The following is a 70,000-nucleotide window of genomic DNA, read 5'->3' as shown; positions in this document are numbered from 1 at the left end:
GCTGCTCTGCTCTGATTGGTCAGAAAACAAACGCTCATTAGCATATCTGAATCTCAGCTCTTGATTCACAGTGATACGAACAGTAATCATTTAATGTTTTACTGTATTGCTTTGGTCTTCTCGACATGAATGACACGAACCAAACTCTTCCAGTCTCAGACACAACTACAGTGATTGAGGGCGGGGCCAAGAGACGCTGTTCACTGGCAGCCAATGAGCTGGCATTATGCAAATTAGTTACAAACAGACGTGAGACTGAATCACTGACGACTCGTTTCAGCAGTTCAGAGTCGATTCTTTCTTTAGGAGACAAAAAACCTCATTTATCTTTGATCTTTAGATCTTTTCAGAAGTTTTACATTCACAAAACCTGAAAGTCACTATGAAATCCGAATTGATAATGTCAGTGTGGATCAGATTTGCAGTATTCAGGTTCACTTTGCAGTGAGCTAACTGTCCAGAAGGCTTTGAAGCGTCTCTCACACACGCCCAACACACATTCCTCACGCAGCTCATCACAGCCGACACGTCACCGCGAGCTCAGCTGACACGCCCGTCTTCCTGTTTACACTTCGGCTGAACCTGCGGGAGCACGTGTCACCGCGACATCATCGGAGCCGGGCTTTATCTGCGTCTGTGTCGTTCAGCTGTTTTTCCTGCTTCTCTGTTTCCTGAGACGATCAAGGCCGTGGGTGTGACTTCCTGTCCTGAGTCCAGAGTCTAGTGTGATGTTAGTGATGAAATCTGGCAGCACAATAGCGCTTTGTGTTGAGTGTGGAGTTTCACTGTGTTTGTTCTGCAAACGTCCAGAACTATCAAAAGCAGAAAACCCTTTCCAGCGTGGAAACCTGTGCAGAACAGAGAAATCTGAATCTTAGTGCAGATTAGTTGATTAAAGTGTCATTGCATAAGCAGAAGTGAATGGAGCCTGTGTGTGAAATGACACTTGAGCTCGAGTTTCTCAACTCCACACGTGACGTCTGCGATCACAGCGTTAGTTCGTGTAATAACAGACGCTCGGGGATATAAACAGATGAAGCCCAGCGTCTGATTTCTGCTGTCTCTCGTCTAGAGCTCTGTGAAATCCCTTTCCTTTCTTTCCAATTCCATTTTTTATTTTTTAAGGGATTTCATCTTTTCCCTGAGTTTAATTCTTCTGGACTCTTGGTTAAATTTAAATTTTAATAATCAAAAAGCATCTCTAACTAATTGAAATCATGTAAATTACACAATATAACAACAATTTATTCAAATTAACTACAATTTTTTTTTAAAAAAATTACATTTTCAGAGCCTTATTAAATTTTTTTTTTTTTTTTTTTTTTTTCTCAAATTCCTTGTTTTACATGTTAAGTTTTCTGGATTTCATTTTAATTGTTTAATTAAATTTTAATAATCAAAAAACAAGAAGTTCAGTAGCAGTCTTTAATATTCACTCGGGATGAACCATAAAGAGAATTTTGGCTAATAATTCTTTATATTTTAAAGCCAATAACCGATATATTGGGCGATACATCTAAATCTAAATTTTTATATAATTTTTGAGAAGCTGATTACAAAACAAAAGTTTGACCTTTGAAAGCCATGTCCCAATGCTCTCATTATAATATTATGTAGCTTATAGACCTTATGTAGCCCCGCCCCTTTTCAGCGCTGCGCTCGTTGTCTTTTGCTTCCGGCTTGTATTTCCACAGCGATCTTATGTATTTATGAATGAACTGCTCATTTTAAAATCCTCCCGTTCTACTGACATTTGCACCGCTTTAAACATTACAATGCTCATGATGACTTTTGTTAACTCTACAACACGTAAATCCACTTCATCAGCTAATTATTCTTCAACAGCGATGCCATAGAAATATACAGGGCTACCGCGAAATCGGAAGTTCGAAAGACAATATTCTAAAGATGGCGGTGCGCATGTTTCTCTGGAAAATAAGGTCTATATGACAGACTTGTGCTGTACATGTCGCACTAAACTGTATTTTACGGTTTGAAGTGACTCCAGTCATACATTAAAAATGAACGTCTGTCGGCCGATACGATGTGTTGGTCAATATATCGTGCATTCGTTTGTCATCGACTCTGTTGGTGTACTGTTTTTCACCTACTGTATAGTAGTGTTCAGTTTCGTGTTGTGGTTCCTGGTGTTAATCTGATCCTGTCATTGTGTTGTGTTCAGATCCAGACGTTTGGTGTGGAGGCGCCATGTTCGACAGTAGACGAGCTGACCAGTGGACTGGCCATGGCACAAGTCCTGCAGAAAATGTGAGACACACATGACGAGATACAACATGTGCATCACTATATAGTTATTTTGTTAGAAGTAAGGTTATGATGGCAAAAAATTTGATTACATTAAAAATATAAAAATAAAACACTATATATAATCATCACTGTATGAATTAAATATACACTGATGCTTATTAAATCTATAACATTTTTGAATACTTTAAAGTATTCAGTCAAGAGCAGTGAGTGAGCTTCTCGAACGCTTTTGTAGTTTGATGAACATTAATGACACAGACGGCAGCAGTTTATTAGGCTGCTGTCACTTTAAGACCAAATGAACAGGTCTAATATACTGATACACATGCAACGGTTTACATTCGTAACGGCCTGTGTTTACGTCAATACTCACCAACACGGCCATTTTGACACATAAATGTGTGCATTTGATAGTTTGGGAAGCCAGTTCAGTGCTTCCACGCTGAGCGCAGTCCGTCAGAGCGAGTGCTGAACTGAGTTCTGCTCTTGAAAGATTTAAAATCGCTTCAGAGTTCAAACTGACTAGACATGAAGAGTCACATGAGAGTAACCGCGATTACAAAATCTCTAGTGGTTGGCAGATTTCTAACGGTTTATGATGAACCCTGTGATCTGTGGATCAACCCTCCCTCATTAACATGATGTTACTCTCTCTCTCTCTCTCTCTCTCTCTCTCTCTCTCTCTCTCTCTCTCTCTCAGTGATGTCATTTATTTCACTGACGCTTGGATCAGTCGTATTAAAGCTGATGTTGGAGACAACTGGAGGTTAAAGGTACTCACGGCTCTCCTTCACACGCGTGTGCCCTTCTTACAGGGTCTTTCGTTTTTTTCATGTCGTCGTCTTTTTTTTTCAGATCAGCAATTTAAAGAAAATATTGAAAGGTATTCTGGATTACAACCATGAGGTGAGACGCATCTTTCTGTGTGACACGTTCATGTTGTTATACGTGCGTTATTTTTTCTCTTGAGTTGACCCCTAACCTCTCTGTCTCTCCATCTGTCTGTCTGTGGTTCTGCAGATTTTGGGGCAGCAGATCAATGATTTCACTCTTCCAGACGTCAGTCTCATCGCTGAACATTCAGATGCAGCTGAACTGGGCCGAATGCTGCAGCTCATCCTGGGCTGTGCTGTTAACTGTGAACAGAAACAAGGTGTGTGTGTGAGTGTGTGTGTGTGTGTGTGCGTGAGTGTGTGTGTGTGTGTGTGTGTGTGTGTGTGTGTGTGTGTGTGCGTGAGTGTGTGTGTGTGTGTGTGTGTGTGTGTGTGTGTGTGTGTGTGTGTGTGTGTGTGTGTGTGTGTGTGTGTGTGTGTGTGTGTGAGTGTGTGTGTGAGTGTGTGTGTGAGTGTGTGTGTGAGTGAGTGTGTGAGTGAGTGAGTGTGTGAGTGAGTGTGTGAGTGAGTGTGTGAGTGAGTGTGTGAGTGAGTGTGTGTGTGAGTGTGTGAGTGAGTGTGTGAGTGAGTGTGTGAGTGAGTGTGTGAGTGAGTGTGTGAGTGAGTGTGTGAGTGAGTGTGTGAGTGAGTGTGTGAGTGTGAGTGAGTGAGTGAGTGAGTGAGTGAGTGAGTGTGTGAGTGAGTGTGTGAGTGAGTGTGTGAGTGAGTGTGTGTGTGTGTGTGTGTGTGTGAGTGAGTGTGTGAGTGAGTGTGTGAGTGAGTGTGTGAGTGAGTGTGTGAGTGAGTGAGTGTGTGAGTGAGTGTGTGAGTGAGTGTGTGAGTGAGTGTGTGAGTGAGTGAGTGTGTGTGAGTGAGTGTGTGTGAGTGAGTGTGTGAGTGAGTGAGTGTGTGAGTGAGTGAGTGTGTGTGTGTGAGTGTGTGTGTGTGTGTGTGTGTGTGAGTGTGTGTGTGAGTGTGTGAGTGAGTGTGTGAGTGAGTGTGTGAGTGAGTGTGTGAGTGAGTGTGTGAGTGAGTGTGTGAGTGAGTGTGTGAGTGAGTGTGTGAGTGAGTGTGTGAGTGAGTGTGTGAGTGAGTGTGTGAGTGAGTGTGTGAGTGAGTGTGTGAGTGAGTGTGTGAGTGAGTGTGTGAGTGAGTGTGTGAGTGAGTGTGTGAGTGAGTGTGTGAGTGAGTGTGTGAGTGAGTGTGTGAGTGAGTGTGTGAGTGAGTGTGTGAGTGAGTGTGTGAGTGAGTGTGTGAGTGAGTGTGTGAGTGAGTGTGTGAGTGAGTGTGTGAGTGAGTGTGTGAGTGAGTGTGTGAGTGAGTGTGTGAGTGAGTGTGTGAGTGAGTGTGTGAGTGAGTGTGTGAGTGAGTGTGTGAGTGAGTGTGTGAGTGAGTGTGTGAGTGAGTGTGTGAGTGAGTGTGTGAGTGAGTGTGTGAGTGAGTGTGTGAGTGAGTGTGTGAGTGAGTGTGTGAGTGAGTGTGTGAGTGAGTTTTTGAGTGAGTGTGTGAGTTGAGTGTGTGAGTGAGTGTGTGAGTGAGTGTGTGAGTGAGTGTGTGAGTGAGTGTGTGAGTGAGTGTGTGAGTGAGTGTGTGAGTGAGTGTGTGAGTGAGTGTGTGAGTGAGTGTGTGAGTGTGTGAGTGAGTGTGTGAGTGTGTGTGTGAGTGTGTGAGTGAGTGTGTGAGTGAGTGTGTGAGTGAGTGTGTGAGTGTGTGAGTGAGTGTGTGAGTGAGTGTGTGAGTGAGTGTGTGAGTGTGTGAGTGAGTGTGTGAGTGTGTGAGTGTGTGAGTGAGTGTGTGAGTGTGTGAGTGAGTGTGTGAGTGAGTGTGTGAGTGTGTGAGTGAGTGTGTGTGAGTGAGTGTGTGAGTGAGTGTGTGAGTGTGTGAGTGAGTGTGTGAGTGTGTGAGTGAGTGTGTGAGTGAGTGTGTGAGTGTGTGAGTGAGTGTGTGAGTGAGTGTGTGAGTGTGTGAGTGAGTGTGTGAGTGAGTGTGTGAGTGAGTGTGTGAGTGTGTGTGTGAGTGTGTGTGTGAGTGTGTGAGTGAGTGTGTGAGTGAGTGTGTGAGTGAGTGTGTGAGTGAGTGTGTGAGTGAGTGTGTGAGTGAGTGTGTGAGTGAGTGTGTGAGTGAGTGTGTGAGTGAGTGTGTGAGTGAGTGTGTGAGTGAGTGTGTGAGTGAGTGTGTGAGTGAGTGTGTGAGTGAGTGTGTGAGTGAGTGTGTGAGTGAGTGTGTGTGTGTGAGTGAGTGAGTGTTGAAGGGGATGAAGGAAGATTGCTCCTTCATATTTTTGTGGAAACTGTGATACATTTTATTTGAGTATTCTTTGACGTTGTGTTGTGATCTTGTTTCCAGAATACATCCAGACCATCATGATGATGGAGGAGTCGGTCCAGCACGTGGTCATGACCGCCATCCAAGAGGTCAGCATCTCTCGCGTGTCATGGATGTGCTCTGTGTGTGTGTGTGTGTGTGTTACAGGCTGCTGTTTGTGTCTTTAACATGTTTAATCGTGTGTCTGCAGCTCATGAGCAAAGAGACGCCCGTGTCCGCAGGAAACGACTCGTATGTGGATCTGGACCGGCAGGTACGGTGGATCTGGAGCTCAGTTATTGATGATAAACCCACCGTTAGAAATGCCTGAAGTGTTTTTCCTCTCTCGATCAGTTGAAGAAGACGGTGGAGGACCTGAACGACGCTCTGGCCACTAAAGAGGAGATCGCTCAGAGGTGCCATGAGCTCGACATGCAGGTAAAGACGCGCGTCTCATCGACTGCGTCTGAACGTCACTAATCCGGACGCTTGTATCGATTCACACCACCTTCATGTAGTTTGTAGGTTCATCTGAGTAGATGTAAGAAGTGTGATGTTCACTAAATGATGCATCGTCAACAGATTCTCTCCTGTTTAACTGATCAGATGTTGTAGATGTCTGTGATATTTTAGTGGATGTAACGGTGCAGTCTTCAGGTGTGTGAGGTGTTCGGTGTGTGTTGTTGATGTGGTAACCTCTCCTCCTCTGCCTTGCTTTCAAAGGCGTACCTCGTCCAAGAGGAGCGAGATAGACTGAGGTTAGAATGTATTGATCTAGACGAGAGGGTAAATGTCTCTTTTCTTCTGCTCTCACTCGTTGCTGAATTCGCTGTCTGCTTTAAAACATCCCTGAGTAGTGTGCAGGGTGTTAAACTCTCTGTGTGTGTGTGTGTGTTCAGTGCCATCACCCCATAGGCTGATCCTTAGTCATGTGACACTGCCCTGTGGTTCCCATGGCAACTCTAGACGCCACCACGGGCGGCACATCCAATCAGCCCGTCCTCAGCTGACTGTAGCGCTTCATATCTGTACACATGGATGATAGATCCATCCTGCAGCGAAACTACCCAGAGTTCAGAGTTCACCGCTGCTTCGCCCCACCCTGTGCCGCATGATGCCTATTATTGATTATACACATGAGTTTAATGCATACGTCTGTACGTCTGCTTTAAAAAATTAGATCCATTTAGAGAATAATTTCACTGAAAACATGCTTTGATAGCAAGTGAAGTGTATTTGACCTGTTAACTGTCACCCTTATATCTGATCTTAGAACTGAACTGAAATTATTTTAATTCATGAATGCTGTGAATACTGAGCTAATGCAAGCAGATTATTGTAAAAAAGTACTGTAATTACTGTACAGCAAATGTACTGAATTAAATGTTTTTATTCCATGCAAAATCTATATTGTACAAAATAATTTGGACTCTAAAATTTATGGAAACTTGTTTCCGCCATGAAATAAAAAATAAAAAAAGTTAATTGCGACTTCTCACAATTCTGATTGTTTTTTTCTCTTAATTGCGTGAAATAAAGTCGGAGTTGCGAGATATAAAGTCGGAGTTGCGAGATATAAAGTCGGAGTTGCGAGATATAAAGTCGGAGTTGCGAGATATAAAGTCGGAGTTGCGGGATATAAAGTCGGAGTTGCGGGATATAAAGTCGGAGTTGCGGGATATAAAGTCGGAGTTGCGGGATATAAAGTCGGAGTTGCGGGATATAAAGTCGGAGTTGCGGGATATAAAGTCGGAGTTGCGGGATATAAAGTCGGAGTTGCGGGATATAAAGTCGGAGTTGCGGGATATAAAGTCGGAGTTGCGGGATATAAAGTCGGAGTTGCGGGATATAAAGTCGGAGTTGCGGGATATAAAGTCGGAGTTGCGGGATATAAAGTCGGAGTTGCGGGATATAAAGTCGGAGTTGCGGGATATAAAGTCGGAGTTGCGGGATATAAAGTCGGAGTTGCGGGATATAAAGTCGGAGTTGCGGGATATAAAGTCGGAGTTGCGGGATATAAAGTCGGAGTTGCGGGATATAAAGTCGGAGTTGCGGGATATAAAGTCGGAGTTGCGGGATATAAAGTCGGAGTTGCGGGATATAAAGTCGGAGTTGCGGGATATAAAGTCGGAGTTGCGGGATATAAAGTCGGAGTTGCGGGATATAAAGTCGGAGTTGCGGGATATAAAGTCGGAGTTGCGGGATATAAAGTCGGAGTTGCGGGATATAAAGTCGGAGTTGCGGGATATAAAGTCGGAGTTGCGGGATATAAAGTCGGAGTTGCGGGATATAAAGTCGGAGTTGCGGGATATAAAGTCGGAGTTGCGGGATATAAAGTCGGAGTTGCGGGATATAAAGTCGGAGTTGCGGGATATAAAGTCGGAGTTGCGGGATATAAAGTCGGAGTTGCGGGATATAAAGTCGGAGTTGCGGGATATAAAGTCGGAGTTGCGGGATATAAAGTCGGAGTTGCGGGATATAAAGTCGGAGTTGCGGGATATAAAGTCGGAGTTGCGGGATATAAAGTCGGAGTTGCGGGATATAAAGTCGGAGTTGCGGGATATAAAGTCGGAGTTGCGGGATATAAAGTCGGAGTTGCGGGATATAAAGTCGGAGTTGCGGGATATAAAGTCGGAGTTGCGGGATATAAAGTCGGAGTTGCGGGATATAAAGTCGGAGTTGCGGGATATAAAGTCGGAGTTGCGGGATATAAAGTCGGAGTTGCGGGATATAAAGTCGGAGTTGCGGGATATAAAGTCGGAGTTGCGGGATATAAAGTCGGAGTTGCGGGATATAAAGTCGGAGTTGCGGGATATAAAGTCGGAGTTGCGGGATATAAAGTCGGAGTTGCGGGATATAAAGTCGGAGTTGCGGGATATAAAGTCGGAGTTGCGTGAAATAAAGTCGGAGTTGCGTGAAATAAAGTCGGAGTTGCGTAATATATTTTTGTTATTGTGTGAGTTTATTTATTGGTGGAAAAAAACTTACATAAAATTTGCTTTAAAATCAAAGCCGTGTTCCAAATTTGATGACTTTTCACTCAATAAACTCCTAATTTACTGCTTATTAATAGTTAGTAGGGTAGTTAAGTTTAGGTATTGGGCAGGATTAAGAATGTAGAATAAGGTCATACAATTAATATGTGCTTAAGTACTAATAAACAGCCACTATTCTAGTAATATGCATACTAATAAGCAACTAAAGAACCCTAAAATAAAGTGTTACCAATGTTTAAAGTATCTTTGCTATGGTAACAGTCTGATTTCAAAACTGTTTTCACAGGATGAGCTTTAAAATAATGCCTAATTTATGAAAAGTAAAATATGTGATAGAGAAAAGGCAATAAAGTGTCACACAGACAGTTAAGAGTGTACTGACTCAAGGCCCGTTTTCAGTAACAAACATCTGGTTGAGAAGATCACACATGTTTGTAGAAGTTCAGAGAGAAGAAGCTCCACATCGGCAGCACCGGCTCTGATCCGGCCGTCTGTGACTCTCTCTCTGTCTGTGCTGAAGGTGGCGGCTCTGCAGGAGGAGAAGAGCAGTCTGCTGGCGGAGAACCAGGTGCTGATGGAGCGGCTCAACCAGTCGGACTCCATCGAGGATCTGAACAGCCCGGCGGGACGCAGACACCTGCAGCTTCAGACGCAGCTGGAGCAGCTGCAGGAGGAGACCTTCAGGTGAGGAAACGTGGGGTTAAATCAGTGTAACGCACAGACTCCTGTAGCTTTGATAAAACGACGGAAACGATTAAAGTCGCAAATAATTACGTTCCCTTTATAGTCCCTGTAAACAGTTCTCCCGCACAGTGATGTGATTCATTCATTTGCGGCTGTCAAGAAACGAAATGATCAGCGGTCAAAAGTTTGGAATAATTCAGAAGCCTCTTAATGTAATCAAAAATACAGTAAAACAGTGAAATATTATTACGGTTTAAATGTTTTCTATGTGAATATATAGTAAAGTGTAATTTATTCCTGTGATCAAAGCTGAATTTTCAGCATCTTCAGTGTCACATGATCCTAACCGTGATTCCTCTGAGCGTCAGCTGTTATCAGCGAATGAGGAAGTGAGGTCATCATGTGGTAATGTTCAATGACAGGACGAGCGCTCTGGACGAGTCTCAGTTGAGCTGGCACTGCCTGCCTCTGCCCTCTCAGCTGCCCCAGTGGAGGTAACGCTGGGCACACTGGGAGATCTGACGGGCACCGGGGCGTCTGAAGGGTGCGGATCTGCATTAAAGCACACGCACGGGCTCAGGGACACGGACTCTCTGCGTTACTGTTGAATTCTGTCGCACACACTGAATGAATCCAGCGGGGTGTCAGTCAAATCACCGTTATTATCACTGTGTCCGAATGAACGTCACATGGTCATCTTTCAGGCCCTGTTTACACCTGGTATTAAGATGCGGTTTGGTCGATCGGATCACAAGTAGTTGAGAGAGAGACATTCCTGTTTACATCCGTTGTTATAATCCGGCTCTTTTGTCCACTTCCCTTAATGTTTATTGTGTCAGTAGTGGCTGTTCGAACACATGCGGCCACATGAGCATCTACACCACGAACACGATCCGGTCGAATGCGTGTTCGACTCTGGAAGTGATCGTAAGTGTCGTCCGCATTCACGTGATCCGATTGGCCAAAACACATCTTGATACCAGCTGTAAACTGGACCTCAGTCACATGTGAATCAGTCAGTAGATCTGCACTGTCAATGATGTTCATCCTTAGTATGTTTGACTTGTTTTCCTTGAAAACATCTAAACATTCTTAAATCAAGATACATTTACTGAAGAAGAGAGATGACTGAAGATATTAAGACTCGATTAATGAAAAATGTATTCAAATGAAGTGAGATTTTGCTTAAAACAAGAACAAATATCTGCCAATGGAGTCAGAAAAATAATCTTGTTCATTAAACAAGTCTTCATATCTTCAGTCATTTCTCTTCTCCAGTAAATGGAAAACCAGACAAACACTGAGGAAGATCATCATGTTTGCAGTGCATCAGGGCCCTATGATTTCTGCGATAATAATAATAATAATAATGATTAATTTTATTAAAACATTACACTCTAAACCTCTGCTGTGGAGCCAAAAGATAAAAGGAATTGTTCAAATTTCATTTTAAAAGAATAATTAAAATATTAAAGTTTTATGCATTGATTTGATTTGCGTTAGTTCATATTAAATCATAAAACAGCATCAGGAAAAATGAAAACGCACAGCACATAAAACACATTTCACAGGGCATTATTATTGTTAAAAGTGTAATAAATGATTAAATTGTTAAAGTTTTATTATTTAAATTGATTATACATCCTTTGTTATTATTAAAATTTGAATAAACCTTTTAAAAATGGAATCCAGAACAATTCAAATGGAAAAAACGCAGAATTTGTGTTAAAAATAAAGCAGATTTCACAGCGCCCTGGTGTGTATGACACTGGAACCTCACGTGTGTCATGTGATTCTGTCATGTGATTGAACTCTGTCTTTATGGTGTATGTGATTAAACATTGATTAAGATGATTGTGAATGAAGGAACATTTCCATAAGGCAGATTCATCATTCTCATTATTGTAATTTAAAACAACAAAACTATATTGTTTATATTTAAAATAATATTTGATATATTATTTAAATAAGAAGTGTGTTGTACAGTATTTATAGATTTATGAAAGTATTTTTAGTACCAATGTAAGAATAATCTGGCTGTATTGAGACTTTATTGATGTTTTATTTTTGCTTCCTGTCTGGAAAATATTTAATTTATCTTCCATGCAATATTTGTTATGCTCTGAAATATTGATCTGCAAACATTTGTTATGGTTTAAATGATCTGTTGTGTGTGTGTGTGTGTGTGTGTGTGTGTGTGTGTGTCAGATTGGAGGCAGCTAAGGACGATTATCGCATCCGCTGTGAGGAGCTGGAGAAGGAGCTGCTGGAGGTCAGAGGTCAGAATGAGGAGCTGACCTCTCTGGCAGAGGAGGCGCAGTCGCTGAAAGACGAGATGGACGTGCTGAGGTGAGACGCAGACCTGAGACGCGCCGCACACGCACTGAGGATGAACTCTGAACCCTGTGTGTGTGTTTCAGGCACTCGTCTGATAAGGTGTCCAAGCTGGAGGGGCAGGTGGAGGCGTACAAGAAGAAGCTGGAGGATCTGGGCGATCTGAGGCGGCAGGTGAAGCTGCTGGAGGAGAAGAACACCAGCTACATGCAGAACACCGTCACGCTGGAGGAAGACCTGCGCAAGGCCAACGCCGCTCGAGGACAGCTGGAGACCTACAAGAGACAGGTGTGAGGAGACCAACCGTATTTGTCATGCGCCGAAATATTGATCTGACGAATGGCATCGAGCCGCTGTAATGGACGCCTGCCTTGTGTTTCAGGTGGTGGAGCTTCAGAACAAGCTCTCGGAGGAGTCCAAGAAAGCCGACAAGATGGAGTTTGAGTATAAACGAGTGAAGGAGAAAGTCGACTCGCTTCAGAAAGAGAAAGATGTAAGAAGACAGCTTGATTTAATCATGAGGAGCTCAAACCGAAGCTCGCGTTATTAAGGTTTAACTGTGCTGAAACAGGAAGCGGCTGCAGAAATGATGAGATATGAACGAGCGTATCTGCAGGGGCTTCCTGAAGCACAGCATCTGAACTTTATATATTTTCATTGCTCTCTTCTCTTGTTATTTTAGTCACTAGTGCACAGATCCTGTTCTTCTTCTAGTCTGTGTCATCTTCATCTCCTGTCTGTAAATAAGAGCTCAAGACGGCTCAGTTTTATTCATGTTGTTTGTGCGTCTGTAGCGGATGAGGACGGAGCGAGACTCTCTGAAGGAGACCATCGAGGAGCTGAAGTGTGTCAAAGCTCAAGAGTCTCAGCTGACCTCAGGTGATTCAGACTTTAAAATAATATTTAATTGAGTATACTTATTATATTTATATTTAATTGGTTGATCTGATCACTCGTGTTTCATCAGGTTTGGTGCCGCTGTGCAGTAACGAGCCGTCTGATTCGCTGGCTGCAGAAATCATCACACCAGAGATTCGGTAGGTGAAATACAGTATATGAAGGACTCTCAGACTGGATCTTTATTGTGCTTCACTTTAGTCTTCATGTGTTTGAGAGGTTCGGCTGGTTCATGTGTCCAGCGTTAAACACTCGTCAGGCTTTAGTTAATGGTCATCATGTGTTGTTGATTCGTGTGTTTGTGTTTTGGGTTGTCAGGGAGCGTTTGATTCGCCTGCAGCACGAGAATAAGATGCTGAAGCTGGCTCAGGAGGGCTCTGATAACGAGCAGATCGCGCTGCTGCAGAGTTTACTGGAGGACGCCAACAGCAGGAAGAACGAGCTGGAGACCGAGAACAGGTGACCGCTTTAGATGTCTGTAGTGCTGAACTGAGACTACAACAAATATAATTTACCTTTCCTTTTGATCCAACAGCAAAAACGATCCACATTAGCATGTCTGTGACTCTCAAAAGAGGAAAAACATGAAGAATAACTGTTAGAAACAGCAGCTTGACTATTTACTGTAATTTAATGTAATCATTTTTGAATGAAAATATAAATGCTTTGCTGAATTTTATTACAGTCTGGGAAAAGAGTCCATTATCACACAGATCCTCATCTAATGTTGTAAATACAGTTCACTCACTTAAAGCGATATATATATCAAATCTCAGCTGCTTAATTGTTTATTTAATCTCATAATGTAACTATATTCAGCTCTAATCTGATCAATAAGACATGAAAACATTATAAACATTAACATCATGATTTTCTGTAAAGCTGCTTTGAAATAGTGTGTGTTGTGAAAAACAAAATACAAATATTGGACACTCTCACACACACACACACACACACACTCACTCACAAACGCATATACTCTCTCACACACATGCACACACACAGCAGAGTTACACAGGTGAATGAACTGAAGTGTGTGTGTGTGTGTGTGTGTGTGTGTGTGTGTGTCAGGCTGGCCAATCAGAGGCTGCTGGAGGGTCAGTCTCAGGTGGAGGAGCTGCAGAAGTCTCTTCAGGAACACGGATCCAAAGCAGATGACGTGAGTCGAGCGTTTCGTGACGTCAGTAGAGTTAGTCGTGCTGCTGATCTGAGTGTCTGATGGAGCCGAAAGCGTCGTCCATGTTCACTAACGCATGCCTCACACACCACATGACCAGACACGGCTTATCTGCACAACGGTTCCTAAAGAGATCAAAGCGCTGGAGAGTCAAACCAGAGCTGCTGCATTTGACATTCTTGTGATTCTGAACACTTCTTCAACCTAAACTTATTTCAACTTTATAATTTTAAAAAAATATATATTTTCTTTCAGCTTTATTTCAGTGAACAACAATGTTTTTGTTAGTTTAACGATAGTGACCCCGGTCTAACACACACCTGACTGTGTCACGGCTCCATCACGCGTGTGTGTCGCACTAACGCCCTGCCGTGTGTCTTCACTAACCTCTTTCTCTTCACTGTGATGTCACTCATGATGTAGCATGATCCAGGCTTGCCATTGGTCGTCCTGCCGGGTGATGCCATCATCATCGTCCTCATCATCATCATCACCAGAAGCACATGTGTGTGTTACTTTAGTCTGACCGCCTGCTTCATTTGATCATCCCCTGTGTGTGTGTGTGTGTGTGTGTGTGTGTGTGTGTGTGTGTGTGTGTGTGTGTGTGTGTGTGTGTGTGTGTGTGTGTGACAGGCGTCTGTTGAATCAGGTCTGCTCTCTTCTGTCTGTCCATCCAATCTCTCTCAGTCTGCTGTAAGTACAGTCCAGCATTGTGCAGCTTTGTGATTGATTGTTTTCGGCTGTTTGCTCCGCTCGATCGCATGCGCAGCTCGCACACGCGTGTGTCACAGAGCGAACGCGCCGCCGGATCCACCAGACGAGTCGTCTGAGCACGATCCATCCATCCCTTGATCATTTGTACTGCTCTTGCTGGGTTTTTCTGTTGAATGTGAGCTTCACGAGACTGAATGCTGATCTGGAAGCTGTTGCTCAGATGATCAGGTGTTTGAATCGTCCTGAACTGCGTTTTCAGCCACACTTGAGTTTGATTTCCATAAAGAGTTACACTGATGAGGTTTATGCCAATACAGAGTAAAGTTATATTTATTATAGTAGCCTCTACAGGTGTTTAATCTTCACAGCAGGTTGACTGAACAACTAGTCCGCTGGTTCATGTTTATTGCTCTCAAAACTACAAATAACACATAAAATCACTAGTCGACCTCACTAACCCACTGGTCAGCTGCTTCATAACTATAATCTGATCACATTCGTACAGTGTTTATATGAAACATTATCCTCTGTGTGTTTGTCTGGTGTTGGTTGCTGGTGATTTTGAGCTCGTCAGCGCCCTCTGCTGGATCACTGCAGTGTGAACGACGTCCGGCTCTCTTCAGCACTCAGTAGTGATCACTGTGAAGGGCTCGTGGCGCTGCAGTGTGTGAATGCGGTGTGTGTCCAGCAGGAGGCGCTGCGGTGTTTCACTTTAATGCATCGTGACAGAGAGTTTGTGTTGGACCTACTTTAACATCATCTTCTTCTTCTTCAGACGGTGTTATTGAAGAGGAAGCTTCAGGAACATCTGTGAGTATCAGCAGATATTGATGGTGTTTATCACAGTGACGGACTTCATCATGAGTGATAGAGTGTGTGATTCTTCTTGGTCTTTAGAGATAAATTAAGGGACGCCAGTAACCAGCTTCAGGAGAAGAGCGCAGAGATCGAGGAGCTGGAGAACAAACACAGTTCCAGCGGTGAGACTCGTGATCAACACACAAACATGCATTTACTGGAGAAGAGAAATGACTGAAGATATTAAGACTCAAATAATGAAAAATGTGTCAATGTTAGGGGCGCGTCTCGATCGGCTCACTGGGTGCTGAATCAGTATGTCGTGTGCATGAATTCGGCACTAGTAAGAGCGCACGAGGACACGGACGACTCTTTACCCAGCGACATGACAACGTCCTCGATGTACAACGTCAAATAAACGGATCTTGATTTAAGAATGTTTAGATGTTTGTGCTGAAAAACACGACAAACACTGAGGAAGAACATGATTTTCTGCAGTGTATACATGTAAACGTGTGTGTGCTGCAGTTCGTTTAAACGAGAGTGTGTTGAATCATTTCAGCTCAGAGGATTGAAGAGCTGGAGGACGCGCTGAAGAAGAAAGATGAAGATATGAAACAGATGGAGGAGAGATACAAGAAATACCTGGAGAAAGCCAAGAGCGTACGTCTGACACTGTGTGTGTGTGTGAGTGTGTGTGTGTGTGTGAGTATCTGTGAGTGAGTGTATGAGTGAGTGAGTGAGTGTGTGTAAGTGTGTGTGTGATGCTGATGTTGTGTGTTTGTGTGCAGGTCATCCGTACGCTGGACCCCAAACAGAATCAGGGTTCTGCTCCTGAAGTTCAGGCCCTGAAGAACCAGCTGCAGGAGCGCGAGAGGATGCTGCACTCGCTCGAGGTCACACACACACACACACACACACACACACACACACACACACACACACACACACACACACACGCTGTTATGTGACTGTTCTGTGTTTGTCTGTGCAGAAGGAGTACGACAAGACAAAGTCTCAGAGAGACCAGGAGGAGAAACTCATTGTATCTGCCTGGTACAACATGGTGTGTATCAACACGACACACACCGACACACACTGCTCACGACACACACTGCTCAGGACACACACCGACACACACCGACACACACTGCTCACGACACACACTGCTCACGACACACACTGCTCACGACACACACCGACACACACCGACACACACTGCTCAACAGTATGGATGTAATGCACTAGGTGGCGCTGTTACACCAGGCTCAGCTCGAGTTTGTCTGTGACGGATATGAAAGTTTAAACGCTGAACACTAGTCTCCACATCAGTCACGTCAGCTCTACACAACACAGTGATGAGCAGGAAAATAACCACATGACGTGTGTTTCAGGGAATGGCTCTGCAGAAGAAAGCGGCGGAGGATCGGTTGGCCAGCACCGGCTCGGGTCAGTCCTTCCTGGCCCGGCAGAGACAGGCCACCAGCACCAGACGGTCGTATCCGGGCCACGTGCAGCCCACCGCAGCCAGGTAGAGCGTCTCCACGGCGACCTCAGCACAGCCAATCAGGATGCCCGACTCCACCCCTTAATGTCCTCTTCCTCCTCTCTGCCCATCTGATGAATCAGGGTCTCTGGACGCTCCCGCTCGCTTTAATTATATCAGCATTAATTAATCAACACACTCCCAACAAACGTGTAATTTCCCATCGGACACTTTTTAAAGGAGGCTTTGCAGTATTTTAAGGGTTATTATCGACGCACAGGAGACTTTTGAGTGTTTTTATTTGCTACACATTACGCTGTCCTCTTTATTATCTATGCATTGAAAGAGCTACATGTTGCACCATATGTTTGTTTCTTGTGTAGGTCGTCGTGACATTTAGAGGCGCTTCCTGTTGTTTGTTTTGGTTGATTCATTCCCGATGCCTTAATACAGACTCACAGCTGCTGTCTGCCGCGTCTGCTGTCGTCACACGAGTCCTTCGAAACGTGACGCTGTTCCTCAGCAGCACAAACCCGCTTCATTTTCATGCATTTTTCATTAATCGAGTCTTTATATCTTCAGTCATTTCTCTTCTCCAGTAAAGGCATCTTGATTTAAGAATGTTTAGATGTTTGTGACAGACAGACAGAAACACTGAGGAAGAACATCAGTTTTACAGGCCAAATATTAAAAAAAAATTAAAACTCTGATGTTGAATCGGGCGTGTTGGACGAGGAACCGCGACTCCAGTGACGCTCAGCGGACGCTCGCTGCTGAATCTGTGACTGACACCTGTCAATCTCTCTCTTTCACAGTGATGTTAAAGCATGAGCGGCAGGGGGCGGGGCTGCATGACATCAGGGGGCGGGGCTGCATGACTGACAGTGATTTGAGCAGTTTAACCCATCGCTGCACACTAACTAACCCATGCTGTCCCAGAATGCTCTGGTCTCGCGCACCGATCAGAAGTGGGCGGGGCCGGCGCGCGTCAATCATCGGGCAGAAGAGCGCGAGCTTCGACTGTTACGCTTTAAAGACGGATGAAGTTCCTCACGTCTGTTTAGTTGCTTTGATCATTGTTTCAGTGTTTTCTGTAGTTTTTATGAACAAACGAGCCTCTTCATCGTCATCACTGCATCATCAGCCATTAGAGCGAATGACGGAGGAGCCGAACCCAGTCTGTTACCCGTAGTGTTGAACTCTATTTATTTGATGCCGAATCAGTAAGTGCTTTTGATGATTACAAACTGCTGCAGTAAATCTTCTGCTTTTCTTCATCAGCTGTTACTAAATATTCCCGTAACGCACAGCGATTGCCGGACGAGACGGACGCGTGTCTGCGATCAGTATCTAGTGTTGTTTTTAAGAGGCGATTGATTGAATGTTTGAGGCTTTCTGATCACTGTGGACTGAGTTCAGAGGTTAAACGCTTAAGGTCTCTCGCAACCGTCCATGAGCAGACAAACGCCTCGAACCGAGGAAAACAGTCGTGATCTTGCTGTGTGAGATTGATTTTATCAGAACTTTCATCTGAAGTAGCAAACATTCGTTCCATTTGCCAAGTTTTATATTGCTTGTATACAATATGTACATACTGTATGTGTGCGACGCTGGAGGAACGTTCAGCAGTTCATGGCGAGAACCGATTAGATGCGTTTCATAATGTGTCTCCATTGATGAACTTGTGCTTCCGACGCTGCAAAACTGTACAGTTGTTATTCAAGTTGTAAATAAAGCTTGTATAAAACATTCATGTTTCAAAATCACAGTTGTTCTTTGCCTTTGTGGATCTACTTTTCTTCTCTTGACAGGGATATTCATTTCTCCCCTCCAGTGATTTCTGTTTTAGTTTAAAGGGAACCTATTTCACAAGATGTATTATCAGTCTCTGGTGTCTCCAGAATGTGTGTGTGAAGTTTCAGATCAAAATCCCCCACAGATCATTTATTATCGCTTGTCAAATTTGCCTCTATTTGGGTGTGAGCAAAAACACGCCGTTTTTGTGTGTGTCCCTTTAAATGCAAATGAGCTGCTGCTCCAGAAGAGGGCGGAGCTTTAACAGCTCAACAACAACAAAGCTGGAGAATCTCACGCAGCCAAAATGAGGAAAGTGTTCAGCCTTACATTGTTCAAACCGGAGTCGACACTGATGGAGCACATGGATCAACGTGACCCCGCCCCCTTTGTTGTGTGTTCTCAGGGGCGGGGTTTATGTACATTTTAGGGTTTGTGATGTCACTAACCTGGGAAGAAGCTCGTATTCCCTACCAGCTGTTTCTGTAAAAGAAAATATCTCCTTTGCATTGAACTTTGAGTGTCGTAACTTTGCAGATGTTGTTTATGATCAAACAGCAACATTACACACTAACTAAAGTTACAAAAGTTAAATCATTCCCTTTTAAATCTGCTGCTGTCATGCAAAACCGTTATCATTAACTAAAACTATTAAAAAAACATTTCTGATCATTGACTTAACACTGCTCTTCATGTTCTTCGTCTCTTCAGTGGAACATGTAAAGCTCAAATGAATTATGACCTTTGACCTTTCCTTTGGCTATACGACCTGCAAACTTCCTGAAACTCTTTTCATCACAAATGCAGGATAAACATCAGTGTTCCTGCATGAGAAGACGATCTCCGGCTCTCCTACACACCGTTCTTCCTCTGTTATTGTTGAAAATCGTAAACAACTTTGGGTTCGTCTGTGTTTGTCAATGGAAGGTTTGAAGTCAGAGAATCAGAATCTCCAGATCCTCCAGCGAATCACAGCTTGGCTTTTGTTTGAAGTCATTAACTCGCTCTTCTAGATCAATACAGTTAAACTTGAACAGAGAACTTGGTCATAATCTGATCTTCTGAATCTGCAGGATGTATTTCTGTTCACATGACATTCGATGAAGTTTGTCTTCTCTGTTTATTAAACTCAAACTCCCACAGACTCGTCAGGTGTTCACACGGTTTCCACGATCATTACTGATAAAACATCCGGTCATATTCATACACCCTTTACAAACTGAGACTCTTAAACAGGGTTAGTTCAGCCAGAATGATCGTTTGTCTTTCTTCTGTGGAGCACAAGAGCAGTTTTTCCGTTCAGTGAGAAGAGCGAGGCCTCGAGGTTCCTCCGAGCGAATTATTGAGCACAGATTCACTCGAGCTCGGTGGAGTTTGTTCTCATGCAGCCAGAACATAAATATTAGACAAAGGGTTAAGTTTGGGCTGTCAGACGCGTGTTCGGCCCACAGGCGTGTTTAACTTTCCTCCTCTAATCCGACACCGAACTGATGTCATTTCACAAACACTCCACACAAATTAGTGCCGTCATTCAAAGTGTGGCCGAGTAATTATTCTGATCAGTCCAGCCTCAGGAAAACTGGCCTCACAATGTGTGCATTTATGAAACGCTGGGATTTTAATTTCAAATGACCTGTAGCTGACGACAACACAAAGCGCTTATTGACGATCTCCTCGACTGCTGTTGTCTGGCTCTCAGCCTCGCTTTCGTCCCGCTGACGCTTTAATTAAAAACACAGCTGAGAGACGCAGGTCCTTTCTGGACTCGAGCTGTGGAGTTCAAGCTCAAATGTCACACGCTGATGTTCAAATGAACCGAACCGAACCAGTGCGTGATCCTCCACTGCCATCAGCTCTTCACACGATGAACGCTAGATTCTAGAGGAAGTGAGGTCATGTAATGTGTTTCCTGACCAGGATGAAGGACGCTTCATCACATCATCTTCAGTCAGTTGGTCTGTTGAGGGTTCATTCAGGTGTAGGTTCTCTGAGGAACTTGGCTTCAGGCTCTCCGTTAGCGTGGATGAATGTGGGAAATGAATCGCTTTGTGGCCCAGTTCTGTCCGATAGGAGCGAGGGAGTTTAAAATGCATGGGTAAAATAGATGAATGCATGCCATGGACGACGCTGGGGTTTGATGTATTGTGGCTCGACAGGGAAAACGCTTGCACTGACATCAGGCCAGCGCTGATCATTCATATGAAGAACACGCGTCTGCAGCCAAACTCTATAATGAAATGAATGGATTCACTAACAGCTCAAACATCTGCTCGTCCTCTGAGCGTTTATAAACTCCATCATCGCTGCCAACAGCAGGTCTGTCCGGTCCGAGAGAGATCCATTAGCGCTGCTCTCCTCTGGCTAGACAGCGATGCTAGATAGTTCAGTTTATTAAAGTCATATATAAACTCAGCGGTGTATTTGATAGTCAGCGGTGACAGAGCAGGCAGGCATCTAGTCAGGACAAAAAAATATTGTCTTCTGTTATCACAGATCATTTGAGTTATGTGTGGGCTTTACAGAACATATGGCACCTCTTGTATTGCAGATATTCCAATTCATCTTTACGACTTTGATCATAGTCGATGACTTACTTATTATGCGGCCTCCGAAAAGAGCCAATCACCGATTGGTAAAGTCATCGCGTCATCGCTGCAGCCGTTAGAAGCTCCGGTTGCTGCACATGCGCATTGGTTGGCCCAAACTTAAAGGGTTAGTTCACCCAAAAATGAAAATTCTGTCATTAATTACTCTCCCTTATGTCGTTCCACACCCATAAGAACTTTGTTCGTCTTCAGAACACAAATTAAGATATTTTTGATGAAATCCGATGGCTCCGTGAGGCCTGAACAATGGCATTTCCTCTCTCAAGATCCATTAATGCACTAAAAACATATTTAAATCAGTTCATGTGAGTACAGTGGTTCAATATTAATATTATAATGTGACGAGAATATTTTTGGTGCACCAAAAAAACAAAATAACGACTTATTTAGTGATGGACGATTTCAAAACACTGCTTCAGGAAGCTTCGGAGCGTTATGAAGCGTGTCAAATCAGCGGTTCGGAGCGCCAAAGTCACGTGATTTCAGCAGTTTGACACGCGATCCGAATCATGATTCGACACAAAAGATTCATAACGCTCCGAAGCTTCCTGAAGCAGTGTTTTGAAATCGGCCATCACTATATAAGTCGTTATTTTGTTTTTTTGGCGCACCAAAAATATTCTCTTGGCTTTATAATATTAATATTGAACCACTGTACTGTAATCCACTGTCATAAATTACATTATTTTAATTTTTGGGTGAACTAACCCTTTAAACGCGATGATGAAACAGTCTGTATTTTATTGACAATGATCATCTCAGGTACTGATTATGTGCTTTATTAAATGTTAGAAGAATTTGATGTGAGTTTTATATCAGTTTACAGCATCTCTGTAGTCATAGTGAAAACAACAATAGATAATTTACCTCAGATCTTGAAAATAAAACTAAAGGAAACAAGAACGTTCAAAAGTGTATTCTGACAAAGAATGTTTCAGTCACACAGTTTTAATAATGTTAAAATGGTTTTATATTTACTAGTTGATGCACACATTTGGTTGCAGAGACTCCGCCCACATGCTCTTCTGATTGGCTGTGATTTGTGATTGATTTGGTGTCATCTGGTGTGGACAGACTAATTGCTTGTTACTGGAATCTTATGAACACTTATGGGAAAGTTCATGTCAGATTTTGTGTAATTGTGGACACCAGAGAGCAGATCCGGATCTGATGAAATCGGGCTTTTCTAGAAAATTTACACCAACGGTTTGGAGAGTTGGAGATGATGGCCAAACGAAATTCTGCTACGCAAGAATAAAGGACAGCAATAAAAATAAAAACGAGCGCAGATGAATCCCGATCGTGTCCTCACAGGCACTGAACCGTTTGTGTTTCTTCTCATTATTGACGACCTGATCATAAACGGTGTATCGCACACGAAGAAACCTTCCTCTGAAGAACGAGGCCTGTCGCAGTCTCACGCATGAACCCTGAAGACCTACAGAACTTCATGATGAACTTGTTCAGTTTGTTGAGTTGTGCTGCTCCGTGACCCATGACCCTCGCTGAAATGTGCTGCTCCGCTGTGCTCTTCCCAATGTGCAAACTGCATGAAGGATCTTCTGTGTCAGATGCTCTGGAGGTCATTCACAAAATTGGGGCTTATAGAAAATAGATTGAGGACATCAATGCATGGACACGCCGAACTGTTTGACCACAACAACAAGATTTGAAGGACTGAATCGAGGAATTCCCTTTGAAGAAGAAGTGGTGAGTGAGATTTAATTCAGTTTATTTGCTGAGCTGTTTCTGGTTTGTTAAACGATAGGTCAGTATCGTTGTTTAATTTATGTGTTTTTAGCCAGTATGGGTTGATGACATGCGCTCTGTTTCTCTGTGTTTGATCAACACATTCAATGCGCTCGTTTGAGTGTTTTGGCGAGTGTGATGTGCCTCTAGTGGCTCTTTGATTGATCAGTTGATTGATTACAGGGGCCTGAGGGATGTGTTCGCCCCGGGCCCCGCAGAGACTTCACGCCTCACGGCTGGCCAGAGTTTCTGAGATTCCAGGATTCCTCCATTCGAGTAGATCCAAGTGCTCTTGGATGCCTGGAAACAGACTTCCCTAAATCAGCAATAATGAGGAATGTGATGATATGAGGAAAGCTTTAGTATTTCAATGAATGTGCAACACTGAACACACAACTTCACATTTATTTGTGTAGCAGTTTTCACAATATCGTTTCAAAGCACGATAAATCTCATTCTCAGGACGGGCATCCTGTAGAAAACAGAAAAGCATATGGAGAATAATTACTGTAGCTGCTGTTCACAACATTTCAAGCAAAGATAGTCATGAGCGTTTGATCTGATATAACTGAAGTACAGGATTATGAGATGCATTATGTGAACGCTTGGCTAAAGAGATGTGTCTTTAATCTAGATTTAAACTGGGTGAGCGAGTCTGAGCCCCGAACATTATCAGGAAGGCTATTCCAGAGTTTCGGAGCCAAATAGGCTTTAGTGGACTTAGATATCCTAGGTACAACCAGAAGTCCAGAGTTTTGTGATCTTAAAGAGCGTGAAGGATTGTAGGGCGATAGAAGATTGGTTAAGTACACAGGAGCTAAACCATTTAGAGCCTTATAGGTCATTAGCAATACTTTATAACCGATACGGAAATTAATGGGTAACCAGTGTAGAGATGATAAGATTGGTGTTATATGATCATATTTTCTTGACCTGGTAAGAACTCCAGCAGCTGCATTTTATACTAATTGTAGCTTGTTTATTGAGGAAGCAGGACAACCAGCTAATAATGCATTACAGTAATCTAGTCGAGACGTCATGAAAGCATGAACTGAGGTGGAAGAGCTGATTTGACGCGTTAGAACAGGTTTGTGCTTCTTATCAGTCCAGTTTTGATTTCTGGTTTTGACATTAATTAATATATGACTGTTGCTGGAATCATAAATCACTGGAGTTACTGAATAAATACGATACACTCTTAAAAATAAAGTTTCTGGAAGAATCGCAGTGATGCCATGGGAGAATCATTTTGTGCTTTCACTGATCAGTTCTTAAAAGAACCATGTTTTCTTAGTGTGACGAACATTTTCATAATCATTTCCCTCTTTAAAGAAGCTTCAGTGGAAAGATTTGATGGATGTTCACGGTTCTTCATGGAACCATCGATGCCAATAAAGAAGCTTTATAATTTATAATCGTGTGCTTTTCATAATGAATCATAGTTTGCAAATTTGAATGATTTCTTTGATAGTAGAAGAGTAAATGTGAAGAAAGCAGTGGTGGTGATCATGTTTTTGTACCCATTCAATAGACGTCTGGCATTTATACGCGTGATTTACTGTGGTTTTGTGTTTAATTCGGTTTTGATTCACAAAAGCTGTTGTGCATTTAGGGTTATTCAGTTATTTGTCCAGAAACAGTCATTATCCTCACAGGGATCTCAGCGTCCAGACATGTGATGTGGTCACATGATTGTCCGTCCGGCTCGACTGATTCAGTCCGATTACTGGAAGTTTTCTTTCATGTGGTCGACTCGGACATGACAGCGCTTTAGCTCGAGTGTTTCTTCACGCACAACACTTCATTTATCCTTGTGAGCAATATTTCAGATATGTTTTTCTAGGTTTTACAAGCATGAGCTGCTGTTACAAGTACAGTAACACGTGACAGACGGGAGGTCGTGTGTGTCTGAACCCCAAACCTCTGATGACGAGCCTCCGGTACATTCCCGACACACCAGATCAAGAGTTTCCATCTGAAAGTCAGCAGCCGTTTCTTCGAGTCTCTCAGAAGTGTATTAATATTCATCTGTGGGTCAGTGAATATTCTCTCTGTGTCATGCTGAGCTTTCCCATACTGCTGTTCTTTCGAAGGGAAATCTTTGGCCTTCGCTTCAAGCGTAACTTCAGGAGCGAAGGGTTAACTGGCTGAATTACTGCAGAAATGATCCCATCTCTCTAGTCTCAACAGCGCTGATTAGATCAAAATGAGATGTTTTTAGTCCGTCTTCATCTTCGAGCACATCTGTATGCTAGTGGACTAGTTAAACGCTAACAAAGTTCATTTATATGATTTACATTTTCATTTGTGGGATAAAAAAACACCAAAAATACTGATGACTCATCCTGCACTCAGGGGCGTGTACTAATTTCATCCAATAAAATGCTCTGTCGAGTGAGAAGGCCCCTCCCCCCACAAACACAGTCATAAATGTCATGGAATTTGCATAATTTTGGATGAATGAATCAAAAGTAGGGCTGCACACTGAATCCTTCATCAAATCACAGTATGGAGTGTCTGTGTCTGAAATCGCCCCCATACCCTCAAACGGCACTATTTAAAGGGACAGCCATTTGAAGTAGTGTCCAAAACCATAGTGGACGTTATCAAGTGCACTTATTCAATCCCATAATGCACCGCAATAACGTGTGTCTAACTGCTGGACAATACCCATAATGCACTCCGAGGGTCGTGCCGGATGAATTCCCGCATCTCGCCAGAAGATGGCGCTGCAGCAGCTCAATCATCCATCCATTTTCCAAACCGCTGGTTCAATGTGGCTACAGCGTAATATTACACAGGTATACATTGCTTTGTGATTGATTATTAAATAGTTTAATAAGGTTTATACTTGCTAGTAAGTGAATGATGGTATAGGAGGCCATTTCGAACACAGCCATTTCAACATTTATTTTCACTTCAGCAGCATTTCATCTTTTCTTTTGAGAAAACTATCATCATAAACACACACAAGCTCTTCACAACAACCTGCCAGAACAAACATATTAGTATTGTACGATAAAATGCACTTTTCAGTGTAATAATAACAATAATGATACAGTTTATAATTTTTTTTTTTAAGGAATATTACACAATATGATGAAATGTTTTAATTTTAAGCACACGAGTGTGAATGAGGACTCCACCCATGATGGCAGACACAGTTTACAATGAAAACTTTCAGATATTTCAGCCTCTTTTAACTCTTTTAGAATCATGATGGAGATGAACTGAAGCTCTGAATGTTGTGAGCATTATTCATATTTCTGCTTTCATCTCGTGCACCTGCGGCTACAGACGTGTGTTTCTCTTGAGTTTTCTCTTCACACACGTGTGTTTGAACATACAGATGTTTCCGTCTGTCCAGATGAAAACAAATCAAACAGATCAAACAGATTTGTTCTCTTTGATGTGATCAGAGTCACAATAACACAATCAGCATCACATGATTTTTACAAGGAAAAAAATCATTCCATTAATTTATATATTTATATATATAGATAGATAGATAGATAGATAGATAGATAGATATATATATATATATATATATATATATATATATATATATATATATATATATATATATATATATATATATAATTTTATTTATTTATTTGCCTTTTTTTTTCTAAATGGCTTCAGTTTAACATCTTTGCAGTTCCTTTAAGATTCCAACCAAATCTTAAATATTCACTTGATAACAAATTATATCATTGTAGGACAGCAAAATAAATCAGTTTTCAGCTTTCACAGGAGAGGAGGAAACACTTTCCATAAGTTCTGTTACTGATGTCAAAGGTTCATCGATCACTTCATATGGTATGGCATATGGCAATGTAATGTTTGTGTCATGTGTAAATCACATCTGCTGTTGTTTATGCATTTATTATCAGTTTTCTTGTCATGTTACTAAAGTCTAATGCAGTTGATAGTAATATATTTATAGTAATATCAGTGAAATGATGGCACCTTCAAACAGACTGATGGCGGAAATGGCTGCTCTGAATATTGTCTAATATGCCAAGTTCAAGGATCCATAAAACAAGATTTGTACAGTAAAAACTTCCCAAAATGTGGATTTTGTTAGAGCAGTTGCCCTACTATAACATCCAAAAGTCTGCTGTAACACACTCATGAAGAAAGGAAGTAGTTGTCTTTCATTCAGTGACCAGAGTTCACAGCCACTGGTGTCGCTCTGGCAGGCCGTACTGCCATCATCTGTTTCTCTGAGCTCCTGGACCTCCACGATTCTCCAGGTTTGCTCTCAAACAGCCTTCTGTGTGTTTTCTTTCCCAGTAGGACTGGAAAAATGTGTTTCAGAGCCGCTCTTGTGCGATCCGTCATTCAACAGTCACGTCCATTTGGCCTGCGGTCCTCACAACTCTCGCCAACATGTGATCACTTATGAAGTGGACGGTAATAACGGCACATCAACGCTGCCATCAGGAACTTCTGTAACACGTTCAGAAACTAAATTCACGATTCTGTATTTATTTGAGGTGTGTAATGAAGATTTGTGTTTGATGTGACGCCAACGGACAGCTGATGCATTCTGGGATTGCGCAGGACAAATAAACACCAGTGCAGAAAGTGGACGTGTGACATGACGTGACCTCAGCGCGCCGATAACATACATGCAATAAAAGCATCAGCAGGCGTCGGTCATGTAAATGTGGCGTTTGCTCCAACAGGAATCTCTTTCAGCAGTCAATCGTTTGATGTTTTAATGTTCGTTTCACAGCGTAAAAATAAAACTATGTAAAAATCACACGGACCTCCTGCGAGTGCTTTATGAGCTGTAAGCGAGAGCAGATCGAGCTCAAAATCCGTGCCCGCGTTTTTCACCTGCTTTAAAGCATTTGAAGCGACAGACGCCAAACCGCAGTGCTTATAACACCAATACCGTCCAATCAGAACAATCCACACACACACAGACACACACACACACACACACACACACACACACCTACAGTAAAGGATTGAACTGATCATTAATATTCGTCTAACTGCATCCTGTCTGTATTTGTCATCCATTAGACACATCTATGTTTGATACTCTTTTTGCTAGAGAAAGATCATGTACAAAAACATCTTTCACACATTTCACTGGAAACCAGCAATAAAGAGTCCAGTTCAAGATCATAAATCTGAGCATAATAAAAGATCCCGTCCAAAGAGTCGAGGCGCCAGTCATTGTTGAAGCAGAACCTGTAGATCCAAACATGGAGGCCCTGAACCGCTGCTTCATCCAGAATGAGATGATGTGGATCACGAGCAGCGAGAACACCGGAGTCGTGTCGCCGTAAACGCTGCGATGAGCGTCAGGTGACGTAAATCAGACCGACAGACATCCAGACCTTCTGCCGTGACAGCTGGTTTAGCACCACATCTATATTCATCTTCCATCTGGATAAATAGTTTATTGTTTGTACGATCATAGACGATCATGTCATTCTGCCACAAACAAACACATTTACAGCAACTAAAACTATCTATTCAATAAATTAAATGAATCATTTCTATGTCGTACACAAAAAATGTAAACAATCATCGACATGACGTACAAGAGGAAAAACACCACCGGCTTCATTCATATTAAATCCGCTCATATAAACTCACTGAACTGAAGGAAATGATTGTGATTTCTAAGTTGTTTCATGATTAAGGCCGTTAGTAATCTTGTTAGTAGCTGATTTAGTCACAAAAATATAATGACTCTTATTTATAGATGTATATATATATATATATATAATAAGTAAACAAATACTTTATTAATAAATCTAAATTACATCTATGATACATCTGATATTTACATGGAAGTGATTCTTCAGGAAATGAAGAAACAAAGTGTTTCGTTTGTCCAGAATGAGCAGGAAGTGGTTCAGAATCCATCATTGTTAAAGCAGCCGCGTGATGATCATCTGAACGCACAGAGAAAACGCCGTGAAGGCGGGGCTCGTCCACGAGGAGGAGGAGCCTGAGAACGTCCTGTCGTGATTGGCTCTGCCATGCTCCTGTGGGTGTGTCTGGACAGTGATGTAACCATTGATGATGCGGACGAGAGGGGGCGGAGCCTCGGCCGTCACACTGTGAGAGAGAGAGAGAGAGAGAGAGAGAGAGAGAGAGAGGGATCAGTTATGATGGAGTGAGAGAACTGATGAACCGCAGAAACATGACAGACACGTGTCCTCCCGAAAACTGTTTTCCAGCACAAACATCTAAACATTCTTAAATGTCTGAAAAAAGTGTCAAAATGAAGTGAGTTTGTGCTTAAAGGTGCCCTAGAACCAGTTTTCACAAGATGTAATATAAGTCTAAGGTGTCTCCTGAATGTGTCTGTGAAGTTTCAGCTCAAAGTACCACATAGATTGTTTTTAATAAATTTTTTTAACTGCCTATTTTGGGGCCTCATTAACTATGCACTGATTCAGGCTGCGGCCCCTTTAAATCCTCGCGCTCCCCGCCCCCCCCGAGCTCTCGACTATAATACAGTGCATTTACAAAGTTCACACAGCTAATATAACCCTCAAATGGATCTTTACAAGATGTTCGTCATGTATGCTGCATGCATGCGTCGGATCATGTGAGTATAGTATTTATTTGGGTGTTTACATTTGATTCTGAATGAGTTTGATAGCGCTCCGTGGCTAAAGCTAACATTACACACTGTTGGAGAGATTTATAAAGAATGAAGTTGTGTTTATGAATTATACAGACTGCAAGTGTTTAATAATGAAAATAGCGACGGCTCTCGTCTCCGTGAATACAGTAAGAAACGATGGTAACTTTAACCACATTTAACAGTACATTAGCAACATGCTAACGAAACATTTAGAAAGACAATTCACAAATATCAGTAAAATATCATGATATCATGGATCATGTCAGTTATTATTGCTCCATCTGCCATTTTTCGCTGTTGTTCTTGCTTGCTTACCTAGTCTGATGATTCAGCTGTGCACAGATCCAGACGTTAATACTGGCTGCCCTTGTGTAATGCCTTGAACATGAGCTGGCATATGCAAATATTGGGGGCGTACATATTAATGATCCCGCCTGTTACGTCACAGTCAGTGTTATGTTGAGATCCGCCTGTTCTTCAGAGGTCTTTTAAACAAATGAGATTTATATAAGAAGGAGGAAACAATGGAGTTTGAGATAGAGGGCTGCATTGGGATTGAGTCCCGCCGGGTCCCGCGGGATCCAACGCAAATCTCGCGGGAGCGGGTGGTTTGAATTTTGCTGCGGGCGGGAATGGGCGGCTAAAAAAAACACCGCGGGATAGGGAGGTTGCCTAGCGACATGATGGAGAAGATGTCAATAGATGATGTAGAAAAGAACCTCAAACGAGGTATTTACAATGGTGGAAGTTCAACAAAGAGCGCTTCCCAGCGCTATCAAAGCTGGCACGTTTCATCTTTAGTATCCCCGCATCCAGTGCGCCTTCAGAGCGGGCCTTTAGTGTCTGTGGCCGCATCTTGGAAGAGAGACGCACGGGATTGGGACCGCAGTCGATCAGCAACATTCTCTTCCTCCACAGCAATATTGCAAAGTGATTCATTTGTTAAATTCATTCGTTAACGTTGTTTATTTTATGTTATTTATTACTGTTGTTTTTTGAGCACAGCCCCTCGTTGCCATTTGTTAATTAGGTCAAGAGGCGTGATGATGCCAGTGTTATTGAGCAGGCTGCCTAAGTTTGAATGTTTTTATTCTGTATTTTTCAAACAGAATACCTGCGACATTTGGCTAATAATTGTAAAACTGCTGTTTTTCATGTAGCCTAGTTTATCATTTTATGTTTTTTTTTTTTTTTTGCAAAGCAGTCTATTTTTATGTGCAAAGTTTTTGATAAAAACGAAATTGTATTTGAATGTATTGTGTGTCTTTTTTTTTTTTTTTTTTTTTACATGCAGGCCAGGGAAACGAAACAAACAACCCCATGAATCTCTTTAATAATATCAATACAAATACGTGTTTTTTTTTCCTGCGGGACGGGAGAAGACACAAAATCAATGCATCTCTATTATTGTGCGGGAATAAATTCTCAGAGTTTTGCGGGTGCGGGCGGGAGTGGACATACATATTGCGGGAGCGGGCGGGAGTGTAACACATACGTTGCGGGAGCGGGCGGTAATGGTTAGAAATTCGGCGGGCGCGGGCGGGAGCGGGATGAAGAAAGCAGTCCCTCGCAGGGCTCTAGTTTGAGACTCACTGTATGTCATTTCCATGTACTGAACTCTTGTTATTCGACTATGCCAAGGTAAATTCAATTTTTGATTCTACGGCACCTTTACAACAAGAAATATGGGGTCAGAAAAATCCACTTTATTCAAAGTGAAATCAAGGTTATTTTTTATTTGTTTTTGTTTTACGCAAATTATTTTTTTTATTAATCGAGTCTTAATATCTTCAGTCATTTCTCTTCTCCAGTAAATGTATCTTGATTTAAGAATGTTTAGATATTTGTGCTGGAAAACGAGACAGAATCACTGAGGAAGAACATGATTTTGCAGTGCATGAAATATTGGAGCAAAAACACGTGCCTTCATCATCATCATAATCCTCTAATGGTTCATTAATCCAATTTATTATTTGACAAGTGAATCAGTTCCAGATCAAAACCGAGACCTGAACGAGAACATCAGAAGAACTCGAGCTACAGATCCCGAGTCACATGTGGTTTCGCTCAAACATCACAATCTTGGAGTCTTCAGTCACATGACCGGCTGAAATCTGTACGTTTATGAAATATGAAGCCGGACTAAATGTCTGTCTTTTCCGTGAAGGAGGGAAAATAAATGGAGGTTTAGAGTCTGTCAGACTTCATGAGACGGACGGGAAACATAAATAAAGAGTTTCAGAATTTCATTCACGTCCTCCATCTGTGTCAACACGGGCTGAACATCTACAGACGGAGCTCTGGCGCGTGTCCTCGCTGGAGTCCAGACGCGCGGCGGACGCTTCTGCTCGTGTTCTGTCAGACTGAAGCGGCCCGTTTCCCTCCACGGGTAAAAATAAATGAAGTCTATATGCAGGAGCTTCTGTTTGTTTTGAGCGTCTGGACCTGAACCGGGACTTCATAAACAGTTTATTATAGAAATATTGCTTTTACTCAGAAGTACGTGGGCGACTGTTGAAGTAAACTCAAATTTCCAGACTCATGTCATCTGATTTAAAGAATGAATCTGTTAGAAACGAGACACACACACACACACACACACACACACACACACACAGCTCATAGATTGAGGTTTCCAGCAAATCTGATATTCTCTATTATGATCTGCATGTGGAAATAAATTGGCTACATGTCTGAATTCACTCGTGCATCAGTCTGGAGCGTCGGCCGGAGCGGCAGGATGAAGAATCATGTTAGAGATGTGCATGAAGCCGGCGCAGGACGGGACGAGTCAGGACAGACGCGCTGAAGCCCTGCGGCGTCTCTCAGGAGTCTCACCTCGACTCCGGCCGACACTCGAGACCAGATCTAGACATGGTTCGCACACAACACGAGAACTCCTGAGGAAGCACTGACGTGTTTTAACCTGTGATCGTGTCAGGACCAGCGTTAATATCAGTAACTGAAGCCACAGAAAACATTTTCATTACTTGAAATAAAATAAACATCTACTGTCATTTCAGTAGTTGCCAAAAAACATTTCTCATTTTCTTTTAGACTAGGTACTAAAACACTTAAAACTAAATAAACTAAAACTACACCTTAATACAAACTAGACCTATTTAAAAAAAAAAAAAAACACTTTGCAATAAGGTTTCATTTGTTTGTATTATTTAATGTGAACTAAAAATGAAAAATATTTCTAAAGCATTTATTCAACTTAATGCTATTTTTGAAATGCACTAATACATTATTAGAAACAAAAGTTATTAATATTATTTAATAAACCTGAGCTGACATGAACTAACAATGAACAGCTGTATTTTTTTAACTAACCTTAACAAAATTAATAAATACTGTAACAGACGCATTGCTCATTGTTAATGCATGAACTAATGTGACTTCACTGTAGTGTTACAACAAAAATAATAAAAATGACAAAAACACATTTTCATTATTTGAAATATTAACTGAAATAAAATTAAATATTTTTAAAAATTATTTTACAACTTATTTAACTTAATTCTAAAATAAACTAAATAAATGAACCAAAAGCTATATACACATTTAAAAAACAAAAAAATTACAAAAACTTTAAAATTAAAATGAAAAAAAAAAAAAATAATTAAAATCTAATTCAAAATATATTAAAAAAAACCTAATAAATATGACAAAACTGTAACTAAAACATTTTTTTATTTTTTTATATATATATTTATTTATTTTTACACATTTTTAAAAAACCTATAATAATATACGACGGGGAGTAAAATAACTCTGGTGGTGTGCCTGTGCTCGTGTGCGGGTCGTGACCTCATCTCACCTCTCCTCCATCCGCACCCAGAGGTCGTTGAACTGCCGGTGCCGCTGCTTCTTCTGCTTGTTGCGGCGTTTCTTCTTCAGCTTGTGCTCCACCTTCTCCAGCAGCTCCAGGCTGTCGGCCAGCAGCAGCTCCTCGTCCTCCTGCAGGCGCGGCTCGTGGCTCTCGTGCAGGAACGGCTCCAGCGCTGCGTCTGCGTCTGCGTCCGCCGGCTCTCCTGACCTCCAGCTGGACCTTCTGCCACTGCAACACACCACAAACCGCTTTATCATACCTGAGAGACTCACGCTGAATCTGCTCGACTTTTGACTAGGTTTGTGTTCACAAGAATTCAGCTGGAGTACTGTTGAAAAACTGGAACTGGATTGATCTGAATGATGACTCTATTGTGTTTTTAGAGCTGAATTAGTCTCATATTTGATAAGGTTTGCATCATTGATTCTGTTTATCACTCTGAAGCTGCTTTGAAACGATCTGTACTGTATAAAGCGCTGTAGAAATAAAGCTGACTCGACTTGAGTTTCTACTTCAGTCATTTGCAGAGAAATCAAAAAACACACATCGATTAGAGTCGATGTCGTTCCTGTGTCCGGCGTTGCGATCGACAGACGGCTGGTTTCTTCACAGCATCTGCTCCTGATCAAACCTCCACAGACCTGCTCATTGACTGTTGAAGCATCGCAGGAATTTATTACAAACGCTCCGATGCAAATGACCGCCGGAGCCATTTTTATAATGGAACTTTCCAGATCTCGGGTTTCCAGTGTCTCCTTCAATCTGCCAATCCATTCATTTCACAGAGCCACTGCGTGTGTGTGTGTGTGTGTGTGTGTGTGTGTGCGTGTGTGAGAGATGGAAACACATTCCAGTTGTCCTGAATATTCTGGATGATGGTTTGATAACAGGACAGGATTGTTTCTGTTTGACACTCGTTCACACCGGCTCCGTCTGGATGCTGTTTTGGTGATGATGGACGGAGTTAATCTGACGTGAAAAGAGCACAATGAAGGAATTAAGAGTTCTGATCACGACTGATAACCACCCATGAGATGAAGAGCAGCGCGGCTCTAAAGATGATCAGCACAGAAACAATCCGTCACCACACTTACAGTGTCAGTCTGTGGGTCAGTGAACCGGACGCTTTAGAATCAGACGCATACGTTCTTACATGAGTTCATGAGTATAAAGGACCAAAGTCACAAAACACATAGAATCACAGCAGCGTCACTGTTGTGTCTGTAATGCCTTACTGTTCTGTTACGAGATTTAAATGTCGTTCGGTTTTGTTGTTGTTACGAGATTTAAATGTCGCTCGGTTTTGTTGTTGTTACGAGATTTAAATGTCGCTCGGTTTTGTTGTTGTTACGAGATTTAAATGTCGTTCGGTTTTGTTGTTGTTACGAGATTTAAATGTCGCTCGGTTTTGTTGTTGTTACGAGATTTAAATGTCGCTCGGTTTTGTTGTTGTTACGAGATTTAAATGTCGTTCGGTTTTGTTGTTGTTACGAGATTTAAATGTCGCTCGGTTTTGTTGTTGTTACGAGATTTAAATGTCGCTCGGTTTTGTTGTTGTTACGAGATTTAAATGTCGTTCGGTTTTGTTGTTGTTACGAGATTTAAATGTCGCTCGGTTTTGTTCTGTTACGAGATTTAAATGTTTTGTTCTACACTGTGATTTTTTTTTTTGTGTTGTTGACAAACTGAATCACAGCATTACTTTCTGTGGTCAAACAGCAGGATTCACGTCATGTACTGAAGCCAGATGACTCTTTTCAACACAACACTAGATCTCTGTGGAACTGGTGTGTTTCTTGTGCTGATCATGTGTGTTAAACTGACCTCCTGCAACCAACACACGCCTAACCAGAACTAATCACTGGCTCTAACACGCATCACTTCCTCCAGACGAATTTGACGCTCACTGCATTCAGAGCACACTGACTTTAACTGTAACACACTCACACTCTTCATATTTCTGCATATGTTGTGATGAAACCCATGAGCCCTTCACACAATGAGCCCCATTCTGACCGCGGCGGAGACCCGGGGGACCGTCATTATGAGCTCACTGTGTGTGTGTGTGTGAGTGTAGTGTGTGTGTGTCTGTGTAGTGTGTAGTGAGTGAGTGTGTGTGTGTGTGTGTTACCTGTGGAGCGGCTGTCCAGCAGGTGTGTGCTCCACCTCATATCCTTCACGCCGTAGAACGTCTATCACAGTGTTGTTTCCCAGAAAATGTCCTGCAACACAAACACTTGACCTTTAGTCTCTGAACTCTGTGTCTGAAGTCTGTCACACACACACACACACACACACACACACACACACACACACATGTTTGTTTTTGTGAATTGTGGGGACTTTCCATAGACTTCAATGCATTTTACACTGAACAAACTGTACATTCTATCCCCCTACCCTGCCCCTACCCCTAAACCTAACCCTCACAGGAAACTGTGCAAACTTTTACTTTTTCACAAAAACTCATTCTATATGATTTATAAACCCATTTACATTGTGGGGACCGCTGGCTGGTCCCCACGATGTAGGTGAACTCAGGTTTATATTACATCATGGGGACATTTGGTCCCCACAATGTAATATAAACAAAAGCACACACACACACACGCACACATACACACACACACACATACACACACACACACAGCCTGCAGTGCGGAAGGAGTCTGTAATATTAGATGACTTTACTGTACTGATATTTCCTGCTGTCACGTTACATGAAGAGTGTGTATTGTGAGAGTTTCAGGTGATCAGATGCTGTGATGTCAAACACTGGCAGATTAAGTGTCAGTCACTGATCTGGAGGGTTTGGGTTTTTGACGGTACACAAGATTCCAATTCCAGTTTATTTATATTATATGATATCCTAATAACCTCTCTGACTTATGAAAGTGAATCAGGTCAGCGATTATATGGAGGGTCAGTACAATGCAGTTAAATAAATTAAAAAAGAATTAAAAACAAACATTAAAAGCTTAAAATTAATTCTTTAAGAAACCAGTAACCAATGCAGCGATCTTAAAACGGGAGTATTGTGGTCATATTTTCTGTGTTCTGGATCATCTGTTCAAGATTTAGTTTTGAGCACCATAACAGAGTTTCAGAAGTGTAATCGAGTGAAAATAAACGCATGAATAACATTTCCCAAATCCTTACAGGCTAAAAAGGCTTAATCTTAGAGATCACTGACTTCAGCTGAAGCGCACAATCTCCCATCATGCATCTGGAACACACTGAATCAAGAGTTCACTCAGTCAACACTGTCTTATAGAAGAGACGGTTCTTCCCTACTTTATCATTAATGGAAAACACTGACTAAGATGTTAAAGTCGCATAAAAAATTAAAGTTGCACTGGTTTTTTCTTCTCTATTGTGCTGTATATCCGAGTGAAACGCTTCTCAAACAAGAACAAATGTAGGGCGGGGCTTGATTTTGTCCGTGGGGAATTGATTGGATGGTTCTGGTTTGCTATTGGTGGATCTCATGTGAGTGACAGGTTGCCCCGCCCTCGTCATCAGAGAAGAGAAGAGATGCTGCAAGAGGATATTCTCATTCAAGATTATGAGGAGCATGAATTGAACACAATAATGATAAATCATTTAGAATAAACACTGCAATATTTCATAAAAAACGAGAATCATCTATTTTGATTTCATGGTGACTTTAGGCAGCAAGTTTCGTCATTGTACGGGAAACACACCCCTGAATGGCTGTATTGATCCGTTGAGCAAACGCCAAAGTCAATCTGCAGAAAGCGGCGTCCGTCTCACGTGTAGCTGATGGACGGCTGAGATAAGGCCTCTAACCACCTAAAAGCTTTTATTCAAAACTTCCTGAGCTCAGGCTTTTAGCGCGCTTGTTTTCTTAAGGGGCCGTGGGCTCGGCGCTATACTGAGCGTATTCATGCTGTCAGCTGGCGACGCTCCACAGACACCCGTCCATTCAGAGTCCAGGAGCCTCCAGAAAGACGCCTGTGTCCTTCAGCCTTCACTCCAATTATTAGAGCAAATGGCACGTCTTAAACTGAGCTTCTTTTCCATACGCCGTCATATTTATATTAGAGACGTTGAGCTGGAGCGGAGAGGTGCGTGCTGGGTAAATAAACGCGGCGGTGTGTGGAAATCTCCCTGAACACACAGACCCGCTCGCGCTGCTGCTAAACACTGTGATTGACACCATTAACCGGTCTTAACCAGGCCTCGTTCACACAGCAGCGAATACGGTTATCAATCCTTAATACGGTCACAAGACTTAATATCTTCAGTCATTTCTCTTCTCCAGTAAATGTATCTTGATTTAAGAATGTTTAGATATTTGAGGAGGAAGAACTGAGGAAGAACATGATTTTTTGCAGTGTAATGTGCAACTAGTATTTAAGCAGATTATTAATATTAATATTAAGCAGATGCTGCTGTTTTCTGTGAGAGAAATAAAGCAGCGATCCGTTTCATTCACCCGCAGAAACCTCAGAGTCAGTAACCAGAGAGGACATTTCCAGCTAATACTCGTCTCGTGTCTCATTCCTCTTATATTTAGCCTCGGCTTATGGGCAGATTATGGACTTACTAAACCACGGCCGTCATTTGTCTTTGTCCACAGACACGGAAGGCTTTTACATTTACATGTATTCATTCAGCAGACGCTTTTATCCAAAGTGACTTACAAATGAGGAACACAACAAGCGATTCATCTGGAATTAAACTCAATGAAGAACAAGAAGAAGGAGCGTATGATTACACATGGGCTTCTTGCATCAATAAAACACTCTATTACTATCATTAGCCTGTAACTATTATCTGATCCCAGCAGTTAACAAAATATTTAAATCTCGTAACAGAACAAAACCGAGCGACACTTAAATCTCATAATTGAACAAAACTGAGTGACATTTAAATCTTGTTACAGAACAAAACCGAGCAACATTTAAATCTTGTAACGGAACAAAACTGACTGACATTTAAATCTTGTTACAGAACAAAACCGAGTGACATTTAAATCTCGTAACAGAACAAAACCGAGCGCCATTTAAATCTCATAACAGAACAAAACCGAGTGACATTTAAATCTCATAACAACAAAACCGAGTGACATTTAAATCTCATAACAACAAAACCGAGTGACATTTAAATCTCATAACTGAACAAAACCGAGTGACATTTAAATCTCATAACTGAACAAAACTGAGTGACATTTAAATCTCGTAACAGAACAAAACCGAGTGACATTTAAATCTCATAACAGAACAAAACCGAGTGACATTTAAATCTCATAACAACAAAACCGAGTGACATTTAAATCTCATAACAACAAAACCGAGTGACATTTAAATCTCATAACTGAACAAAACCGAGTGACATTTAAATCTCATAACAACAAAACCGAGTGACATTTAAATCTCATAACAACAAAACCGAGTGACATTTAAATCTCATAACTGAACAAAACCGAGTGACATTTAAATCTCATAACTGAACAAAACTGACTGACATTTAAATCTTGTTACAGAACAAAACCGAGTGACATTTAAATCTCGTAACAGAACAAAACCGAGCGCCATTTAAATCTCATAACAGAACAAAACCGAGTGACATTTAAATCTCATAACAGAACAAAACCGAGTGACATTTAAATCTCATAACAACAAAACCGAGTGACATTTAAATCTCATAACTGAACAAAACCGAGTGACATTTAAATCTCATAACTGAACAAAACTGAGTGACATTTAAATCTCGTAACAGAACAAAACTGACCGACATTTAAATCTCGTAACAGAACAAAACTGACCGACATTTAAATCTCGTAACAGAACAAAACCGAGTGACATTTAAATCTCATAACAACAAAACCGAGTGACATTTAAATCTCATAACTGAACAAACTGAGCGACATTTAAATCTCATAACTGAACAAAACTGAGTGACATTTAAATCTCGTAACAGAACAAAACTGACCGACATTTAAATCTCGTAACAGAACAAAACCGAGCGACATTTAAATCTCGTAACAGAACAAAACTGAGTGACATTTAAATTTCGTAACAGAACAAAACCGAGCGACATTTAAATTTCGTAATTGAACAAAACTGAGTGACATTTAAATCTCATAATAGAACAAAACCGAGCGACATTTAAATTTCTTAATTGAACAAAACTGAGTGACATTTAAATCTCATAATAGAACAAAACCGAGCGACATTTAAATTTCGTAATTGAACAAAACCGAGCGACATTTAAATTTCGTAATTGAACAAAACTGAGTGACATTTAAATCTCATAATAGAACAAAACCGAGCGACATTTAAATTTCCTAATATTTAATAGGATACTGACGTACAATTTCACATGCGCTTCATGCATCAATAAAACACTCTATTACTATCATTAGCCTGTTACTATTATCTGATCCCAGCAGTTAACAAACCCCAAAACTCAGTAAAGGTGGTAATTATGTTGAAATTGTACAGACTCGCCCGCGTCTGAGAGACTGAGCTTTGATATTTAACAGCCCGGACAGACCGGCTCCTACACTAACCTTTGACTGACCTGCGATCTGGACAATACCAGAGCAAACTAAGCACTAGGTCAAAATGACAAGCCTAACGTCTGAGGAGATGCTAATCCTACAGGACCAGAGAGAAACGTGGTGAAATAATCATTTACTGCCACTTCAGAGCAAATGAAACTAAAAATGAGTACTTGAATCATGCAACAAGTTCAGTGTGAAGGGAAACTGATCCAGCCAGAAATATTCTTGTTCTGGAGACACACATCTCATAAAGTCATCTGAACACATTGCTGGAATTACCTGCCTTGGAAAAGGCTGTATGTCTAATGTTATTCCCATTAAAAATGCGCTAGAAACATGCATGAATGCACAAGTCGGAAATATGTCCGATACAAAGAGCTTCCAAGGACACACCCTGGATCTTTAGTGGTGAGTTTAATAAGGTGAAATGAATGGTTAGTTGTTGTTGGAAGCTCGAGTCTTGGCTCTTTTTTTTCAGTTTGGCCTATTAGTCGTGGTGCTGGAGGTAAACGCTGTATAAAGTCCAACAAAGAAGCGAAGCCAAATAAAATCTCCCAGTGTTATTTCAGCGCTCTCATTAATACTTGCTGCACCTCTGTCCAAATCTGAACTCATGATTCCTTCAGTGAAGGAAAATCAAAATCCTGTTATTGCTGAAGGCAACTTAAAAACCGCTGTAAACCGTCTGAGGAGACTCAAGACAAGATGATAAGTGGGCGACAGGCTAAATGCACAAATAAAACAACTTCGACACATTTTTACAATACTGTGGTATTTTTGTTGGAGTCGTATCCATGGAGGAATGTTCACTGGCAGTTAAGATCCTTAGCTTGAAAGCAGAGAGATCAGCGGCACTCGACGGCGGTTCGCTGAAAAATGACCTGCTGTCATTCTGTAAACAAAACGCTCTGGAGAGCCGCGAGTTCCAGGAGGAGATGCAGAGACTCCGAAAACAACGACTGAACACAGTAGCACGTTTTTGAAAGAAATCTTTTTTATTTTATTTTAATATACTTTAAAATATCATTTATTTCTGTGATCAAAGCTGAATTTTCAGCATCATTACTCCAGTCTTCAGTGTCACATGATCCTTCAGCTCAAAATCCCCCACAGATCATTTATTATAGCTTGTCAAATTTGCCTCTATTTGGGTGTGAGCAAAAACACGCCGTTTTTGTGTGTGTCCCTTTAAATGCAAATGAGCTGCTGCTCCAGAAGAGGGCGGAGCTTTAACAGCTCAACAACAACAAAGCTGGAGAATCTCACGCAGCCAAAATGAGGATTGCACAGTAAAAAAAAGTCAAACCACCCCTTTAAATGATCTTCTGGGGGTAATTTCTCAGACAAATTTGATGTGCGATTAATTTGCAATTAGATGAATTAATTGGCACATCATGTAATTAATTAGATTAAAATTTTTAATCACTTGACAGCCCTAGTAATTATGTAATAAACATAGCACCAAACCCCCTTGATAAAACATTAACCGCAGTCAAAGAGCTCTGAGCAGAACCTTGTTTAAGTTCCTTCACAAACAGCTCCTGCAGGAAATATTAAACAGTGAGCTGCAAATAAATATTATAAAATGGACGATGCATAAGAACAGCAAGAGCACAGTAAAATCTCCTGCTCCACAGATAAATAAAAAAACAAACACAAAAACTTGAATAAAACCTTGTAAAACTTCAGATCTGAACACACAGCAGATGTTTTTCCTCACACATGAGGGCAGATACACAGATAACATCAGATCCGCTCCACACTCGTCTATAACCTGCGTGATGCCCGAATTATAATGAAAGCGAGGATTCCAGAGTCTATAGAAAAGAAACCATTCATCAGAATCGACGCACTGGATGGAGTTTATCGTGAGGGTGAAAGGGTGAAATCTACCGCCTGCATCTCTCCAGACGGACGGAGAAGGACAACAGCCGTGATCTGGACTCAGTGGAAACAGGCCACAGCACACAAAAGCGGGAATCTGAAGTCTTGCGATGCCGAGTGAGATACGGCGGGATGTGAAACGCTTCTACGGAGACGGATCAGACGCTCAACAAAGAGCACACAGAGACGGATTAATAAAGCAAGAGCTCAACTCAAACTCCTCATTCTGGCATTATTTACTCACACTACACACATGTGCTGTTATTTACAGTTGAGCTGTGTGCTGTACTCACATGTGAGGAACAGACGTTACACTTCCCAGCACATTTTTAAGGCTCTTTTGTTAGGGTTTGACAGCACCGTCTGCTTCCTTTGTCTGGACGTTCGGAAAGTTCTGGAAAGTGGTGAGTGTGAATGATGACAGAATTTACAGCTATTCATGAATGTGCTGGATTTCCAGCGAGATGCGTGAGTTTGTGAGTTTGTGGTGGCACGGCTTCGCTCGAGTCCTCGTGGGATCGCATATCTCTGGCACGAACACACCGCGTCTCTCTCACGCTGCCAACTAAAGCACAGCCAAACGCGGAGGCCGATCATTTCAGATGAAAGCGGGAACGGGCTCGGTGTGAAAACAAACAGCTGCGCTGACGTTCAGATGTACAGCGTGTTGCGTGTCAAGACTTTGTTTAACCACATTTAGATCTGCATCGGCAGTATAATCATGCACATACAATGCACTTCAACGTGACACATCAAAAGATCTGAATAAAGACATTACAGTTGATACTACTCCATATAAATCACCACAAGTCCTTAAAGGGGACCTATAATAATGAGATGTAATATCAGTCTCTGGTGTCTCCAGAATGAAGTTTCAGCTCAAAATCCCCCACAGATCATTTATTATAGCTTGTCAAATTTGCCTCTATTTGGGTGTGAACAAAAACACGCAGTTTTTGTGTGTGTCCCTTTAAATGCAAATGAGCTGCTGCTCCAGAAGAGGGCGGAGCTTTAACAGCTCAACAGCAACAAAGCTGGAGAATCTCACGCAGACAAAATGAGGATTACACAGTTAAAAAAGTGAAATCATAATCAACCACCGCTTTAAAGTCAGAATGAAATGGAATAAACGGCTTCTCAAACAAGAACAAATGTAGGGCGGGGCTTGATCATCATCATCAGAGGGGAAGTCATTCTGTTTCAGATCACAAGGCTGATTCTGACCACTGATTTTCAAATAAAATCAAGCGCATCATGAGGAGCCGGACCGTCTGCGCAGATCCAGCAGTCGTGAGGAGCTTCTGCAGCAGAGCATGCTGGGATTACAGACGGCCGTCTCCATTCGTCTGCTAATAAATGGGCATGCAGCACTTTCCTCTCGTTCACAGGCCCTTTATCTGCAGGCAAAAACATAAAACCGTGTTCCAGGTGCATCACAGAGTCGCGTGGGGTCAGAGGTCACAGGTCACCTGAGCTCAGGTCCATCGCTGTTACGACACACGTTCTCCAGTTACACCAGATGGTGGGACACGGGATGGATTTTAGGGCTGTCCAGCGACAGAACAATGAAACATTTCATCAAGATTTTGGCACGATCTAGTTTTATAGCGGAACGATGACCGACGCTTCACGACGTCCTGACGGACTTGTTTCCAGAAGTCAGTCACTAGTTCCGCTTTCTTGATGACATTAAATTGGCTCTGATTGGTCGGAGCCCTCCCTCAGGCAGCACGACAAATACGCATAACCTTTACTGTGATTATATGTAAGTGTGAACCTGTATATTTTAACATCACCCGTGTACTTCAGGAAAGGGAAAGTCGCAGTGATTTTCTTCACAAAGAAGATGCTGATGGAGCGCATGCGTTCACTGAATCGTCTCTCCGTCAGCGCTGAGTGTTTGCAGACTGTGTTTCTTCATACACGCGCTCGTAAACAGTTTCACAGTCATTCATACCGCAGTAAATCACAGCAGCACAAAACAGCCGGCTCATAAAACACAGACGGAGCTTCGCAGAGGGTCGACGGCGGCCGCTGCTTCGGTCTGAAGCTCTTGAACTGCATTCAGACAACATCAAACACCTGCAGTATTCGTGAGGATCACCGGCTAAAAACACAGCAGTTCGTGAAAGCACTCAACAAACACATCTAACTTTCCCACAGAAAACTCCCAGATCTGAGTTTACGGAAGCGCCAGTGCAGTGCGGCTCATGAGTTCGTTTACAAAAGGAAACTTAATTGTGTGTGAAAAGAAGAAAGCAAAAAATGTAAATGCTGAGTTTAATTACCGCAGTGTCACATATTTAAATGTGTGGTTTCTGACTGAAGGAGCTCGTGACGGGATGAAAAACGGAGGATAAACTCAATCTCTGTTCAAGCAGGTTTCAGTAAAGCATAAACACAGAGTCTTATTGGGAAAATAATGATGGAGGAGCTGAGATCAGTTTCTGATCGTCTCCAGATGCTGCACATCATATTTCCACCATCATCCGCCTGACTCCAGATCATTCCATCAGGAATAAACAGCAGCTAATTTTTCCTAATCGCATCTTTTCATTTAGTGACGAGAAGTGAATTAACATGTCGGACGAATGGAGAATTGAATCTCCAAATAATCAAAAGTGAAATTAAATTTGAACTGAGCAAATTAAATCAGTTCTTGTTTTTCCAAAATTCCTTTTTATTTTTCTCAAGTTCCATATTTTCCAATTTAATTTTTCGGAATTCCATTTTAAATGGTTTAATTAAATTTTAATAATAAAAAAGGATGTCTAATCAATTGAATTTATAAAACTTTAATAATTTAGTAATTTATTAAAATGTTAACAATAATAGTGCCCTATAAAATGTTTCATTTTATTTATTTATTAATTAATTTTTTTTACCAAAAGTCTGTTTTAATTTTTCAGGATTCTCTGTTTAATGATTTAATACAAATTATTATCTGAAATAGTGGTCGTCACATGAAAAACTTTAGCCATTAAAGTATTTTTTAATTAGCACAGTTCCTTTCATTTTTAGCAAACAAAGTGCTGCACAACAAAGGTTTACTATATAATTAGAACATGGGTGAAAAATTGTACGATATAACTTAAAAATAATGTTGTAAACTATATTATAATAGTAATATATTTCTGTCAAAAGTTAAACTGAGCTTTTATTTTGGCAGGTTGCCGTGAAGAGCTTCCCCACATGTTTTTCATTCTGTATGTTCATTATGGTTTATATATTAATTTTTCACTTATGTTAATGATGTCTAATTGTTTGAGAATGTATCCTACATATCAGTGAATAAACAGGCATAATTAGTCCAAATGAGTGATTGTTTTGGTGGTGCTGAATATTTTAGAGATCGATCCAGATTCACTCGTGAGACTCTTAGACTCACATGAAGCTTCGGCCCCCCAGAACCAGCCGTAATGGAGCGGAGGGCTGAATCAGGATCACTTACACTCTCCTCTCTGGACGAGCGTCTGCTGAAGAACAGCATGAAACGCAGCCCTTGTTAGTGTGTGGAGCTGCAGTCGTCTCTGCTTTCACTCACTCGCTTCCTGCAGCCACAAACTCAGCAGACTGTGACCATCTGCTTCAACCTCTGCGCCCGAAACACACACACACACACACACACACACACACACACACACACACACACACACACACACACACACACACACACACACACACACACACACACACACACACACACACACACTCCATCTCATTTTCTCCTCCAACTTCAAAATCGTCCGACATCGTTGTTTTATCTTTTTTTGTAAAGGCTGTTTGACGTAGTCTTTGTAAACACTGGATCGGTACTTCCTCCTGCATCACATGTGATCTTTCCAACATGATTACGTCATGCGTGGAGCATCACAGAGCAGTGCAAGACGAGCATTTGTGGTTAAAAACTATATAATGTTTATTTTTTTAGAAAATGTCTGATGGCTTCTCTAGATGAGACTCTTATTCCTCGTCTGGGATCATGTAGAGCTCTTTGAAGCTGCACTGAAACTGACATTTGGACCTTCAACCCGTTGAACCCCAGTGAAGTCCACTATATGGAGAAAAATGTCTTCATATAAACAGAATCTGAATTCGGATTTATTCTGATTGTTGAAAATTCGTGCATTTATTTTCTTCCTCATATATGTATTTAAATGTGAGGAATATTCATGCACTTCTGGACGAAACACACTTTTTGTCAAACTCGTGATGGAGAAGCCATTAGAAACCTGACACGATCACGATCCGTGGACAGCACGACGATCAGCTGCTCGAGGAGAGCTTCAGGTGTGAATCCGACAGCGCTGGTCCGCGGGGCTTGTGGGAGCAACACAAACATTCCTGGCATTCCTCGCTGCGCTAACGAGCCGGAATGCTGATTGTCTCGTAGCAGTGCTGTTGTTTTAACCCTGATCAACACGCTCTCTTTATCTTATCAGCTGCAGTCTGTGCCGAGACAAACACACACGACTCTACAACAATATCTGCCACAGCAAACGGCACTGCCGGAGGGATGCGGTGACTCAAACTTCACAGTAAAGAGTCTATAACACACACCGGAGCGTTTCCTGCTGTTTACAATCTCCCTGTTTTCAATCTGGAGTTAAATGAAGCAGAATATGTGGCAATAAGTAGATTGCATGTGTTTATGTCCATTAGAGCAGCTTCTCTAAACCAACAAACCCATCGCTCTGGCTTGTAAAGAGCCTGCGTCTGCCGCACGACCACAATGAAAAGAATTTGAGTCATTTGTTGTAAGTGGCTTTAATCAGATTTCCACATCATTTCATTGAACGCACGGCCGCTGATCCACACATGACCTCGCGGTGAACCGCGCCGGAGCCGTCGCTGTGATGGACGGCCATCGAAGGCGGAATAATTACAGCTGCAAACTTTTCTTCTGAGAAGAAAGAAAATCCATTTCTCAGGGTTTTAAAAAGCCAAGATTTGCTTTTAGAAAGAGCATAATCTCATTTAATCTCTGCGACATGAGCGCGCAATTATTTTTAGCAGCAGTGTTTGCAAGTCAAAAGTTGGAGGATATTTGCATACCGAGGTCAGAAACGAGCCGTCTCGCAGCCGTACCTGACCTGGAAACATTTCGTTACGTTACGCCCAGACTCGACTAACCCTACGGAAATAAAAACCTGATCAAAAGAAGACTTCAAAGGCATCTGGGAAGCTTCCCGAGGGAAACCGACCTGCTCCGAAGGCGAAGAAGAAGCTCTTGTCGGGTTGTTCCTCTAACAGTGCTTTGACGCGTCTCCCCATCCTCTCGTTACGCTTGTAGATCAGCTCCTGACGGAAGTAGCTGTCGATCTCCTGCGCCGTCACCTGCTCGCTGGCCAGCAGCGTCACGTTCTTGAAGTTCGGGACCTGGACACACATTGGACAGATGATGTTTCAATTTAGGGGTAGAAAAGAGTCGTTTTCTTCTCATCCTTAAAGGGGTGGTGGATCATGATTTGACTTTTGTAACTTTAGTTAGTGTGTAATGTTGCTGTTTGATCATAAACAACATCTGCAAAGTTACGACGCTCAAAGTTCAATGCAGAGAGAGAGATTTTCTTTTACAGAAATCGCTTTTTTAAACGACGAGCTTCTTCCTGTGTTAGTGACATCACAAACCCTAAAATTTACATAAACCCCGCCCCCGAGAACAAGGGGGCGGGGCCATGTTGGGCTGCTTTAGAGAAGAGGAAGAGTTGTTGTAGTCGAGTGTTGTTGTCATGCCGTCATTTTACGCCGGACTGCTTCACAAACGAGGGTCAATTCAACACAAAAGATGAACATGACGGCACATGCTAGTGGATGAGTTGAATCAACTCCACAGCAACTACATCAATTTATCCACTAACCATTCAGAAACGTCTAAAAGTTGTAACTTCTTCCTGAGTCTCTCCATCAGTGTCGACTCCGGTTTGAACAATGTAAGGCTGAACACTTTCCTCATTTTGGCTGCGTGAGATTCTCCAGCTTTGTTGTTGTTGAGCTGTTAAAGCTCCGCCCTCTTCTGGAGCAGCAGCTCATTTGCATTTAAAGGGACACACACAAAAACGGCGTGTTTTTGCTCACACCCAAATAGAGGCAAATTTGACAAGCTATAATAAATGATCTGTGGGGGATTTTGAGCTGAAACTTCACACACACATTCTGGAGACACCAGAGACTGATATTACATCTTGTGAAAGGGGCTCCTTTAACATCTAGAAAATAACATGAATCCCATTTTAAGGATGTTTAGATGTTTATACTGGAAAACAAGACTCAATTATCGTGTAAGAGAGTTTGTATTGAATGTGTACCTGCGAGGTGTCGTGGTTGAAGACGATGGAGTTCAGATCTCCACAGTTGTAGTGCTTGATCAGGTCCTCTGTGGTGTAGGGAACCTGCAGACTCCCGGCGCGGAGACTCTCCTGCTGCAGCAGCGTCTGATTCAGAGCGAAAATCACCTGAAACGCACAAACACAGCCATGATGATTCTGCGTCTTAAAGGGACGGTTCATTCTGTCATCATTTACTCGTTCAAACCTGTATGATTTATTTTCATCTGTTCTGGTGGACATAAATCAAGATAAGTTAAAGAATGGTGGTAATCAAGCAGTTTTGGTTCTCATTGTGTTTTTTGTTCATGCAGTGGAACCTGTTGATTATCTCTTTTATGTTCGACAGAAGAAGGGAGTCAGTCATACGGGTTTGGATTGCCATGAGGGCGAGCGGATGATCATTTTTGGGTGGACTGTCCCTTTAAGAACTTAGCAGTTAGTCGAGGGGAAATCAGTCTTACTTTTGAGATGTAAATTAGACCAATCTAGTTTATGCGACTGATGTAAAGTTAAATGTCATTACTAACTTTTAAGACAAGTCGAAGAAGTTTATGTAAAAAGTGCGTTGTGGGCCTGAAAGCATCTTAAACCAGCAGAAAAACTATTTTATTTACTACTTAAAAAACAATATTTTTTACTTTATCAGAAAATGAGTGATTTCTTACCATCCGATCACAACAACACGTGATTTGAGGAATCATTGATGTCTGGAGCACAAAAGCGCTGCACTTACACACTCCTGACTCAGTGAACAGAAGCGCAGTGTTTCTGTCTGATGTTCCTGAATGAGCTTCTTCTGAAGCGTGAGTGAATCTCTCTCAGATCAAAGGCTCAGCTGAGAGTTTCTCTCAATTAGTTCTAGCTGACGCTTTTTGTTGTTTCTGCTGCTGCAGCTCACTATTGAGTCACCATGAAATTCCCTAGTGTTCACACACACACACACACACACACACACACACACACACACACACACACACACACACACACACACACACACACACACACACACACACTGGTTCACTATCCTTGTAGGGACTAATGGTTTTTATACTGAACAAACTGTACATTGTCTCCCCTACACTAACTCTACCCATCACAGGAAACATTCTGCATTTTTACATTTTTAATAAAACATCATTTAGTATGTTTATTAATCCATTTCCCCATGGAGACTGCTGGCTGGTCCCCACAACGTAATATAAACCTGTACACACACTCTCTCACACACACACACACTCTTGAGCTCTTTTCATCAGCGCCGATGACACTCTCCGGCCGTCCCTCATTGTTCGCGGGGCTCGTCCGAGAGAGGAGGGCAAAGCCCAGCAGATGCCTTCATGTCTGGGACAAAGAGCCGTCGGCCACCGCGCTTTCATCCCGCACTCATCAAAGCCTCCTGCTCTGCATTTGAAAGCGCGGCGGCTTTATGCTGCTCAAATTAGCCTATCGCCACCCCGCTAGCCTCACAAACCCCGCGGCACAAAAACCCTCTCCATCTGCTGCGGCCCAAGCATCTTCACCCCCTCGACCAGCCTTTCAGCCCCTTAAATTACGGCACGGAGGAGGAGGAGGAGGCCGTGAATGAAAGAGTGCCGAAAGTGAGAAGGAAGAAAGACGGGGCTGAACGAATGCTGTGCCGCGGCTCCGTTCTGTGGGTCACTGGACACATTCACACACACGGAACCAGAGTGAGTTCAGATCAAAGCACTGCGGCCCTATGAAAGTCAACAGTTCTGCTTTGTGATGGAAATCAGCCCGTTACGTTACGATGGACGCACAGGAAACTGAACAGTATTTAACAGAATCACAAAAATAATAATGATGAAATTCAGACAGGTTTCCCAAACTGCGATTCAGACGGACGGACGCTCCCGATCTTCGCTGCAGATCAGCTGAAACGCTAAAGTGTAACACGGCTGAAATAATGTCTTTATAGTTGAAAATAACAGAATCAATGATGCAAACTTCATCAAATATGAGTCAAGCCGTGGCATCGCTGATGGATTTACAGTGTTTTCTATACATAAATCAGACGCTGGATGTCAGGATCTGTAGCTGTTATTGTGAGATATCCGTCTGTGATGGACAGCCTCTCAGTCCGGCGCTAATGGACTGCCGTTCAAGGCATTAACCTCGTTTCTCATGACATCATCCGTTCTCTGTTTTCCCACCAGTTAAGAACACAAACAAAGCCACAGCTCACAGCTCACAGCGCACCGCCGGCGACATCACTGTGTGTTTGTGAATGGACTCTGATCAGCTGGGAAACTTTCCCACGATTAAATGGCAGAAGAGTAAAGCAGCTCCAACAGAGAAGATCCTCTCCGCATGTTTTCAGTCATTTATTAAACATATTCTGTGACTTTAGATCACTTTATCAAACTTATCCAGATTTGAGTTACGTTTACAAGGTTTCATGTTGACAGATTTCTGAGGAAGAAATGGTTTAAATCAACCCAGCTGACAGGGAACGTTCATTTAAAGTTATCTCATCTTTGATAATGTTCTCAAAACGTTAGCACTAAAACATTATTTATACGTCGTTCATGGAACGTTTTTCTGAAATGTTTTAGTTTGTCTAATATTTTTTAAATGTTTCTACATGTTTCAGAGAACATTCAAAAGTAACGTTCCCATAATGTTTAGAGAATGTTTTTTAAATGTTGAATGTTAAAACAACCCAATCACTGTGTTAAAACAACCCAATCGCTGGGTTAAAACAATACATTCTCTGGGTTAAAACAACCCAATCGCTGGGTTAAAACAATACATTCTCTGGGTTAAAACAACCAAATCGCTGGGTTAAAACAATACATTCTCTGGGTTAAAACAACCCAATCGCTGGGTTAAAACAATACATTCTCTGGGTTAAAACAACCCAATCGCTGGGTTAAAACAAACCATTCTCTGGGTTAAAACAAACCATTCTCTGGGTTAAAACAACCCAATCGCTGGGTTAAAACAAACCATTCCCTGGGTTAAAACAACCCAATCGCTGGGTTAAAACAAACCATTCTCTGGGTTAAAACAACCCAATCGCTGGGTTAAAACAATCCAATCGCTGGGTTAAAACAATACATTCTCTGGGTTAAAACAACCCAATCGCTGGGTTAAAACAATACATTCTCTGGGTTAAAACAACCCAATCGCTGGGTTAAAACAATACATTCTCTGGGTTAAAACAACCAAATCGCTGGGTTAAAACAATACATTCTCTGGGTTAAAACAAACCATTCTCTGGGTTAAAACAACCCAATCGCTGGGTTAAAACAAACCATTCCCTGGGTTAAAACAACCCAATCGCTGGGTTAAAACAAAACCATTCTCTGGGTTAAAACAAACCATTCCCTGGGTTAAAACAACCCAATCGCTGGGTTAAAACAAAACCATTCTCTGGGTTAAAACAACCCAATCGCTGGGTTAAAACAATACATTCTCTGGGTTAAAACAACCCAATCGCTGGGTTAAAACAATACATTCTCTGGGTTAAAACAACCCAATCGCTGGGTTAAAACAATACATTCTCTGGGTTAAAACAACCAAATCGCTGGGTTAAAACAATACATTCTCTGGGTTAAAACAACCCAATCGCTGGGTTAAAACAATACATTCTCTGGGTTAAAACAACCAAATCGCTGGGTTAAAACAAACCATTCTCTGGGTTAAAACAAACCATTCTCTGGGTTAAAACAACCCAATCGCTGGGTTAAAACAAACCATTCCCTGGGTTAAAACAACCCAATCGCTGGGTTAAAACAAAACCATTCTCTGGGTTAAAACAACCAAATCGCTGGGTTAAAACAATACATTCTCTGGGTTAAAACAACCCAATCGCTGGGTTAAAACAATACATTCTCTGGGTTAAAACAACCCAATCGCTGGGTTAAAACAAACCATTCTCTGGGTTAAAACAAACCATTCTCTGGGTTAAAACAACCCAATCGCTGGGTTAAAACAAACCATTCCCTGGGTTAAAACAACCCAATCGCTGGGTTAAAACAAACCATTCTCTGGGTTAAAACAACCCAATCGCTGGGTTAAAACAATCCAATCGCTGGGTTAAAACAATACATTCTCTGGGTTAAAACAACCCAATCGCTGGGTTAAAACAATACATTCTCTGGGTTAAAACAACCCAATCGCTGGGTTAAAACAAACCATTCTCTGGGTTAAAACAAACCATTCTCTGGGTTAAAACAACCCAATCGCTGGGTTAAAACAAACCATTCCCTGGGTTAAAACAACCCAATCGCTGGGTTAAAACAAACCATTCTCTGGGTTAAAACAACCCAATCGCTGGGTTAAAACAATCCAATCGCTGGGTTAAAACAATACATTCTCTGGGTTAAAACAACCCAATCGCTGGGTTAAAACAATACATTCTCTGGGTTAAAACAACCCAATCGCTGGGTTAAAACAATACATTCTCTGGGTTAAAACAACCCAATCGCTGGGTTAAAACAATACATTCTCTGGGTTAAAACAACCCAATCGCTGGGTTAAAACAAACCATTCTCTGGGTTAAAACAAACCATTCTCTGGGTTAAAACAACCCAATCGCTGGGTTAAAACAACCCAATCGCTGGGTTAAAACAAACCATTCCCTGGGTTAAAACAACCAAATCGCTGGGTTAAAACAAACCATTCTCTGGGTTAAAACAACCCAATCGCTGGGTTAAAACAACCCAATCGCTGGGTTAAAACAAACCATTCTCTGGGTTAAAACAACCCAATCGCTGGGTTAAAACAAAACCATCCCTTGGGTAAAAACAACCCAAACGCTGGGTAAAAACAACCCAAACGCTGGGTTAAAACTCATTTTAAGCATCAATACAGTACATTTTAAGTTGAGTTAAACAAAACTACCCAGCAGGTTGCTCAAACATTTAACCCAACCCCTGGGTTAAAACAACCCAATCACTGGGTTAAAACAACCCAATCGCTGGGTTAAAAACTAATTTTAAGCAAACAATACTGTCATTTTTTAACAAAAGTTGAGTTGAATAAAACTACCCAGCAGGTCGGGCAAACATTTAACCCAACCACTTGGTTAAAACAACCCAATCACTGGGTTTGTCCATTTTCAACCCAACTTGGGTTGTTTTTCAGTTTGTACAGTGTACATCTAAAGTGAAAATGCATCAAGTAAAACCTTCAAGAGTAAAACATTTGTCTGTGAAATAATCATCAGCGCGTCCAGCGTTCAGATAAGCAGAAACTCCACACACTGACTTTCATCTGAGATTTCACTAACCCTCGCAGTTATTTTCAGCCCCTGTGGAGATTCTTTATCTTTAGTTTCGTCTCCAGACCAGCTCAACAACCGTCACTAAAAGCTTCTCAAACTCCGTCTAACAGCCATAAACATTCGTCTGCCGCTCGCATTAGCAGGTTAAACATCAACATGTTAAACGTCCTCCTGACAGCGGCGGCTCCAGCCTCCCTGCGGACCAGCTCTTTAAACCGCCTTAAGAGGGAAATGAAAAGAATCGGGACACACCGGCAGCTCCAGGCCTCCGTGTGTCTCTGCGAGAGGTTTCCATTATTCCTCTTCCTCACACATATACATATCTGTGTATACACACACACACACACACACACACACAGAGAGAAAATGTTTATGCTGTCTGACAGAATCAGTGTCACACGCTAAAGTGATTGTGCTTTGATTGACAGCTTCATCCGGCCCACACATGCAGTCTCAGCCAATCGAATTGCAAGAAAAACAGGATATTATAAGCAGTTCATGTTTTAATGATGGATTCTAATCATATAATAGATGTCTAATATTATATACAACGAATATGAGCACATTAACACTGCATGTGATTAGATTAAACAGAAAGTGATGTTTCAAATGTTCAGCATGTCACACTGCACAAATACCGTAAAATCATCTAAAAGACACGCTTCGCTTCAGCTCAAGCCATGAATGTGGTGTCTCATGCTGAAAATCTTCATGTCCCACCATGTAAAAATGTCCCTGTAGTGGAAAATATGTGCGGATAACCTCTCAACCCCAGAGAAATGGATCCGCATGTGGCCGCGAGCCATCGCCCGTTTGTGGTTCTTCAACCGGCTTCAAAATTAATGTAGACACGGGAAAAAGAGTCCATCCAGCAGACCGCAGCGGCCCGAATACACACACACACACACACACACACACACACACACACACACACACACACACACACACACACACACACACACACATATTTCTAAACATATTTGAAACAGAGTTTCTTCTCAATGCATCCATGTGATTACGGAGGAGGGAAACTGATTCCATGCAAGAGGAATTTCAACTAGGAATTCTGATTAACGCTGAGAAAAGAGAAGTGCAAGAAGAAAAGAAGTAATAGAACATGCAAAACAGGCAAAGAAGTGCTAAAAACACAAGACGAATGTTGCATGAGTGAAGTCAGTACTGGCTGAAAATTATCACTATCAAAATGAAGTGAGTTTGTGCTCAAAACAAGAACAAATATCTGCCAATGAGGTCAGAAACATAATCTTGATTCAAAGAGAGAACGAGTTTATCTTCCTGACTCCATTGGCAGATATTTGTTCTTGTTTTAAGCACAAACTCACTTCATTTTGATGCATTTTTCATTAATTAAGTCTCAATATCTTCAGTCATTTCTCTTCTCCAGTAAATGCATCAGGATTTAAGAATGTTTAGATGTTTGTGGTGGAAAACAAGAACATGATTCTCTGCGGTGTGAGAGACGCTGCTTGTCTGTGTAGTTTTTATGAGGTCAGTGAGCAGCGACAGACAAAGAGCCCCATCCCCAAAGACAAACACTCTTTGGGTGCAAATGACCCTGAAAACGCGGCCGTTTCATCCGAGCGAGTGGAATTCTCTCCCAGCCGGGACAAAAAGTAAACAATACAGGGGGCGCAGGCCGCGGGAGAGCGAACTTTCACTCGCGAGACCCACAAACCCAAGAACAACAAGCCAACAATACGGCGCTGCGCTCGCGTGATTCGCTCTGCGGAGAATCAGGGAGACTTCAAAGGCCGGCGGATCCGAGTGACCGACAGCGTAAAAGAGAGTTTGACAGGAGCGTCTTTCATGTGCTCCAGCAGGGGATTGTGGGAGTGCGATTACATCACCGACGGCACAAACGCCACACCGTAGTGTTGGCCACTTTAAATACAACCACAAAATACAATCTGTGCACAAATAAAGCAGCCGGATTCTTGGATTCTGCTGTTGACAGAGACGTCTGCTAAAGTGCCTCCATCAACAGTCTGAAGTGTGAATCCACCATCTGCTTTTCACCGTGAGACACAATCCCTGCCGCTCCGCTCGTCTCTTCATGCTTGCATTAAACCCGTGTCAGATCCAACGCTTCTCCCGTATCCTATTAATCATGCTGAGTAAGTTGTCTGCTCAGAGATTAAAGCCCTCGCTTCCCACAAACCAGCTCTCTCAGGACGGAGAAACGCTGCAAAATGCTGAAGAGTTTAGCAGGAAGAAATAAGTAGATGAAGCTGATATTAAAACAAGGAAAAAATCTACAGGCGTATTCTATGGAAGCTTGTTTCCGCCACGAAATAAAAAACCTTTTTTGCGACTTTTTATCTCGCAAATCTGAGAAAAAAAGTTGGAATTGTGTGATTAAAAACTCTAAATCCGAATAAGGCATGAAGATATTAAGATATTATAAGGAGGCCATCTTCTGACCTTTTGTTTTGTGCTCTACTAGATTGAATGTTGATTATTCTCCTCATATTCTCCATTGTTGCAGCTCCTCTCTTCCCAGTCTGTCAGTAACGCTCTGTTTAGTTCCTGTCTCTATGAAGCCCCGCCTTCTGAAAAGCACAATGTGCTCTGATTGGTCGGCTGGAGCAGTATGTTGTGATTGGTGTTTGGGAAATGTCCCGCCCCTTACAATAACCGCCAGTTTCAACCGGGTGTGTCTCATACGTCCTGTAAAGTGAAGCCACGGGCTCTTTGATCGCCCCCTGGAGGCTGGATGCAGTACAGGTCATAAACCCCGCCCTCTCAATGCAGTCAAATGAGACTTCAGTGAAAACTTAAAAATAAATTCTGCTTCGAATAAAACTTTCTGAAATATGGTTTTGGTCATTTAAGGTAGTTGTTATCACACTGATATATATTCAATTGTTCGTTTTTGTGATGATTTAGATTTTAGCTAGCAATTTGATGCTATAAAAACGGGGCGTGTCGTCATGATTCGAAGTTGATTGACAGGTTGTCTGAGGACTGTCGGAGCTTCGAGGGGAGATTGAAGATGTATTAACTGTTAATTTTCGATTTCTTTGTTTTTTAACACCAACAAAATGAGTTGTTCAGCAGTAAACTGTACTAACTGACCTACAGGATCTGACGGATCACTGAACTTTTTTCTGTAACATTAAATGTAGGCGTTATAAGCTAATTAATAAATGTTATTAGTTAAGATAACACACCTAATGTTAACCATGTCGGGATAAAGCAGGTGATCGTTATCTGGCAGTTACTTATTATTTTTATGGGTATAAAATAATAATTAGCAGGACAAAACTAATGATAGCCTACTCTAATTACAGCAATCGATCTCCTGTAACGTTAGTTGAACTTGATTTAAAATGGCAGGACCGTTTCTGGCGATTTAGAGTTGTTTCTAGTGGCATATTATATTGATTTTATCTACTGAATTTGCTGTTTCAAAAATATTATTGCTCTAGAAACAGAATAGCCTATTATTTTATAGGTAGACTTTTAAATTGTGTATAATTTTTATTTAAAATACATGAATGATGACGCAGTCGTCTGGGCGGAAGTTTGATATCGCGGCTCCGCCTCAGGCTCCACGACGATTCCTTCTGCGCATGCCCAGGCTCCAAACTTTTTTTTTTTTGACGTATTGCGTAACGTGTCAGCGCCCATTCATCAGCCCATTTTGGCTTCAGTTCAATACAATGGAAGGAAGCGACGTTGCATCGTCCATCTTTTTTTACAGTCTATGGTTTCAACACACTACTAACTAACTTAACCAGGCCCGCCCCTTTATTCAGCATATTAATTATTTAAATGAGGGATATTGTGAAGAAACTCAAGATGGAGTTCAGAAACACTGACCTTGATGTGAGAAAAACTCTGTGAATGATGAACATGGAAAAATGAAAAATAGATTCCCATTAACATCATGCTTTTCAGTTGCTTTGAAACATTGTGTGTTACACAAATAAATGTGAGTCTTGCTGCAGGTGTCTAAACACAAACATCTTCCACCAGTGTGTTCCTGTCCATCAGAGCCTCAGAAACACTAACACAAGATTAACAACCCGTTTGATTCAGTTAACACCTCTCTGATACTAATGTATTAGCACATTAGCAGGGACAATAGCGGCTGTAATTGCTCACACACACATGCTAATGGAGGCTTTGGCACAAACGAATCCCTGAGTAACCGTCAATGACGGCAGGACAGAACAATGGCAGGGAATGATGGGTATTAAAGAGCTCAAGCTACTGAGATACACTTTCACACAAACATCCTTCTGGAAACTTTCCATTTACTACTGATGAAACATCACCAGCCAAGCTCAAACACGGCTCAGTTCAAGAGTAAAGCTGAACCTGTTCCCGAGTCTCCTCATGAGCTCCAGTTCAAACCAGGAACAGGTTTGAGAGCGGAGAGACGCCTGGGGCCGATCTGCTCTAATCCAGACGTCTGTGGAGTCAGACCGACCGATGCCGACTCACGTCAGAAGATTAGCTGAACTAATGAGTGTTTGTGAGGTTTTCCGCTGATACTGATACGGATACAGACACCACTGGAGGAATGTGCTGGTGTTTGGTCAACAGCGGTGAGGAAACCGGGCACTCCAGGGTCCCAATCACATGACATAGATTCACTCACTTCATCTGACTCAAACACACAGAGAGACGATCCTGCGCTGACACACACACACACACACACACACATAATTTCCCACTTTAGGTGACACAGTAACTCTGAGCAGGTAGGATTTCCCAGCTGCCTCGGCTGGATGAACTTAAAACAATCCGCTGTGCGTCAAACTCCCAATAACCGTGAGCGTGTGAGTGTTTGCTGAGTGGAAACAAATATGAAACACCTGCTGGTGAAGAAGACTGTACATGAGAAATACAGACGGTGACGGAAACTGTAAAAGTCTTCAGGTTTTCTTTTGGAAAATCCTGCTACCCTAAATCATGTAATGACTCTCATTACTACCATTTCAGTCTCGCACACCTTCTGAAAATAAACCCTAACACACACACACACACACACACAAATGAGAAACGCAGAGATCTTTTACCGCGGTAACTTCAGCACTAAAGCTCACTGAGACGGTGTGAATGTGTTTCTAAACATATAGAAACAGAGAGAGAAATCACAGTTTGATTATGTGCCGTTCGCAAACATCTGGAGCTCTAAAAGACACTGAATATTCAGCGATATTATCAATTTAACTTGATCTGAATAATGACACTATTAACTTCTCCAGAGCTGCTTTACAACCAAAACTGAATTTGGTTCATAATTGATCAACTTCACACTGTTATTGAGCTGAACTGAATCAATATTGAACTGAACTGAGCTGAATAATGACACTACACTTGTTCTTCCTCAGTTTCTTTGTCTTGTTTTCCTGTACGAATATCTAAACATTTAGAAGCAAAATTATTTTCCTGACTCCATTAGAAGATATTTGTTCTTGTTTTAAGCATAAAGTAACTTAATTTTGATATGTTTTTCATTACACAAACTTAATATCTTCAGTCACTTTCAAAGGATAGTTTGCCGTAAAATGAAAACTGAGTAATTATTTGCTCATCCTGGTGTTGTTCTAATGCTGTATGGCCTTCTTTCTTTTTTGGACCACAAAAGGAGAATTTTTTAAAAATGTCCCACTCGTGCTCGTCCATATAATGGCAGTGAATAATGCCCCTCTCACAAGATGTAATATCAGTCTCTGGTGTCTCCAGAATGAAGTTTCAGCTCAAAATCCCCCACAGATCATTTATTATAGCTTGTCAAATTTGCCCCTATTTGGGTGTGAGCAAAAACACGCCGTATTTGTGTGTGTCCCTTTAAATGCAAATGAGCTGCTGCTCCAGAAGAGGGCGGAGCTTTAACAGCTCAACAATAACAAAGCTGGAGAATCTCACGCAGCCAAAATGAGGATTGTCAGTAACGGTGTTCAAATATCTCTCTTTGCATTGAACTTTGAGCGTCGTAACTTTGCAGATGTTGTTTATGATCAAACAGCAACATTACACACTAACTAAAGTTACAAAAGTCACATCATGATCCACCACCGCTTTAAAATAAGACAAGAAAGTATCACAGAATGATCCCATGCAACACGTGTCGTATATTCCACATGTTCTGGGAGTATACAATAAAGTTTAGTGGAAAACAAACCAAAATTGAATGTATTTAATGAAAGTCCTGCCGTTGGTCTTTTGTGCTCGACTGCGTTCATGAGACTCACTCCGACTCGCCCAGAAAAACACATGAGTCATGAGAAATCAAGAGTTCACTGAGTTGAACATCTCCGGACCGGAACTCCGGTTGTCTGATGACAGTCGGAATGACAGCTGACAAATGTGAACTCAATAACGACGACAATCACAACGGATATATTCACCTGAGAGAAGAAAGTATGTCATGTTTGATTTCTCAAAACTTGTGTGTTTTTCTGGGTGAACCGGAGTGAATTGTGGCCCTAATAACAGAGTCATACTGCATTAGAACAACGCCACGGTGAGTAAATGAATTCATTTTCATTTTAGAGTGAATCATCCCTTTAAGAATGATATTTGATATTTGTACCGGTGCATATCATCAATATGAATGTGATTATTGTGCATTTGCTCTAGAAACTCTTCACGTATCCTATCTGCATGGACACTGAATTTATTTCAGCAGCAATTTTGCTGAATGAATTTTTAAGAAAGCACACTGGAAAAAACCCACATAAACAGATTTCTGCAGCAGAAACAGTCAGCTCTTTCATTTTGGCTGCTATAAGACAGCACTAAAAGCCTCATCCCTGTCTGAGATACGCAGTTATCATCCCGCTATGAGCTCCAGCGGCACAAACCGCTGACAGAAACGCAGATCGTTCGGTGTGAGACTTCATAACACAGTCTGTTCGCTCGCCGTGACTTCATATGTGAGGCGGTGGGTGATTTAAACGTGCCATTTAAGGGGCACCATCTGTACAAACACCATTTATCATTATTGGCCGTGTTTTTGAAATCCAGTGCGATTTGGCTTGGAGATTATTTTCTCAAACGTTTAAAGTTATGTTTAACGCCACAAAGTGGTAAACATTAACAACACCATTGGAATTCGAGGCTGAGGCGCGCGTTAAAGGCGCCAGAAGTTATTAAAGGATTTGGCCGCTTCTTGCGATCCCTGATTTTGTCCGAGCGGGATGATCCCGAGATCCAGTTTTCACCCGAAACTGAAGCGCAGTGAAACTCTAAAGAGACTCAAACCCTGAAGACAAACTCAGAGTCTGTGAGAACAGAGGCAGCTTTATTTCTACAGATCGCTTCACAGAGATAAACACAATCAAAGACGCAAACTTCATCAGAAATCCAAATTCAGCTGTGTAAAGTTCGTCGATTACGAAACGACCCAGCTAACAGGGAACGTTCTCAGAACGTTCTCTCAAAGTTACGAACAAACGTTCTTCCAGTAACATTAATAGAACATTTGTTCAGAGTTATCTGGACTTTAATAATGTTCTCAAAACTTTAACACATTATTTACACATCATTCATGGAACGTTTTTCTGTAACATTTCAGTTGGACGTTCGTCTAACATTTTTTAAATGTTACTACAGAACATTCAGAGAACATTCAAAAGTAACGTTCCCATAATGTTTGAAGAATGATACAATGGAGTGTTCCATTAACTTTCGCATCATCCACATATTTTTATGTGCATTTTGGAATATCCCATAAAAAAATCACTGGATGGAAAAGCCGAGATATGCATAAATTCTAAAAATGTGCATAAAAACTGAATTGATTTGAAAAATGTTATCGATAAGAAGATGCACATAAACTATGATGGAAACACGTTTACTGAATAAATTCCTCTCAAACTCGGTCGACTTTTTTTTTAAGATGAACTCATTTATGATGGAGGGAAAAGGAGCCTGAACATTTTTATTACTGATATATTGCACCAGTTTTCCAGAAACTGGGATGGAAACGGCGCTTTAATCGCAAAGGTTTTTTGCGATATTCATGCGATGGAAACATGTTGCAAAGTTTATCAATTATGAAACAAATTTACATTCTGCTGTAATGCAGCTCTACATTAAAGAAATAATAATATTACTGAATATTATTTTTAAAATAAAGCAGCACATGGAGAACCAGTCAGCCCAAACTGAAAATGACGAGGCGTTCAGATCAAATAAACGAATGTAAAGCGTTCATCATCTCTACAGGCTGATCGTCTGAAGACGCTTTGAGCTTCCACACATGCAGGATTGAGGAGCTTAGAGTCGATGTTCAGCTCCATTCATGTGTGCTTCAGTGCTCAAAACATTACAAACACACACAATATTGAGAAGTCTGCATGATATAGTGTATTATTTTATGCCTTAATCACACTTCTGTCTTCTCTACACTCTCTGAAGAACAGGAAGGATTTAGAACCTGAAAGATGTTCCATCACTTTATGGATTTAGTTTAATTTTGTTTTCATTTTAATTAACTTTTATGAATTAAACAGCTCGTAAACACACTTTATCACTAGAAAAAATGTAAAATAACCCCTTAAACATGAAAGTATTATGCAATCACTGAAGACATTTCTCCTTACATAGAAGCTTTTGGTATAAAGTGTTCTTTAAATGGAGTCAAGAAGCACACTGAACCTTTATTTCTGAGAGTGAAGACATTATTTATAGCTGAAATAGAATTTGAATTTCATATTTGATGAACTTTACAGTTATTGAATGGAACTGAATTCAGCAGAATCGGAAGTTTGCATCATTGATCCCGTTTGAAGCGATCCGTACTGTAGAAATAAAGCTGAGTCGACTCGATAATAACTCTATTTTGCTGAACACTCAGTCTGGATCAGAAGCGTTTGGCTCGGAGCGTTAGGTGAAATCGGCGTGCGTAATCCCTTTAGTTCCGTACGGCTTTAGCACGGACTCCAGCGGCCGCGACACGATTCCCTGCGTCTGCAGCTTTGTAGGACTGCGGTAATTGCAGGGGTCTAACAGGCCGACACCAACACGAGGATTTGAGTCAGATTCAGACGCAAACCATTACGCTCAAATCACTTTAATAACAGAAGACACTCCAGAACAGAACGTTTGTACAGCTGACGAGAATCATTCCTGCTTCCTCCTCAGATCAGAGCGGATCAGCGCATACAACACTCCTGGACATTATTGTCTAGATTTCAGAATCAGCCACTGAAGAACCAAAAACAGCCAGAAATATAATTCAATCCACCGAAAAGCACTGATTTATACCAACAAATCTAATTTTTATGCATTAAATCAGGTAGAAATGTCTCTTTAAGGCAACAGATGCAAGTTACCAGTGTTGTTTTCTCATAAAGCAGAAATGACGTCAGACATCTCAAATGTTCAAAACACACACTCACCTGAGAGAAGTTGAGTCCGTTCAGAGGATGGCACTGCTCCTCCACCTTCTCCACGGCTCCCGTTTTCTTCTTCATCCTCTCGGCTTCCTGCGCGAGATACAGATCCAGCACGGGAACGCCGCGCGTCTTGATGTCGGCCTCCGTCAGAGAGTTGACCATCAGCATCACCCACACGGGCCGCTTGCGCTCCCAGTTGCCGGCGATGGCGTTGAACAGGTAGTCGGCGTACAGGCCTTTGCCCCTCTGGTCGGGCGTCATCCAGGACGGCAGCATGAGCTTGACGTACTCCAGGTGTCTCTTCAGCCGCCGGTAGATGTCTCTGGGCAGCACGTCCTGCAGGTTCTCGCCCTGCGGCAGCAGCTGGCAGCTGGTCAGCGCGGAGATGGTGTACGGGTCCGTCAGGTCCAGCTCGAAGTACACGATGTTGCTCTCCTGGAAGGCCTTTTTGGAGTTCTCGGGGATGAAGTCCCACACGCGGGTGTACGGGACGTGAATGGTGCCGTAGAAATACGAGGGCGGGTCTCGCTTTATCGTCCACAGGAAGGAGTTGAGCTGGCTTTGCTGTGCGCAGAGAGAAAGACAGACAGAGAATGTTTATCAGAAAGCTGGTGGTAACTCTATTGGGTCAGTCCGTGTCAACTCAACCGGAGGTCCCCGGCTCGAATTTTTGATTCTGTTCATATTTTTTCTGTAGAAAGACAAACATAAATAGCGAAGAAAGCCAAAATATTGAATGTCACGGATGTATATTTACTGAGTAATGAGATTCACCTGAGATTAGAGGCGTGCAAAGATAGAGGGACATGAGATGCATTTCTAGTTTCAACATTATTTATTCTTCAGACTTTCTTCTTTAAATGCAATAAGTATCTACAATAACTACATTTGGTTTTTGACCACTGAAAATGTGTACAATTTACCAATTTACTCATGGAGCCGCATTGAGATCCCAATATCTCTGGGATTGAACCATCGAGGGCCTTAAAAATGAAGATGCCAGAAGAAATGTTTTTTAAGAACCAGAATCTAAAAGGATATTAAGATATCTTTAATACTTCTTGAGTTACAGGCTTTTTGCTATTTTTGAACTGTTGCTGTTGGCATATAATGAAACACAGATTGATAAAGTCAACAGATTTCACTAATAGATCTTCCAATCTCTGTGTGGAAATAAAATAATGATGCTGCCATCTTTATAAAATCATTTTTACACTCCTGTAATTCAGCTCCAAATCTCAGAAGAAAATGATCATTTTGATCCTCATCTACAAAACAGTGATTACTCAGTAAATATTCATCTGTGACATTTAATATTTTGACATTCATCACTGTTTATGTTTGTCTTTCTTCATAAAAATATGAACAAATTCAGAAATTTGAGCTAGGGGAAATTTTCAAAATTTGGTTGATTTGACAGAACGACCCTGTTGTAAGTGCGTGTAGGTAATTAATATCACTCAGTACTTATTTGAGTAAGTACAATGTAACTACTAACAAAGTGTATATAATATAATATAATAATTTGAAATAATTAGACTATTATATTATAATTTTAAAGTCTCTTCTGCTCACCAAAGCTGCATTTATTTGATCAAAAATACAGTAAAAACAGTGAAAATATTATTCTAATGTAAATCCGCTGTTTTCTATGTGAATATATAGTAAAGTGTAATTTATTCCTTTGATTTTCAGCATCGTTACTCCAGTCTTCAGTGTCACATGATCCTTCAGAAATCATTCTGATATGGAAACATTTATGATTATTATCAGTGTTGAAATCAGTTCATATTTCTGTGGAAACTGATACATTTAATTTTTCAGGATTCTTTGATGAATAGAAAGTTCAAAAGAACAGCATTGAAACCAAACTGAATGTCTTTACTGTCACATTTAATCAATTTCATGTGTCCTTGATGAATAATTTTTTTTAAAATCATTTCTATTTTTTCTTTTCTTGCTCTAAATGAATGATCATATTAAAATGATTTCAGTCAGAAACCACAAATGCCTCTGGGTGTATTAGTACAGAATGAGAAACAGCTTCTGTTTATTGTAAAGTGGACACCGATAATCTCAAAACGTCCAAATATTGTCTGATAAATGTGGCTCTATCACAACATGAATCTGTTTCTCATTCAGAAAAATCTCCAGCTGCAAAACACTTGTGAACGTTTACCAGATTCTTCATGAAGCTTCAGAGCAGAAGGTTTATTTCTGAATGCAGTTTGCATGAAAGAACCGGCGGTCCGATGGAGGAAATGACAGAAGAGCAGCTGGATGTTTATTCAGAAGTTGATCATCTCTTCAATAGGCCATTAATATCTAATTAGTGCAACACTTGATGGCAATACACGTCCAGACTGACAGGAACGACTCTGAGTCTGTCTGACGCCGCAGAAAAAGAGCTGAACTGTAGTTTATACTCAAACTGTCAATGAAGCTCAAGTTTGGTGATTTATGTTCAACAAGTCAATGAATCCAGAGCAAATTTTACAGTTTTCCCAGAGTTTACAGCTCTTATCTTCCATGTGATTGAAATCCATTTAATGCAAAAGACAACCATTTCATCCAGAGAGTGTCACATGACAGACCCAGTGTTTATATTCCATTATATCATACATGTTCATAATCAAAGAGCTGCTCATGATGATTCATAACTGCACATCACTGACATCGAGAGACATTCACTGTATCATTATTGTGTATATATGATAAATCTGCACGACATGAACTGGTTTAATGTTAGGCAATATACAGAATATTTCATATTTCTTCAGTAAATGTTCATGAACTTTGATTATAGTGTTGATATCCGATATAAGAAAGTTTTGAGCACTTACTTCAGTGTGGATCTCACAGCTGCTGGAGTCTCTGAGGCTGAACGGGCTGGATCTCACCATCAGAATCAAGCAGGTTTGGAGAAAAGCCCAACTAACCATCATCATCATCATCATCATTCGCCAAAATCAAGCGTTCCTCTCTGACAATCACAATATCCCACAGGATTGAGGAAAATCCAGGAAAAGTCCGCGCGGGTTGTGATATAAGTCACCCATCCTGGACTGATCCAGAAACACTCGAGGAAGAACTTCTAAGACATGATGGTGATGGTGTTGATCTCAGATCCATGTGAAGAAGATCATGACTGTCACGAACCTCATGAGGAAAGCGTTTCTCACGCGCGCGCCTGTGAATCACTTCACACACATCCTGATGGCGCGCGCGCACACACACACACACACACACACACTGCTGAGGAACTCTCTCGAGTTTGTAGTTCAGCAGATCCTCTCTGATTTTCTCCTCAAACACGCGCTTCAGTGAAACACTCGGTTCCTCCGCGGCTTCTGTCGCTCACTGCAGCTCAACAAGTCCTGTGTGTGTGTGTGTGTGTGTGTGTGTGTGGCTCTACCTTCCCCCAGCCCCTCATTCTCCCCCACACAGGGTAAATAATGTGATTTGAGCATCTCGGACCCCCGCAGAACTCCTGCAGGAGCGCGCGCGACACACAGCGAGTCCAAACGCACGCGCGCGCGCGCCTCACGAGTCGGTCACACGCAGCGTTGCCAAATAACCAAACCCGCAACCTCTCTTTAATGCTCATTTCCACATGCTGCACTTTACTGAACTCTAGTTAATCGATCATGATGGTGTTCTTCACACATCTGTTGTGTGATTTGATGGAGTCTGGAACTTTATGCATATTTAGTATTTATTTTGACTAACTGATCTCCCATTGAGGATGGGTTTGTTCATGATCAGATGAAGTGTCAGTCTCATGAGGTTGTGTTCTGGTCATTTTGACCCTGAGAGGGTTTTCTCTTCCCAGTAAATGATAGTTAATGTTATCACATTGGACTGAAACTGGGTGTAACAACTTCCCCTCAAAAAATAAAATCAAAATTTGATCATTTTTTTTAATTTTTTGTGTTTTTTCCCACCATGTTACACTCGTCTTGTTCTCACTTTCCTGTCAAAAATGGCCGGCCTACAAAAAACTGTTTATAATATGTGTTTCTGCTGTGTTATTGGCAAATATTGAAGTTTGTGTTTGTTTTCGGCCTCACCGATCTGAGTTTGGAGGATTTTGGGCTGATCATGTTTATGTTGATTGTTGTTGGATGTTAATGGCAGTGATTGTGCAGATCTAATGATCTCCTGTGGATGTGTTTGAAGTGTTCTCGTCTCATTTGTGTGACAATGATGCTTCACACTGAGAGCTTTAACAGGTGACGTGAAGATCACTGGAGGACAGAAAGCCACGCAAAAATAATCAAAATGTCTCCTTAAAAAATGAGTCACATCCATCATGACAAATAAAAACAAACTCTAACAATTTCCTGTTAAAATGACATAAAGTCATAGAAGGTTATCAGGGACCCTGCACTGCAAATCATGTTCTTCCTCAGTGTTTCTGTCTCGTTTTCCAGCACAAACATCTAAACATGCTTAAATCAAGATACATTTACTGGAGAAGAGAAATGACTGAAGATATTAATGAAATATGCACCAAAACCAAGTGAGTTTGTGCTTAAAACAAGAACAAATATCTGCTAATGGAGTCAGAAAGATTTGAATTCAGTTTATTCTTCAGTCATTTCTCTTCTCCAGTAAATGTATCTTGATTTAAGAAAGTTTAGATGTTTGTGCTGGAAAACCAGACAGAAACACTGAGGAAGAACATGATTTTTGCAGTGTGATTATGTCAAATTCTCAAATTCTTTAACGAAGGCAGATTTGAACTGAAAAGTTAGTGTTATTTTAAAAGTCATAGTTGATATTTTAAGTTAATGTGTGTGTGTGTGTGTGTGTGTGTGTGTGTGTGTGTGTGTGTGTGTGTGTGTGTGTGTGTGTGTGTGTGTGTGTGTGAGTTTGGGAATACAATTTTTCACGATTTTCCCTTATGACTGTGATGCTTAGTTTGTAATGGTGACAATATTCCTCTTAAACACTGGATGTGTTGGACACAGAAGTACTTCATCATCATCATCATCACTGAAGCCCCTCACACTCAGTGCTCTGAGAGGGCAGGTTGCAGCTCCCTCATGTGGTGGTTATGAAATCTGCACAATCATTAGTCTCTAAACATGGAGTATTTCAGTCGGACTGCTTCATGGATCAGAAGCTGAAGATCCATCAGATCATGATCGTGCAGCTCAAGCAATCATGAGTTTGATTCACAGTCAATGCATGAACTCATATAATGAATATAACGTGAGTCAGCTTGACTGATAAATGTGTAAAATCATCAGACAGAGTATCTGTGAGTGAGTATTATAAATACATGCAACAATATCTTGAATAAAGACTCGATACTCCTGAAAATAAAGCTTCCTAAAGGGGTTTATCTGAGATGCCATAGAAGAAACATTTCCAGTTTTCCACCATAAAGAAGCTTTAGTGCGATGGAAAGATGTTAAAGGATCTTGATGGAAGCATAAAGAAGCTTTATTATTAAGAGTGTTTCATCACGACTGGCAGCAGAATATGCTCTTATATACACAGCAAAGCAAAGCTCTGATACACTCATTCTTTATTCTGTTCCTCTAAATATATTTTACACATGTCAGAATAATAGTGAAAACTGTGAAGTTACACAAATGAAAGTCACTGTGATAAAAACATGCAATGATAAATTGTGAGCTCATTCCTTGTAAAGAAATTCCTGCTCGGACACAATTTATAATTTCCCACTAAACTGCCTTTGAATCTTTTATTTCCTCCTAGATTTGATATATTTGAGCAGCACACCTGTGAAAAACGTCAGCACAGACGACAAGAAGCTCAAGCCATCATACAGCTGATTTCTGACATCTGTAAAACAAGCAAAGAAAAGCCCAGCGAGAGTCTCAGACGCTCCAGATGTAGATAAACAGGCCTGAACGAGGTCCAGATGTCTGTTAAAACGCTGGAAATAGAAACACACAAACATGTGCACAGACGAAGCGACACAAACACTGTTATTTTAGTGTTGAGAATGAAATCTGCTAATAGAAGACTAATGCTCTGATAAAGCCAAACTACCTCCAGAAAGCTCATAATTACGTCCGTCTGAGAGCAGCTCAGATCTGATGTGTGATTGCAGAATAAACACACTTGTTTGGACGCGTGCATTCACTCTTAAAATAGAGATGTCGAGTCAGCTTTATTTCTACAGCGCTTTATACAGTACAGACTGATTCACAGCAGCTTCAGACAGAATCAGTGATGCAAACTTCATCAGATATGAGACACATTCTGCACTAAAGCTGCTCTAACAAACAACAATGATCGAGACGAATAGATCATCCACTGTGAAGACATCATCGACACAACAGCCAGTGCCACAGTTCCTCAACAACCGTCCATACCGGCGTGAGGAATACGATCCTCAACTGGATGGAACTGGAATAAATACTTTGATTGCTGTGAACCTATCAGACTTATGATAGCAACCTGAATCGTAACAAAGCACTGTTCACCAGAGGAGAACTGGCCCCCGACTAAGCCTGGTTTCTCCCAAGGTTTTTTCCTCCATTTTAACACCTATTTGACACTTGTTTGCCACCTGATGGAGTTTGGGTTCCTTGCCGCTGTTGCCTTTGGCTTGCTTAGTTGGACACACTTGACATTTGATATTCAACAGTATTCTTGACATTTATTCATCAGTGCTTTGATCTGCCTGCATTGACACTATTCTTTAAGAGCTGCTGTGCAGCCAAATTATGTACCAGTTATCACTGTAAAGCTGCTTTGACACAATCTGCATTGTAAAAAGCGCTATATAAATAAAGGTGACTTGACTTTATAATGGAAGAAAGTTCTTCAGAATAGTAAAACATTCTGTCCGGCCTATGAAAACTGACATCTTTATATCACCTAAATATTATTAAAAATGTCTTAAAGATATTCTAATCATATTGAGTAGTTCAGTGTTTTGTTCTTCCATCAAAAAAAATTCAATTCATTCAAGAAAACAAACAGTTCTTGTAAGAGCCGAAGGTTTTTCAGAAGCTCTAAGTGCTGCTTCTATGAAAAAACACTTTTGGAACCGTTATTTTGACGAGTCTTTCCAAGGAAGCAGTTAGAGAATTATCTGAGCAGCTCCAAAAACAGATTATTCAGAGAAATTAAAGTCAAACCAACATTTGCAGGCATTAAAAAGTGAACAAACAGCCATGAAGCCACTCAGAAGCATCTCTGAGACTCTGAAGGAATGACAGAGATGGACCCTTCGGGAAGAGAGTCTGATGGGAGTGAACTGTGACCCGGGAACACATGAAGGACCGACGCTTCTCAAGGAGCTTCAGTGCTGATCCAAGCTGGTTCTTCAGCAGGACAGAGACTCTCTAAACCAGCTGAAGCGTGTGACGCTCATGAACTGAGAACAAATGCGAAGGCAGTCATTTAGATCAGTTTCAAACTACAGAAAACCTGTTCAAAATGTGAAAAACAAATAAGATTAACATCAATAAATAAATAAATAAATAATACATACCAAGCTAAGAGGGA

General features: G+C 41.5%; 2 protein-coding genes across 3 annotated transcripts in view; one reads left to right on the top strand and one right to left on the bottom strand.

The window, feature by feature from the left end:
* Positions 1-18,293, top strand: part of hook3 (hook microtubule-tethering protein 3) — a 21,577-nt gene extending 3,284 nt beyond the window's left edge. The window contains exons 4-24 of one of the 2 annotated variants that reach the window (XM_067405466.1): positions 2,183-2,268; positions 2,969-3,041; positions 3,124-3,174; positions 3,289-3,421; positions 5,487-5,554; positions 5,656-5,718; positions 5,799-5,882; positions 8,961-9,124; positions 11,333-11,473; positions 11,545-11,746; positions 11,841-11,951; positions 12,253-12,337; positions 12,426-12,495; positions 12,674-12,814; positions 13,427-13,514; positions 15,022-15,056; positions 15,144-15,226; positions 15,607-15,707; positions 15,836-15,940; positions 16,039-16,110; positions 16,439-18,293. In XM_067405466.1, the coding sequence (XP_067261567.1) occupies positions 2,183-2,268; positions 2,969-3,041; positions 3,124-3,174; positions 3,289-3,421; positions 5,487-5,554; positions 5,656-5,718; positions 5,799-5,882; positions 8,961-9,124; positions 11,333-11,473; positions 11,545-11,746; positions 11,841-11,951; positions 12,253-12,337; positions 12,426-12,495; positions 12,674-12,814; positions 13,427-13,514; positions 15,022-15,056; positions 15,144-15,226; positions 15,607-15,707; positions 15,836-15,940; positions 16,039-16,110; positions 16,439-16,579 (2,097 nt within the window). In that variant the 3' untranslated portion in view covers positions 16,580-18,293. Of the gene's footprint in view, positions 1-2,182; positions 2,269-2,968; positions 3,042-3,123; positions 3,175-3,288; positions 3,422-5,486; positions 5,555-5,655; positions 5,719-5,798; positions 5,883-8,960; positions 9,125-11,332; positions 11,474-11,544; positions 11,747-11,840; positions 11,952-12,252; positions 12,338-12,425; positions 12,496-12,673; positions 12,815-13,426; positions 13,515-13,955; positions 14,038-15,021; positions 15,057-15,143; positions 15,227-15,606; positions 15,708-15,835; positions 15,941-16,038; positions 16,111-16,438 lie in introns of those variants that run through there. The other variant, XR_010896848.1, reaches the window with a different exon arrangement.
* Positions 18,294-28,576: 10,283 nt separating this feature from the next.
* Positions 28,577-65,454, bottom strand: trabd2a (TraB domain containing 2A). The gene is made up of 7 exons (XM_067408280.1): positions 65,350-65,454; positions 62,510-63,070; positions 47,861-48,007; positions 46,757-46,931; positions 35,268-35,358; positions 33,125-33,364; positions 28,577-28,766 (listed from the first exon to the last, which is right to left on the bottom strand). The coding sequence occupies exons 1-7, from the start codon at positions 65,452-65,454 to the stop codon at positions 28,577-28,579; spliced, it is 1,509 nt and encodes a 502-aa protein (XP_067264381.1).
* Positions 65,455-70,000: the final 4,546 nt, after the last annotated feature.

Source organism: Chanodichthys erythropterus, chromosome 13 (genome assembly GCF_024489055.1).
Source record: "Chanodichthys erythropterus isolate Z2021 chromosome 13, ASM2448905v1, whole genome shotgun sequence".
In the NCBI taxonomy this organism is placed as follows: Eukaryota; Metazoa; Chordata; class Actinopteri; order Cypriniformes; family Xenocyprididae; genus Chanodichthys; species Chanodichthys erythropterus.
This window is presented reverse-complemented; position numbering and strand designations above follow the sequence as displayed.

Excerpts from the sequence above, each read along its gene's own strand:
- trabd2a (XM_067408280.1), bottom strand. The coding sequence starts at position 65,454 with ATGATGATGGTTAGTTGGGCTTTTCTCCAAACCTGCTTGATTCTGATG. Across the intron at positions 35,359-46,756 it reads CTTCTTCGCCTTCGGAGCAG|GACATTTTCTGGGAAACAAC; the intron begins GTCGGTTTCCCT and ends TTTGTGTTGCAG. Across the intron at positions 28,767-33,124 it reads TGGGTGCGGATGGAGGAGAG|TGTGACGGCCGAGGCTCCGC; the intron begins GTGAGATGAGGT and ends TCTCTCTCACAG.